Here is a 72,089-nt window from a genome sequence, read left to right on the forward strand (position 1 = left end):
GAGTGATGAGTAAAACGATCTTTGGTCGAGGAGAGAGCGATGGGATGGTTAAGAAGACAGAACTCTATTCTCTTTGGGTGATGTTAAATAAAGTTGATTTTGATTCGGGGTTTCATTTCTTGCAAACTTTATGGAAGGCAGCTAAGGCATCTTCGGGGATGATAGTGTTTGGAGGATTAATCACCCAAGTAGCATTCAATCTAGGTTGTGCACTTACTGGATTAGAGGTAGTTCATGGTAATGAAAGGATCGACATTGATTCTTGTCTTGCCATGAAGATGATTTGCCGAGATGAGAATGAGTTTGCTTTCCTTAGAACCAATGGTTTTCCATTAACCCTTCCTTGCCCCGAGCATACTTCAGTTTGCGACCTCGCAAATTGGGTGATTTCTGATTTATACCCCGAGAATGTACCTTCCATTGTAGAAGAACCCGAGTACCACCAAGAACCTGTTGGTTGCTACTCGGAAAACCTATAGGTTCCACTGTACAAAAATTTTGTACAAAGGTCTGAACCTTTTCCTAGCTACCATGTGTTCTTTTAAATTAAATTTTGGATCGCCTGCGGAACTTAACACGTTTGATCCAAAACTTAATCTATTTGTTCTTTTAGGTTTTGACTTGGATCTCCTGCGGAACTTAACACGTTCGACCCAAGTCTCCTTAAGTTATTAATTCCATTAAATATTAATTTCCATAAAAGGTTCCCAGTACTGACGTGGCGAGGCACATGGCCTTCTTGGATATGGGAGCAACTACCACCGACTAGACAAAACCTTTAATAGAAAGCTAATATTTAATTTCCTAAAATAACTTTAGGTTAACCAAAGAGAACAATCAAATCACAAGGAAAAGAAAAAAAAACAAAAGAACACAACTTCGAAAAAACATATTCGAAATTCTAGAACGTAAACCTCTTGTATTTGGTATTATTTCCATAAATAACTAGCATGATGCGGAAATAGAAATTACTAGTTATACCTTGTAGAAAAATCTCTTGATCTTCTACCGTATTCCTCTTCTAACCTCGGACGTTGTGTGGGCAACGATCAACCGAGATGAGAAACCACCAACCACCTTCTTCTCCTCCAAGCAAGGTTCGGCCACAAAAGAAAGCTTCACCAAGGAGAAAAACCAAAATACTAACCAAGCTCCAAGAGATACTAGCTTTCTCTCCTTCTTCTTCTTCTTCTCCAAGTAGTATCCGGCCACCACAAGAGCTCCAAGGAAGGGAGAGAGGTTCGGCCACCACAAGAGGAAGAGAGGGAGAGGATGGCCGGCCACACCAAGGAACAAGAGAGGGAGAGGAATAATAGATGTTGTGTCTCTTGAAGGCACCCTCACCCCTTCTTTTATATTCCTTGGCCTAGGAAAATTAGGAAATTTAATTACAATAAAATTTTCTTAATTTTCCTTGACATGAATTAATTGAGAAAAATAAAACAAAATTTCCCAATTAACTTGAGATGGCCGGCCACATCATTGGAAAACAAAAGAGGACAAGTTTTAATCAACAATTAAAACTTTCTAATTTGTTTCCGGAAATTTTAAAAAATAAAATTTCTCTTTAAAATCTCTTCATGGTTGATAAAAGGAAATTTCTATAATTTTAATTTTATCAACATGTGAATAATTTTTAAAGAAAAAATAAAACATCTCTCCAATCTACAAATAAGGAAAGAGATCTAATCTCTTTCTTTAATCTTTTGTAGATCTTTTACAAGAGAGATATTTTAATTTTAATTCTCTTTAAAATATATCTTCCACATAATAATAAAAATTAAAATTAAATTTCTTTTTAATTTTATTTGGCCGGCCCTACTAGCTTGGGTTCAAGCTAGGGCCAGCCACCCGATAATATACCTAGGCCTAGCTTGTTCCCAAGCTAGCTTGGCCGGCCCCCATTGGGTGGGTATAGAAGGTGGGTATAGGTGGGTATAGAACTCTATAAATAAGAGGCTACGATAGGGACCGATAGGAGGAATTGGTTTTGGTCTCCCGATAAAATTAAGCATCCCGTGTTCACCCCGAACACACAACTTAATTTTATCAATGATAATTCATTCCACTAGAGAACTATCATTGAACTACCGCACCAATCCCAAATTACATTTTTGGGCTCCTTCTTATTATGAGTGTGTTAGTCTCCCTGTGTTTAAGATATCGAATGTCCACTAATTAAGTGAGTTACTGACAACTCATTTAATTAATGTCCAAGTTCAAGAGTAGTACCACTCAACCTTATCGTCATGTCGGACTAAGTCCACCTGCAGGGTTTAACATGACAATCCTTATGAGCTCCTCTTGGGGACATTATCAACCTAGTATCTCTAGGACACAGTTTCCTTCTATAATCAACAACACACACTATAAGTGATATCATTTCCCAATTTATCGGGCTTATTGATTCATAGAATTAAATCTCACCCATTGATAAATTAAAGAAATAAATATCAAATATATGTGCTTATTATTATATTAGAATTAAGAGCACACACTTCCATAATAACCGAGGTCTTTGTTCCTTTATAAAGTCAGTATAAAAGAAACGACCTCAAATGGTCCTACTCAATACACTCTGAGTGTACTAGTGTAATTATATAGTCAAGATAAACTAATACCTAATTACACTACGACCTTCTAATGGTTTGTTCCTTTCCATTCTGGTCGTGAGCTACTGTTTATAATTTATAAGGTACTGATAACATCATCTTCTGTATGTGACACCACATACTATGTTATCTACAATATAAATTAAATGAACAACTACAAACAAATGTAGATAATTAGACCAAATGTGATTCTTTATTCATAATGAATGTTTACAAAGCTTAGGCTTTCAGTATACACTCCAACAGAACCCTCGTCATCGGGGTTCCCGCAGCCTTCCGGACACCCGAACCCTCCTAGACACTCTTTTGCATATGGCACGGGACCCTCTAGTTTTGATTTTTCAGATTTCCGTACCTCTTTAGACTCCCTTCATGAGAAGCAAAACACTCAACAACGATTGTTGGAGGGTCGCTTCAAGTTATCTGACGACCAGTTTAAGGAGGTACAGGACCATTTTCAGTTCATTAGAGACTTCCATTGTCGGGTGATAGGGTTCGTTCAGGATTATGATGTTAACCAGGAAAGGATGAGAAATTTTATAAATGATATGGATATCACTAGACGACAAGTAGATGCTATGTATCAATATCATCAACATCTTGGCCATCTTCCTGGTATGCCTAGATTTCCCCCTAGCTCACATCAAGGGTCACCTTATCCCCCACCCCCGCCACCGTATTGATTTCATCGGGACGATGAAAGGTCTAAGTCTGGGGGGTGTTGTTGCACAACCTGAGTTTTTATCTTTCTCTTGTTTTTGCATACTTTACCTGCTTTTGCATATTTTATTTTCTTTATTTTATTTAGTCTTGTTCTATTTGCATTTTATTTGTTTCTGTTTGCAACTCATTTGCATTTTTTTCTTTCCTATCTTTAATTTTGTGGCATATTTGAGAACATCAACCATCTACTTTCTCTGCTACTTGTCCGATAGCAAAATAGCTAGCATTTTCTTAGTTCATGAGTTTCCAGATGGTGTTAGTATGTTTGGTGTATCTTCTTCCTCTATCTTTAGTAGCATGAAATAAGCTAAGTATTGTACGGAGTTTGGTATAAGTTTTGGCCTAATCTTAAGGACCTTATTTTCACTACACTTAAGTACTTAAGCTTGAATGGTAGATATACTTTTGAAATAGTTATGATTCATCCAAATTGTTTAGTACTTTTGTTCCCATGGTGATTCCTTACTTACATTTTGGTTACTGGATAACCTCGGATCATGGAAGCTTATTTGGAAAAATCCAAATCCCAACATATGCATCACGTGTGTAATAAGTGCTACATCTATAGCACCCAAAAAGGAAAAAAAAATGAAATAAGGGATAAAAAAATAGTTATCGTGAGTGAAAACTAATAATTCACCCCTTTGAGATCGAGTTAGGTTACTAGGGAAATGAATATTATGCTTCTCTTGACTCTGAGAAGTACCCTTTGAGACCTTGTATAAATTAAGGAAAACAAACCAAGTGTGCGGCAGGTAATTGTCTATCACTGGGAACATTAGGAACTCAAATTGTATGACGACTTAACTAGGACAAAGAATTGAAACTTGAAGAGTTTGAGCTACTTACTGCACCGAGCACAAAGGACTTATGCTTAGGCCATACTTAGGTTGCTCCACAGTCATGCTTATCAATGAAACTAGTTGATAGAGTTAGGCGAATGCGCCAGGGATTATGAAACACTGCAGGAACTCAGGACACATAATTTGTAGCATTTTGCTTGAGGACAAGCAAAGGATCAAGTCTGGGGGTGTGATGTGCGCAAATATTATGATCATTTACGTATGTTTTAGCGCACATTCACGTACTTTATGCATATATATTCGTTGCATGAATGCCACTTTCATCTTGTATTCAGTTTATATACCCTTTTGTTTGGATATCTGCTCTTTGTTTGATTTTGTGTTGACAAAGACAACTTTCGGAGCGAAAATGACGATTATCAACGCACCGGAATAAGCCGAAGAACACGGTCGTGCACTCTTAGCACGACTGTGTGACCAGACAGAAAGGGAGCAGTGCACGGCCATGAAATCCTTGCACGGCCGTGTGGCCGAGACCGAGGCAGTTCAACACACGGCCGTGTAACCCTGTACGACCTTGCCACCCCGAGACCGAGACCAGAAAGTGTCCGGCCGTGCGACAAGGACCGAGGCCAGACACCACACGACCGTGCTAATTGGCATGGTCGTGCAGCGCCATCAAAGGAGGAAATGAACATGGCCGTGCCATTTGGGCACGACCGTGTCGCCGTAGCCAAACCCTAGTATATATAAGGGTTTTAACCCTTTTTCTCGAGGGAGAGCGGCGGGGAAGCGAGCCGTCAGTTGGAGAATCATCTTGGAGCCATCCCACACTGTCTTGGACCTCCGTCCAGCGATCTTCCACCACCATATCGACTCCAGAGGTAGAGGATTTGACCCGAAGGCCACTTGTCGATATAGGATAAGCATATTCTTTTCTTCTTTCTCCGTGTCTGAAGATTGTATATCTATCTACTTTATGTCTTTGGGTATTTATCCAACATTTATGGAGTAGATTCTTTGTTCTAGGATTAGGGAGTAGTTGTGATTTGGTTTGATGTAAAACTCGTATTATACTTACACTCGTTGGATGATCTTTTTATGCATTGTCTCAATTGCATGTTGCTTGATTGTGTAGAGCTTGTTAACCTCGTAGAGGGATTATTTCTAGATCATACACCCAAGGGGTCCTAGTGACAGGGGTAACCCGTTCGTGGACGTCTAGGACACTTCCTTGAAAGGAGAGGCAAATTCTCCTCAAGGAAGTGAGAGACCAAACCTAAGTCTTAACCACTATTCTTAACTTACCAGTTAGAGTCGTGTCCTCAAGATTTACCAAGGTGCCCCAGTGAAAGGGTAAACCGTGACATGACTTCTTAGGGTCCTTCTTTACTCTGGTACTTAAGAATAGCCGCTTTAGCTTCCGGCAATTGCATGTTAAAGGACAACGAGTGTAGGATAAGGTGTGACACATCAATACCACCACAACGAAACCGACCTCCTAGAGCTCCTCATAACCAAGAGAACACCTCGACTCACCAGCTCTCGACTTTTCTCGACCTTTCTTCCCTAGATTATTCACAATCATTGGTAGTCTAGCTAACCCTTAGTGAACAATTACTAGTGCTTATAACCAGTCCCTGTGGGATCGATATTTTTATTACTGACAACAAATCCGTGCACTTGCAGAATCGTAACATGATCTCGGCCATCCGGAATAGGGCTCATCCAAACCTAACTTCCGGCCTTCTCGAGCAGGATTCCGCTCCGACTTCTCGTCCCTCGGAATAGTCGCGTGCTTCCTTCTCGTCCACCAGCGTACTCCTTCGCAGCTTTTCATCCCTCGGACGCACCGAGCCCGTCGGCTCTCTCCTGTGCCGACCTTCTAGCTAACTATGTCTCTTGCCCTCCGAGCAATCTTCCGCTCCGGCTTCTCGTCCCTCGGAAACACCGCACACCTCCTTCGCATCCGCCAGTGTACTCTTCCGCGGCACCTCGTCCCTTAGATGCACCGAGCCTATCGGCTCTCTTCCGTGTCGTCCTTCTCACTAGCCGTGTCTTCCGCTCGACTTCCTGTGCTCCTAAGCTCCTGCACACTTAGACACAAGGTTAAAACACCACAGGACCTAACTTAACTTATTTGATCACATCAATACAACCTTGGGGTTCCAACAATCTCTCCCTTTTTGATGTGAGCAACCCAAGTTAAACTAGGGTTAACCAACATAAATTAAGAGTATTAAAATTTTGCATGAAAGTGTAAAAAGATAAAAATTTGTAAAGCTACCTCCCCCTAGACTTAATATTCCCTTCTCTCCCTTTGATCACATAAAAAAATAGGGTTCCTTAAAACATCTAAGGGTACATTTTTCAAGACAAATAAGAGAATTTAAACTCTGAGTTTATCAAGTTAAAATGACTTGAAAAAAATTGTTAAAATAAAACACAAGAAAAAAATGATAGTGAAAGCCTTAAGTCAATTTTTGAAATCTTGAAATATTTTCTGAAAAAATAAAACATGCATTTTGACAGAAGAAAATACATTTTCAAGATTTAAACAAAAATCAATTGTATAAACTCAAATGAATTTTTTTTTGTAGTAAAAAAATGCGAAAAGAATAATGCTAGCATACTCTTGAAAACAAGAAAATTTTAAGTTATTGTCAATCTTTTTATTGTGATACTTAAATTTCCATTTTAGTCTATTATAATTTCTCAAATTTAAAGTAGAGAATTTTGAATATATAGAAAATTTTAAACTCTGTACTTGTTCCTCTAACATGTTATTTTCTATTTTTAGTTTGTCGAAATTCGTTAATCACCAAATTATTGCTTGAGTTTCTTTTAACTCACTATTCTTTGTTAATAGCTTGTTAGGTTTTAATTCGTAAAAATCTTTCAAAAATATGATTTCTAATTTGTAAGAATCTTTCGACAATATAATTTTTGATTCGAAAATTTTTTTCGTCAATATAACTTTTCCTTCACAAAAATCTTTCGACAATATAATTTCTAATTCGAAAAAAAAATTCGACAATATAACTTTTCCTTCGCAAAAAACTTTCGACAATGTTTTAATTGAATTAGTTAATTGATCAGGAGGTAGAGACCATACCTGACTTACCTTGTCGGCTGTTGATTCTCCCCCTGTTGAGTTGTTTTCTTTCGAAGACTCTCCCCCTTCATCGCTGCTCATTTAGGATAAGCTTTCAGTGTCCTCGAGATGGAATTCAGTTGTTAGGGTTGTTCCGGTAATTTCCTCGATCTTGGGCTCTTCTAACGGTGACTTGGGGTCCATCGTGGAGTTGGATTTGACTTCAACTGGTTTTTTCATAGAGCTTCAAGAACTTTTCCCAAAGTTCTTTTGCACTTTTGTATATTCTGACTCTATCGAGATCCTTAGCAGGTAGTATGCTCAAAAGACTGGACTTAGCCTTACCATTTTCCATAACATCATTACGTTGCTCGTCGGTCCATTGATGCTCCTCAAGTTCTTCTCCTTCTTTGTTTTTGGTACTTCAAAACCATATTTCATTGTTAGTAACATATTAAATTCGGTTTTAAAATAAACCTCCATTTGTCGCTTCCAAAAAGCAAACTCCCCTTCGAACGTTGGTGGGTAGATGTTCGTTCCGGTCATCTCGTTGCTTCAGTCAGTGGTTAGTCCTCCTGAGGTGTCCTCGCTCTGATACCACTTGTTGGACCATGTTGGAGGCCGACAAGAGGGGAGGGGTGAATTGCCCTGAACAAAATCAAAAGAAAACCCTTCTCAAACTTCTTAAAGAAACGCTTACATAAATTATAAAAGCAATAAATTAAAAAGAAGAGGCACAGGAGTTTACTTGGTTACAATAGGGGAGGTTGTTAATCCAAGGAAAATGAAGCGCAATAGATATCTCCTTTCGGGCGGAGAAGCCTCTTACAGCATTCAAGCACAGAGAAAATAAGAAGCTAAACTAACAATGAAAGTATACAAGTGTTGTAATCAGAATTGCTTGTCTTGTTGAGCTTCTTGTACCAAAGCTATATTTATAGCTTTGGTCGGGGCGCCTGGAAGGGTTCCAGGCGCCTTGGAGGGGATAAAACTTTATCCCTTCTCGCATAGATCGCGTTTGACCGTAATTTGGATAGCATCCAAGTCTAGGCACCCAGAAGGGTTCCAAGTGCCCGGGACTGGTCCGGGCACTCGGACTAAGAAAGTCAACAGAGTTGACTTTTTTTAGTCCGGACCCTCTTCTTCGGTTCAGCTCGCCTCGGTCCGGGTCTTCCGCTCCGGCTCCGCTTGCTTAGGTGATCTCGACCATCCAGAATAAGGCTCATCCGAACCCAACTTCTGGCCTTCTCTAGCAGGCTTTCGCTCCGGCTTCTCGTCCCTAGGAATCGTCGCGTGCTTCCTTCTCCTCCACCAGCGTACTCCTCCGCAGCTCTTCGTCCCTCGGATGCACCGAGCCCGTCGGCTCTCTCCCGTGCCGATCTTCTCGTTAGCTACGTCTCTTGCTCCCCGAGCAATCTTCCGCTCTGACTTCTCATCCCTCGGAAACACCGCACGTTTCCTTCTCATCCGCCGATGTACTCTTCCGTGGCACCTCATCCCTTGGGCGCATCGAGCCCGTCGGCTCTCTCCCGTGCCGTCTTTCTCGTTAGCCGCGTCTTCCACTCGACTTCCTATGCTCCTAAGCTCCTGCACACTTAGACACAAGGTTAAAATACTACTAGACATAACTTAACTTGTTTGATCACATCAAAATAACGTTGGGGTTCCACCAAACCATTCCAATGTATCCTTTAGTTTCATGACTTAACTTTTCAGGCTAAAATTTTATTCCTCAAGTTGTTGGACTTGAGTTGAAGTTTCAGTCTAAACAGATTCAGTCAAGGATCTTGGGTTAGTCACTTCCTTAAGGGATGACACCTCCTTTTAGATTGACTTGACTCGGATATTGGATTTGGCTAATTCCCTTAATAGATATGAAGTTAAATTTTATAAATCATTAGCTTGAGTACTAGCAATCAGAGAACTTACAATATTATTTGGCCCTTTAGAAATGGATATGGATCCGTAGCTTCTTTTGGACTCTGTTTCTAATTCAGCTCTAGCTTCATATTCAGAATTGGCTTCGACAATGTATGCTTGTGCTATGAGAGCAACGAAACTTGCTTGCTCGTGTTCTTCGTCTGAGTCTTCCGAGGATTTGGACCATGTTGCTTTCAAGGCATTCTTTCTTCTTTGCTTCTGGTTTGGACATTCATGCTTGATATGCCCCTTCTTGTTACAACTATAGCAAGTAACTTCGGATTTCACCTTCGTATTTAATTAAGTCACCTTCTTCTTTTTGTATAATTTTCGTACCAGTTTCATGAGCTCGGCGGTACTTTCATCGTCTTCTTCCAAGTCAGATTCATCTTCGGACTCAAGTTAAGTTCGACACTTGATTTTTGGTTCCCTCATTTTGTTTGTACCTACGACCAAAGCAATACCTTTCTCGACTGGCAGTGCATTAGTCTATTGATGAAGTTCAAAATTAGAACATAATTCATCTAATTTAATCAAGGAAAGGTCCTTAGATATCTTGTAAGCATCTACCATTGATGCCCACAAGGTGTTCCTAGGAAAGACATTTAGCGCATACCTGATGACGTCGCGATTCTCTACTTTTTGTCCTATTACGTGTAAACCGTTGAGAAGGTCTTGGATGCTTGCATGTAGTTGGCTCGCCAATTCACCATCCTATATTTTTATATTATATAATTTATTTAAAATTAGATCTCTTTTGCTTACCTTAGTGTCGGAGGTGCCCTCATGCAGCTCAATCAATTTTTTTCATAAGTCTTTGGCGCTTGAAAATGGGTCGAATCGGTTCAACTCTTCTTTGGTTAGCATTGTAGTGCTTGAGTTGCCTTGGCATCTATTAGTATTAGCCCTAGTACCAATTATGAGATGATTGTAAAGGACTCATTTTGTATCATATATCATTATTAATAAAAGGCAAAGTTGGTTATTATATTTATTTCAGTTCAGTGCCAATTGAATAAGTATAATAATATCCTTGGATAGTAGGTTCTTATCTACAGTATATCAATTGGTTGAATTGATAGTGAGATATTGTAGAGAACACTACTCTTAACTATTCCTAGTCGAGCATTAATATACAAGGACAATATTAATGTGTTGAGACTAGCATGTAGGTCGACGAATGACTTGATCTCACAAGTCATGTATATGAGATATCAGGTTGACATATAGGTATATATTAGAGAATATATACTGAATGACCCGCCATGAGAATGTTTCATGGATCGTTATATGAGTGTCATAAATATTCTCATGTGACTATTGGTATGAATAGTCCTTAGACCTGAAGTTACTATGGCTCCCTACATAAGGAGTTGTGTACTTTGGTATCGGCAAACGTCACTTGTAACAAGGTGAACAATAAAGTCAATCACTGGGTATGCAATGAATTATATGGAGGGATGTGAGTGATGTAGATGGGATCTATCCCTTCCATATGACGGAAGCGATATCTATGGGCCCCTTGATTAGTAGGACACAAAGAAAGCATGACCATGCTCAAATGAGTCAATATGAGATATTGAGCTTATTTGATTGAGTGTGTCTACTTAGAGATCAAGAAAAATAAAGGTTGATAAGAGGATGACATGGTCTATACCTCATTGATCAATCTAGATATCAAGGATAGAGGGACCAAGTCATACAAGATAATAGTCATGGACAGGTTAGGTCGGATCTTGACCTTCTCGTCACTTGGGTAGCAATGATGCCTTGCTAGATTCCACTCATTGCTTATGTATCTAAATGTTGATTTAGGTACATTGCCAATGTTACGAGAACCTATTGGGTCACACACAAAGAACAAGTAGATTTGGAGATGGGTTCATATGATGAATCATTGGATTAAGTCTTATCCGAATTAGACTTATTGAGCTAGACTCAATTGGATCTAATTGTTAGATTAAGTCCAATTCAAACTAGACTTAAGGAGTCAATTCAAATTAATGAAATGTGTTTCATTGAATTTGAATTGTATGAGATTAATTGAGTAAGACTCGATTGAATTAGACTTGAGTTAGACTCAAGTGAGGAGACTTGAGTTAGACTTAAGTGAGGATTAATGAGACATTCATTGAATTTCGAAATTCAATGATACATTTGATTCAATTTTCGAAATTGAAATGAGGAGTTATTTGAAATGAGGAGTTACAAGTGTGTGGTCCTTAATGGAGTGTAAATGCTCATTAAAGCTATTAATGCTAATTAAGTGTTTTCATTGGATGAAAAATACTTAAGTATTTTTCTCTTCATTTTGGTTGAATTCTCTTCATTCTCATTACTCCTCTCCTCTTGGCCGAAATCCACTCCATAGGTTGCTAGCACAACCTTTCTCCATCTTGTGATTTTGTGAGACAAACGAACTCTTGTTCGTGTGGATACCGTAGAGGCGCGAACGTGAGATCGTGTTGTGATCCGAGCTGTCGGGAGTCCGTGAGCACGCTACAAAGGTATAATCTCTCATATTCCTATGTAAACTTAGTATATTTTTCTTCTCCCTTCGCATGGATCTTCTGGAGGAAATAGGTTTTTCCGCTGCGCGTTTGCGTGTTTAGCAACCTATTTCCTTACAGCATCAACCTTGATCTTTTTCATCAAGTGTGTGTCCCAGTTTTCGCATGACACAAGTGCTCTAGTGGCGTCGACTAGTAGGGAGAGGCCCGTTTGGATGATGATCCATATTTCTACCTCGATTTTCAGATAGTACTCCATTGGGCCCTTCCAGTAGCCGAAGTGTTCACCGGAGAATAGTGGAGGGCGTGTAGTGCTATAACCTTTTTGGTGGGTCATTTGAAACAAAGCTCTTGTACAACAAGAAAAACAGAACTTGTCCGAAGACTAGTTCTTGGCCTAGTAATGCGGAATAAAGTATTAAACAAATAAGCGAACTCAAGTGGTGTTGCACCAGCTTCAAGAAAGAAGAAAACTTGATTGCGATAAAACTGATCGAGAGGAGGCCTACTGTTCCCTTTGAGTTTTGCTAAAATTCTAGGTCAAACCAACGCCTACTGTTCCCTTTTAGGGGAACGCGCCCTCACATACTCCTCTCAGGATAGTTTACCTTTTACCAGACCGGTCCTCCAGACCGTCTGAATTTTTGCTCAGTGTCTGAGACTTTAAGTTATCATGTTGAACGTCCGCTCCACAACCCGTCTAGACTTTCGCTTGGTCCGCGACCACCAGGATTTTCACCTAGAGTCCCCGACTCTAGGATTTCGCCCAAAGTGCTCGACCTGCCAAGAATTCGCCCAGTCTCCTGGACCAAGACTTCGTTGCCTAATCACAGCTACAACTTTCCATAACTTAGGGTTACCTCCCCTAAGACCTAGGGTTACCTCCCCCTAGAGTTTTCCACCTGCCTAGAATTCACTAGGACTTTTACCTAAGAACACTTAGGATTTTCCTACAAGCTCATTCACACTTGTTAGACAACAAGTAACCTTAACTTTGAACCCTTTGTTATAATTAAAACATAGGTTCGATCGTCTGGTGCTCCTTACACGAACAAAAAACTTTACATGTAGGGAGTGAAAACAAAGTTTGTTGTGATTGGAGACTGCATGTAAAATTAAAGTTATGATTGGAGATTTTTCTCTAATTTACCGAAAATAAAACTAAAGATATTTATATCAATATTACTATATAAATATTTAGTAAGAATTTATAAAAATAATAAAGTTAAGTTTTTATATAGTTAAGGAAAAGTTATGAAAATAGGTATTTTCTCATAGAAATTATAGGCTTCTCATCCTTTTCTATTATCTATGATGTTATTATTCAGCAACACATCCACATTTAACGAATTAACCGTAAAATTATTAGCATTTGTAATTTTATAAAGACTTATATCATTGAATAATGCAATCTCTATCAAAATTTGAAGTTGGTCACTTTGTAGTACCAAACAATTAAGATGATTATGATATGGTCTCTTCTGCCTTTAGATTTTTTTTTTAAATTAAGAAAAAACATAAAAACTTTGATCTTGTTACTAGCCCATCAAAGTTACAAAAGAACAATTTCACAAGTCCCCACCACAAGTTCCTTCAAATGCAAGAGATTTATTGATTTTTATGTTTTTTTTTTCCTTTTCTCTCTTCGCCGAGATTGTTAAACCAAAGAAGTATGATGAATGGAAGAGCACCATGATTGCGAAGCAAGGAAAGATCCAATCATATATTCTGCAATTCTTGTTTGGTGGAAGAAAGAGGAAGAATGTTAATATTATAATGGTGCTTAAAGTTATGCTTTATCTTACTGATTGTTTAATCCAGGGCATATCTAAAGATAATGAAGACAACCTCCTCTGGAAAAGATAATCTAACAGTTGCATTCATTCTGATAATTTATCAGAAGACTAGACAATTCAAATGACATTAATAATTGACTTCCAACTTGGCTGAAGCTGACCTTTTCTTTGTTTAGGATTAGGGTTTGCCATAAATCTATTGCGGCTAATGATCATCTATGTGGAGCTCAATCAACTTCATGACCCCAAACCTAATTGACTTGGTACTTCCAACACCACTTTTGCCATTTCCATTATTCTTGAAGGTCCGTTGGTTGCAAATTGAAGTCTATTTCTGTAGAAAGAATCTGAAGCCTCCCTTGCGGTTTTAATATTAATGAGCCTTCGTCTTCTCGCATTTAATGCAGAAAGGTTGATCACTTGGTATTTATGAAGGGCCAAATAAAATTGCAAAGTTGGTTAAAAGGACTGGACCTGGAGACGGCGCCTGCAGGGGCTTCCTGCCAAAACACTCGTTCTCTCATCCCTGTTTTGCTATCTCTACTTCTTTAACTGCTGCAGATCGTTGAACGAGGACAAGATGATCTTCTTTGCAGTTCCGTGGCTGAATCAGAATACCAAAGCAAATGGCCATGAGAATTGTCGAATTCTTGCTTGTTTGTCTCTCTGTGCCTGAAAAGAACCAGTTGCTATTTTCCAAGAGCTCATCTCTCATGGTGGTGAATTTCTTTCCTGATTTTAAGCTAAAAGTTTTGTCTTTTTTGGGGAGTTGTTCTCACCTTTCTTTCTGTTAAAAGTTTCATATGGTGCAGGAAGGAGGAGAGATTTGGATGGAAAATTACAGAGTTGGTGAAGCTGAACCTTTAGCCAGGGCTCTTCCTGATGGAGCTCAGAGCGCCATAACTCCAGCTTCAGTTAAATTCTTGTACTGCTCCAAAACTCTTCAGCCTTCACATGCCAGTTTTGTATATCATCTTTAACTTCATATATTCGACTCTTTCTTCTATTTAGATTCTATTTCCTTTTCTCCACAGCCATAAATGGAAGGAGATACTGAAATTTCTTTTGCTCTGCCCCTGTCCTAAAATGTTCGATTTCCATTTCAGTGATCAGGAAGCAGCTGCTTACTTTGGGCAATTGGAGGAGGATCTGGTGCAGGGAGTAGAATACATGAGAGAAACTGAAGACAGAAACTGTAAACCTTCCTCTCCGTCATTCTATATTTGATCACTCTTCCAACTTCAAGGGAATCGACTACAAATAATTTGGTTTCGAACCCCACAAAGATAGTAGTTTTTGCCGTTTTTGGCTATCAAGTATTCATGTTCCCCTTCTCGGTTTGTTGAACTTTTGCACCAAACTCTCAACAGTTGTAACAAAAGGAAGGAATTAGTTCCTTACGAAGTAGTGACACCTGCTACTTCATTTCTTTCTCACTTCTAGGTCCTTTTTTTCTCTTAAAGTCCTATTCATCTTCCTGTTGCTGCAGCAGCTTTGCTCTGGAGAAGACCCCCAACCCTAGAGATCTTCCCTTCGTGGCCAATGAGAGTAAGGTCCTGCTTCTTTTGGGTTGTGTTTTTGATAAAGAAGTAGGTAAAAGATAAACAAATGAGGAAAAGGGAGAGGGGATGGTTTCCTGCTCCAATACTTAGTGCTGCTTTAATTTTAGCAGGAAAGTTTACAGTCAGCAAGAAGCACTGATTCTGGCTCAGCTCAAAACACAGAGTCTCATCTGGAAATGGAATCGCAAACTTTAGGAAGGACTTGCTCAGACCGTTTGGCTGATCACCAACTCTCAAACCTAGAAGACAAGGTACTGTCTGTTTGCTTCAGTCGCCTCCTGCAGTTCTTATTTGAGCAACTATAAGAATAAGAAAAGAAAGAGAGAAATGTGTGCTGCATGTTTCAGGGGAAAATGACCGATTCTTCTGCAAGAAAAGATGGACGAGTTCTTGATGCCAAGGTTTTCTCTCTTTCTAAGTTAAATCATCTTAAACAACTGCACCTTAATATATACCAATGGTTTTTCATTTTTGAGTAAAGGAACACGTATAATTAACAAGTTTAGATTCCTCTGGATATAGACGCTAAGGCGTTTGGCTCAGAACAGGGAGGCAGCAAAGAAGAGCCGGTTGAGGAAGAAGGAAAAGCTTTGAACTCGCGCACGTCTTGTGTTAATTAATTGTGGATGTAAACATTCAGCTGATGCAGTCGTTATCGATTGCAGGCGTATGTGCAGCAACTGGAGTTCAGTAGAATTAAGCTTCATCAGACAGAGCAAGAGCTCGAGAGAGCAAGATCGCAGGTCAATTCAAATATAAATTTAATTGACGCACGGAATAAACTCAATTAAGAGAGTCATAATCTTTTGTGGATTATTTGCTTCAGGGTCTCTTAGCAGTTGCAGCAGGCAGATCAAATGAAGCTACCGATTCCGGTGATTAATTAAGTAACCAAGACTATTAATTAGTTTCCTAACTAAAGCGGAAATTAGTGCTTTAGTGTTGATTAAAAGTTTCAGGTACTGCTGCTGCTGCGTTCGACGTGGAGTACGGGCGGTGGCAGGAGGAGGAATGCCGGCGGATGGGGGAGCTCCGGGCGGCGGTGCAGGCTCGGTTTCCCGATGCGAGTCTAGGCGTGATGCTGGATGAGTGGGTGGCGCACTACGACAAGCTGTTCCAGTTGAAGGCCGGCGTGGCGAGGGCCGACCCGATCCACCTCTTGAACGGAGCTTGGAGGACTCCGGCGGAGCGCTGCTTTCTCTGGATCGGTGGTTTCCGGCCTTCTGAACTTCTCAAAGTAAAATATATACACATATATTTTCGTCTGTTTCAAAAACTTAATTATTTAAATTATTATTATTTAAAAAAATAGAAAAATTGCATTGGGGAATTAGTGCAGATGGTGGTGCCTGTGGTGGATCCGTTGACGGAGCAGCAGGTGATTGCGATGTACAACCTGCAGCTGTCGTCGCATCAAGCGGAGGAGGCTCTGTCGCTGGGACTCCACCAGCTCCAGCGCTCCTTAGCAGAGACGGTGGCCTGCGGGGGCGGCGGTGCGGCTGCTTCCCTCAGCGTCGATGTCGGCATTTACACGAGCTTCATGGGTATCGCATTAGGACAGCTGGCAAACCTCGAAGGATTCATCCGCCAGGTATGTATATATATATATTATAAAGTATTAGGTCATAATATTATATATAATTCGTTGATATTATAAATATTATGATTTACGACTACTGTCAATGCATCAACTTAATTACTTTGGTGATTCTGAAGGCTGACAATTTGAGACAGCAAACATTGCATCAACTGCGTTGCAATCTAACCATGAGACAGGCAACACAGTGTTTCCTTTCAATCGGAGAGTATTATGCTCGTCTACGTGCTCTTAGCTCACTGTGGATTTCTCGTCCTCGAGAGTAAGTTCATCCCCAAAATCATCATTTTTATTGACTAGATCATCATATCTCTTGAACAAAAACTGTCTTTAAATTTGCCAAATAAATTTATCTATCTATCTATCTATCTATCTATCATATATTCACTTATTTTGCACTATATTCACCATTGCAGGAACTTGATAGGAAATGATAGTGTTGGCTCTACCTCAACAGGTAGCCTGAAAATTGCTCATCGTTCACAGCACAATCATTTCTCAACCTATTGAAAATGCTTGGTTACCTTTTGATCTCGTATATACTAATGAGACAAAGAGAAAGTACACATTCCAGTTAGGATATATATATATATATATATTATATTGGACTGTACTATGCAGGTTTATGTGTTGTTTCAAGTAGATTGAGAAGGACAATATCATTAATTAGCCAAAAATTAAGGATATAAAAAAGTTGGCAACAAACATTAAAGAACATTTACTAATTACGGCCTGGAAGCTTTTTGTGCAAGTTTGATGGATTCCTTCGTCAGCAAATTGGATCTTAACTAGAACTAATTAACTTGATAAAATCAATACAAGAAATGCGGTTAGAACATTCGATCGCTAATATGTTACTAAATATAGTTAGCTACAAATTGGCTATCAAAAGAGTCCATAATTTTTTTTCTTGGTCATTGATATTCAATGATGGATCTCTAAATTAACGATAAATTAAATTTGATCGCTAAATTTAAAGACCAAAGCACATGATTTGGTCATGTCACAGATGGATTTTAACTTATTGATATCTAAATTAGTTGTAAAAGGTGGAACCGTTACCCTAGCGGTCCCCTGGGCTTGGCCCCCCAGGATTCCAGAGGGAGTAAATCACGGTTAATGCTGGGCAAGAGAGGTGACTGGGGGTTGCAGGAATTTTTGGCACAGCAGACCAGGATTTTAACCCCGTGTGCAGCTGGCGACCTTTGACCCCAGAACTTTAGCTGCAAGAATCAGGCACCTCTCCAGTTGATCCAGCCCGTGGGGGCTATTGATATCTAAATTAGTGATTGATGTGGTGGAATCCTACCGCCGCCATGTGTCTTACGTGGTTAAAAGTTATATTGAGCTGTTAGTTAAAGTTAAGGTGAAGTGAAATTGACTCACAACGGTCAAACTGAGCCTAAAAGTGATTTGGGTCTAATAGACACCTCTCAACACACTCATCTCAAAGGTTCAAATATGATCAAATATAGATTCTGACACCCTTCCAGTCTCAACCACTAATTCTGTCTCAGTTGTTGACATCGCTTCCATCTCAGCTTCGGATCTTGGCACCTTCCTAGTTTTAGAACCCAACACCCTCTTAGTCTTAGCCACCAACTCTATCTTAGTCTCGGTCCCAATCATCAACATCACTTCTATCTTGGCTCTAAATCATGATACCTTCCCGATCTCAGTTGCCGATATCGCTTCCATCTCAGCTTCGGATCCTAAAACCTTCCCAGTCTCTGTCTCAGTCGCTGACATCACTTCTGTCTTGGCTCCAGATCCTGACATCTTCCTGGTCTCAGTCATCAACATCGCTTCTATCTTGGTTTTGGATCCTCACACCCTCCTAGTCTCAATCTTAGATCCCAACACCCTCTTAGTCTCAACTACCAACTTCGTCTCAAACTCGGCCTCAATTGTCAACATCACTTTTGTCTCGGTTTCAGATCCTGACACCTTCTCGGTCTCAATGGCTAACATTGCTTCAGTTTCAGCACCGGATCTTGAAACCTTCCCAGTCTCGACCTTAGTTGCCGACATCACTTCATTCTCTGCTTCGGATCCTAACACCTTCTCGGTCTCAATTGTCGATATCGCTTCCATCTCGGCTTCAGATCTTGACATCTTCCTAGTCTCAACCTTAGTTGCCGACATCACTCCTGTATTGGCCTTAGATCTCGGCAGCCTCCCAATCTCGACCTCAATTGTCGATATTGGTTTTGTCTCAGATTCGGATCCTGACACCTTCCCAGTCTTAGCTCAGTTACTGACATACCTTCATGTCTCAACCTCAAATCAAGACATCTCTCTCGACATTCTCTATGTTTCGATCTCAAATCTCGAAATTCTATCTCAACCTCATTCATCGACATACTCTCTCAGCCTCAGTTTCTGACATCTTCCATGCCATAGTCTCTCATCTCAGCATCACATCAAGTTCGGCTTCAGTCGTTGACACCCTCTAGACCTCAGTAGTAGATTCCGACTTTGTCTATTCTCAAGGACACTCTGCATCAACGTCATTCCCTCATTTATCCTCGGATCAGGCCCATGCCCCACGCAGCCCGCTGAAAGCACGTGGAGGGCACGTGGATAAGGAGGCAACATAACCACCTCCTCAATAAGTTTGCTCCTCCATGAATATTCCAGAACACATGATATCAGATAAATGGAAGGGCAACTAGATGTGATTCCCTAGATGCCTTTTTCAACCAAATTCCATTTGGTGAATGGGGGGAAACTAACAACTGTTGGATCTCTCCCCCCACTAGCTCATATGAGGATGATAGAGGAGTATACAACGCAATGCCCGACGATAAGATGCTCTTCTGACAACTATATAAACCCTAGAGAGGGTAAGGGTAAAAAGGTCAGGACTCTCTATAACTCCACCAGGTTCTCTTCTTCTCTATCTTCTTCTTCCAGCATATTTCCTCAAGCAAACTTTAACTTGAGTGTCAAAGTGGTCTATCAGGATCTCCTAGGCGCCAATTTAACCCTTTGTTGGAGTGTCTTTTAGGTCCCTTCATCTCCTTCATCGATGGTCTCTAGGGAGAGTGCACGTCAGTTCATTAGTTAACTGGTGGTTTAACCATTCATGATATTTGGCTAGAATAAATTAGTGTCATGAATAGCTTCGTTCTCTTCTTTGATGATGATATATAACGGAAACTCGAAACAAAGACTCCACAATGCTAACACCTCCGATTTACTTGGTATCCACTTCCTTGAGATGACTAATCTAATTATCCATACCGTGCACATAGCTCCACTATAAACACACTCCTTCTCATAAACTTTTTGAAGGTGGAGAAACTTCATACAATCCTGAACAAGAGAAATACAATAAGAATACAATCGAAAATGAAAGTAAACACTTTACAATGAGATCATGCTTAGCTTGCTATCATGGAAATGTCTCTTGATCAGTTAGAAATACAATAGTACTTCATCCTCACAGTCCCATGGACCGACAATGAAAACCCTAAACAAACTCCCCTTTATATGGATGTTGTTCGAACTTCTTTTCGTCTCATAATAGATAGGCTTTGGCCTAATCAATTGTCACATCAACCAACCATCCAATAACCTGCAGAATGACTCTTTTTTAAATCCTTAATCAATTGGTGAATCATACCAATCGATTTGGTAGCTTTTAATCGATTACTCCAATTGATTTAGAAGCTTTCTATTTATGAGAGAAAGCGGCCTAATCGATTCCCAAGCTCTCACTTCTCTCGCTACAAAGGCCCTAATCAATTAGCCCATTCAATTGGGAAAGGTTGAATCGCTTGCGTCAATCGATTCACCGAGCCTCTATTCTCTCACAAATCTTAGGCCAATCGATTGCCCAAACTTTTGTTCACGAGAAATTCTATTCAATCAATTGACCCAATAGATTGGACTAAGCCCAATCAATTATACAATCAATTCTAGTCCTTATTGTGTTTTCACAAAAACTCCTAATCGACTTTGCCTAATCGATTGGAGCAAGTCCCAATCGATTATGCACTCTGTCTTTGGGCTAATCGATTGAGCTAATCGATTACCCAACTTAACCATGAACTCGAGTTTATGGTTTCTTTGTCCATTCCCAAAGTCAATTGAGACTCGTTGGGACTTTCTATTATCAAGTATCCAATCAACATTGACCTGCTAGGATTTTCTCATTGTCTATCCCCGCTAGGACTTTTGATCACCAATTGTGGTCCTCTTGACCCACTTGAATTTTTCTCTTGCCTAACCTCCAGTTAGGACTAGTCACTCGGTAGACTTTCACCCTACCTAATCTTAGTTAGGACTTTCCCTTGCCTAACCATAATTAGGGCTTTCCTTTGCCAACATAAGATCTTCCATGATCCACTTGGACTTTCTTTTGCCTAACACCAGTAAGGAGTAGTCTCTCACAGACTTCTGCCGTGCCTAACCTCAGTTAGGGCTTTTCCTTACCTAACCTCAGTTAGGGCCTTCCTTTTTCAACGTGTGATCTTCCTTGACTCATTTGGACTTTCTTTTGCCTAGCCTCGCTAGGACTTCTATTGCCTAGTTTTCAACTAGGTCTTCATTGCCTATCCCCGCTAGGACTTCCATTGTCTAGTTCTCAACTAGATCTTTATTTCCTCGCCTCGTCAGGACTTCCATTGCCTAGTTCCCAACTAAGGCTTTATTGTCGCCTAATCTCCGGTTAGGATTTCCATTGCATAGATTTTAGTTAGAACTTTCTCAGAAAAGTATCTGGTCACGCCTTGACTTTTCTCTCATATATTATCAAACATCGAAACTCAAACTCGAGCCAACTCATGCTTAGTCAAACTGGTCAACCTTGACCTAAGGACGATTGCACCAATAATCTTTTCCTTTTTGATGTTTGACAATATATTTAAGTTAAGCAAACCCATTAGCCCAACTTCCATCTCTATCCCATGCCAAAGCATGAACAAGAGTTTTCTAACTTAAATCTTGCATTCTCTACCTTTAATATACATCAAAAACTCTTTCCAAGAGTCAATTTGTTCAAAGAAACCTAATGAAAGTTCCATACCTTTCATTGTATCCTATGCTCAACCCTAAACATACATCCATCACAATAAAAATTCTCAACCTTCCATTGCCTCCAATACTTAACCTAGAGCATTCATCATAATGAAGGTTCTCAATCTTCCATTGTCTCATCATCCTTATCATTTAAAAAAAAATCCCAAATCATGCCTTTAAGAGAGACCTCCCCCTCAAAACATACTCCAACTTCTATTATTGTACTAACAATGATTTAGAGTTCTTAAATCTTTAGGAAATTCTAAAATTAGGTTAAAGATTCAACCTTGAATCTAAATCTCCTCCTTAACTCCAAATTAATCCTCTTTAACCATTACTTTCTTATTTTCATCAAGAAATTTTTTCTTAAATACTTATCAAGACATTTTATAGGATTAAAAATAGTTAAATTGACTAAATGTGGCTTAATGGACTGAAATAAGACCATTTCAGCCAAAGACAACCTTAGTAATCGATTGGTTTCAGCTACAATTGATTACAACCTATTCAAATTGATTGACGCTCATTGCCAATCGATTATAGAGTATCCCAATCGATTGACAACATCGCCTAATCGATTGAGATTTCTAATTTCTGAAATCAATTTCAAACTGAAATTCAGAAACTCCTAAATAATTCTATGATTTTTTTAAAAATTAAGAAATTTCACGTAGACATTACTTATATAATATACTATCTAGAAAAAAATAGTTTTCTATGAAAATATATCATATTTTCAAAAATTGACATCAAATTGAAAATCATTAAAACTTTAATATTTCACTCTAACTTTGGATTTAACTAAATATTTTTGATTCCTATCAACAAATATACTTCACCAAGATTTTCCAAAATAATTTTTAAAAATAATTTCCAACCATGATTTTTGAGCTAGATGCATATGACTTGCACATTGACTTTCCTCATAATTAGATTTTGTAATCATGAATTTTGATGAAACTAAAACTCAATAAGATGCACTAAATCAACGTATTGAGTTTTGTTCATCCTCCTAACATCTCACATATATCTAATGTGTCTCCATATGCATATAAATCAACTCTATAAGATTTGTGAGATGTACACATTTATTTTTCTTAAGACTAAGGGATCATGCATCTCTAACTAGATAGTTTTTTTTTATCATCCTCTTGAATTAAGGTGTCTATCGACATTTCTCTTCTGATTTAAACATAGATATGGATCGTGCTAACTCCCTTGGTCTTGATCCAAAGCATCGATCAACATCTCTCCCAACTTGGATATAGTCACGGATCAAGCTAACTCCCTTGATCTTGGATCAAGGCATCCATCAACATTTCTCTCCTGACTCAAATATAATTGTGGATCAAGCTAACTCACTTGATCATGGATGAATGCATCCATTGATATGTCTTTTCTGACTTAGACATAGTCATGGATTGAGCTAACTCCCTTGGTCTTTGACCAAGGCATCCATCAACATCTCTCCTGACTCGAACATAGTTGATGCGCAGAAAGAAGGGAGGAGCCATATGAAATGAAAATCTCACGTACGGTTCTGGAACGGAGATTCTTTGAATAGAATGAACGACCGTAACGGATGTTGGCTCAATCCGAAGGAAATTATGCGGAAGCTTTACAAAATTATTATGAAGCTACGCGACCAGAAATTGATCCCTATGATCGAAGTTATATACTCTATAACATAGGACTTATACACACCCTTGATCTTGAATCAAGGCGTCCATCAACATTTTTCACCTGACATGAATATAGTCACGAATCGAGCTAACTCCCTTGATCTCAGATCAAGGTGTCCATCATATCTCTATCTTGACTCAGACATAGTTGTGGATCAAGCTAACTCCCTTGGTCTCACCAATGCATCCATCAACATCTCTCCTGACTCAGACATAGTCGCAGATCGAGCTAACTCCCTTGATCTCAGATCAAGGCATCTATCTACATCTCTCTTGAATTAGACAAAGTCATGGATTGAGCTAACTCCCTTGGTCTTGTACCAAGGCATCCATCGACATCTCTCTTGATTAAGACATAGCCATGGATCGAGCTAACTCCTTTGATCTCAGATCAAGGTGTCCATCGACATCTCTCCCAACTCGTACATAGTTGTGGTCAAGCTAACTCCCTTGATCTTGGATCTAGGCATCCATAGACATTTCTCTCCTGACTCAAATATAGTCATGGATCGAGCTGACTTTCTTGATCTCGGATCAAGGTGTCTATCGACATTTCTCTCCAGACTCGAACATAGTCGTAGATCATGCTAACTCTCTTGATCTCGAATCAAGGCATCCATCATAATTTCTCTCCCAACCTAGACATAATTACAGATCATGATAACTCCTCTCATCAAATAGATGATGATGAATGACCATACCAGAGTCATTGTAAGTCCCCAGAAAGGTGCCATTTTCCATTTGAAAATGTTTTGAATTACCTTCCCATTTAGCAAGTAATGCAAAGACATCAAAAGCCCATAACAAAACAAAAAGTATACTATATCAAAAGAAAAAAATGGGAATCAAGTCATTGGGAATACTGCCCACCACCTTCTAAGGATCTAAAAAATTTAGTGAAGTAGCTGCAGTTAGGTGCCTAGGAAGCTTCCTAGGCTTTCTTTACTGCTTTTTCAAAGCTATAGGTCAGCAAAACAACGCCTGACTATGCTGGATGTCATATAATTACTATGACTTAAGGAAGGAAGCTTTTTTTTCTCCCATCAGCCTTCCTCACTGACCTTCTAGCTATCCAATTTGGCCTTGAGCATCTCCTCTTTAGAGGCTAACAACTACCTCTATTGATCTCCTTCACTACCTTCTTCTTAGCTTGCACTTGGTGTTGTTAAGAGTTCTCCAGTTGTCGAGCATGGTGGGAGAGTTTTACGAAGTTGATAGTCACCACAGCCTTGTGTGTAGACACCTCCACCTTATAAGTGAACGTCTCCATCTGGCAATGCGTTGCTTCCACCTTCACCACCTCCAGCTCCTGATCATGAAGGGCAAGCCAAGTCTCAAGTTCCATGACTCGAGTCTCTAACTTGGCTATTCACCCCTACATTGTATTGGTCTTTGTTGCCTCCAACTCCTAGGTCTGGAGAGCGAGGTAAGCTTTAAACTCAGCCATGCATTCCTATACGACTCGTAAAGAGTTGGACAGATATGGAAGATGGGTGGTTATCTCCAAGTGAACTAACCAAAGCTACACAAATAGAGGAATTTAGGCCTAGTACAGGAAAAACAACCTTAAACACACATACCTGGGTCATATTCAAGCTTATCAAATCATTCAGGGCCCTGAGCGATTTTTTCTTGGTTGCATCCACTTTTGTGGCCTGGATCTAAGCCAGATAGTTACCCGGTGGTGGTGACACCCTTGACTTGTAGGGCACCTCATGATCAGTGGTGATCCTGTTGGTTGCTACTCGGAAAACCTATAGGTTCCACTGTACAAAAATTTTGTACCAAGGTCTGAACCTTTTCCTAGCTACCATGTGTTCTTTTAAATTAAATTTTGGATCGCCTGCGGAACTTAACACGTTTGATCCAAAACTTAATCTATTTGTTCTTTTAGGTTTTGACTTGGATCTCCTGCGGAACTTAACACGTTCGACCCAAGTCACCTTAAGTTATTAATTCCATTAAATATTAATTTTCATAATTGGATCCCAGTACTGATGTGGTGAGGCACATGGCCTTCTTGGATATGGGAGCAACCACCACCGACTAGACAAAACCTTTTATAGAAAGCTAATATTTAATTTCCTAAAATAACTTTAGGTTAACCGAAAAGAACAATCAAATCACAAGGAAAAATAAAACAAAAGAACACAACATCGAAAACCATATTCGAAATACTAGAATCGTAAGCCTCTTGTATTTGGTATTATTTCCAAAAATAACTAGTATGATGCGGAAAGAAAAATTACTAGTTATATCTTTTAGAAAAACATCTTGATCTTCTACCGTATTCCTCTTCTAACCTCGGACGTTGTGTGGGCAACGATCTTCCGAGATGAGAAATCACCAACCACCTTCTTCTCCTTCTAGCTAGGTTCGGCCACAAAGAAGCTTTACCAAGGATGAAGAACAAAACACCAACCAAGCTCCAAGAGATGCAAGCTTTCTCTCCTTCTTCTTCTTCTTCTCCAAGTAGTATCCGGCCACCGCAAGAGCTCCAAGAGGAGAGAGAGGTTCGGCCACCACAAGAGGAAGAGAGGGAGAGGATGATGATGATGGCCGGCCACACCAAGGAACAAAAGAGGGAGAGAAACAATAGAGGTTGTGTGTCATGAAGGCACCCTCACCCCTTCTTTTATATTCCTTGGCCTAGGCAAATTAGGAAATTTAATTACAATAAAATTTCCTTAATTTCCTTGACATGATTTAATTGAGAAAAATAAAATAAAATTTCCCCAATTAAATTCTAATGGCCGGCCATATCATGAAATCAAATTAGACAAGTTTCAATCAACAATTAAAACTTCCTAATTTGTTTCCGGAAATTTTAAAATTAAAATTTCTCTTCAAAATCTCTTCATGGTTGATAAAAATAAATTTCCATAATTTTAATTTTACAACATGTGAATAATTTTTAAAGAGAAAATAAAATATCTCACCAATCTACAAATAAGGAAAAAGATCTAATCTCTTTCTTTAATCTTTTGTAGATCTTTTACTAGAGAGATAATTTAATTTTAATTCTCTTTAATAAATTATATCTTCCACATAATAAAAATTAAAATTAAAATTCTTTTTTTTTTAATTTAATTTGGCCGGCCCCTCTAGCTTGGATTCAAGCTAGGGCCGGCCACCCCAATTTATACCTAGGCCGGGCCTAGCTTGGTTCCCAAGCTAGCTTGGCCGGTCCCCTTTGGGTGGGTATAGAAGGTGGGTATAGGTGGGTATAGTACTCTATAAATAAGAGGCTACGATAGGGACCGAGAGGAGGAATTGGTTTTGGTCTCCTGATAAAATTAAGCATCCCATGTTCGCCCCGAACACACAACTTAATTTTATCAATAATAATTCATTCCACTAGAGAAATATTATTGAACTACCGCACCAATCTCAAATTACATTTTTGGGATCCTTCTTATTATGAGTATGTTAGTCTCCCTGTGTTTAAGATATCGAATGTCCACTAATTAAGTGAGTTACTGACAACTCATTTAATTAATATCTTAGTCCAAGAGTAGTACCACTCAACCTTATCGTCATGTCGGACTAAGTCCACCTGCAGGGTTTAACATGACAATCCTTATGAGCTCCTCTTGGGGACATTATCAACCTAGTATCTCTAGGACACAGTTTCCTTCTATAATCAACAACACACACTATAAGTGATATCATTTCCCAACTTATCGGGTTTATTGATTCATCGAACTAAATCTCACCCTTTGATAAATTAAAGAAATAAATATCAAATATATGTGCTTGTTATTATATTAGGATTAAGAGCACACACTTCCATAATAACTGAGGTATTTGTTCCTTTATAAAGTCAGTATAAAAGAAACAACCTCAAATGATCCTACTCAATACACTCTAAGTGTACTAGTGTAATTATATAGTCAAGATAAACTAATTCCTAATTACACTACGACCTTCCAATGGTTTGTTCCTTTCCATTTTGGTCGTGAGCTACTGTTTATAATTTATAAGGTACTGATAACATCATCTTCTATATGTGACACCACATACTATGTTATCTACAATATAAATTAATTGAACAACTACAAACAAATGTAGATAATTTGACCAAATGTGATTCTTTATTCAAAACAAATGTTTACAAAAGCTTAGTCTTTCAGTATACACTCCAACAATCTCTCACTTATACTAATGACTAAGCTGCCATATCTTCTACCATACATCTGATTCCCATTCCCTCCACATGCCGATCGAAAGCTTTCGCCAGAAGGGCCTTAGTGAAAGGATCTGCCAGGTTATCCGCTGATGCAATCTTGGTGATGACAACTTCTCCTCGCTTCACGATATCTCATATCAGGTGGTACTTGCGCTCTATATGTTTACTTGCCTTATGAGCTCGTGGTTCCTTCGAGTTTGCAACTGCACCGCTATTATCACAATAAATTGTGATGATTTTGGGCAAACCAGGAATCACATCTAAGTCCATTAGAAAGTTCCTGAGCCATACTGCTTCTTTAGCTGCCTTCCATGGTTGAGTCCGATACGCATTTCTGCTTAACACTCCTCCATGAAATGGCTCCACCTCCTAAAGTAAACACATAGCCTGATGTAGACTTACTATTGTCCCTATCTGATTGGAAATCTGAATCCGTATAACCCACAGGGAGCAAATCGTCTGCTTGGTAAATTAGCATATAATCTCTAGTCCTTCTCAGTTACTTTAATATATACTTTACCGCAGTCCAATGTCCTTGTCCAGGGTTACTCTGATATCTGCTGACCATGCCCACAACAAAACAAATATCAGATCTCGTACATAGCATTGCATACATAAGGCTTCCTACAGCCGAAGCATAAGGAACTACTTTCATGTCTTCTATCTCCTTTGATGTCTTTGGAGACATCTCTTTAGATAGAGCTATTCCATGCCTGAAAGGTAAGAAACCTTTCTTGGAATCCTGCATACTAAAACGAGCAAGGATTGTATCTATATATGAAGCTTGGGACAGACACAACATTCTTTTCTTGCGATCCCTTATTACTTTGATCCCAAGAATGTGTGCACACTCTCCTAAGTCCTTCATATCAAATTGTTTGGACAACCATACCCTTACGTCTGATAATACTTTGACATTGTTGCCAATTAACAAAATATCATCTACGTATAGTACAAGAAATACCACCACGTTTCCGTTACACTTCTTGTATACACAAGACTCATCCGGATACTGAATAAATCCATATGACTGGATTACTTCATTAAACCGGATGTTCCAAGACCTTGAAGCTTGCCTCAGTCCATAAATGGACCGATTGAGCTTGCACACTAGATGCTCTTTGCCTTTTTCAATAAACCCTTCTGGTTGCTTCATATGGATGTTCTCTTCAAGACTTTCATTAAGGAAAGTTGTCTTGACATCCATTTGCCAAATCTCATAATCCATATGAGTAGCAATTGTAACGCCCGCCCTTCTTACCTAACCAAAGGCGGCGCTACGTTCTTATACTACTTACGTACATGTTTTACTATAACAGCGGAAGAATAAAAACTTTAAAGAATTTAATTTATTAAGCATAATATCACATATTCTGATTTGTTCAAATGTGCATATATTGAACTTATAACTAAAAAATATTAATTTGTCCGAATCGTTCTTGCCGAGCCACCACCACACACATCACTATCTGCTCCTCCTGCTGCTCCGTCGTTCCGAATATCCGTCCCCCATATCTGCGGTACAAGGAAAGTAAGCTATGAGCACTCATGGCTCAGTAAGTTCCTTTCCTACTCACTAAAACCGAGAATCATCGTATATCAAGAATGGATCAACATATCATCGTCTCAACTAATCATAACATAACATATCATTCTATTCAAACATATCATGCATATTTCTTATTCACATATCATTTCATAGAAGCATGAATATCATATCATAAAACAAATAAATCACAAGCATAAGACATACAAGGGCATCATATTCATATCATAATATCACATGACATTATATCATATCATCATATAATTCAAGCACATATGAATGTAGGCAATGCATCGTGAATTTGAAAACTTATACTTAATAGTACTTGAAATTAATATCATCATCATTTGGGATTCCGGTTTGTACCACATACTTAATGCGTAGGTCCAAGGTAGCAAGTTTTGAGCCCTACCATGCATACATACTAGGCCCGAGTCTTACTCCATCGACCTAGGGCACTCAAAGGCCCATTACTGACGAGGCCCGAGTCTTACTCCATCGACCCCGGGGCGTTTACGGAGCCCACCCTTGGTATAAACCATAAAAATAACTTATCATGCATAACTATCATATCATGTCCTTAACAATCTTTCATGCATTTATTCTTTTCATTTCTTTTCATTATGTATAGCATTCTCTATGCTATCACATATCATAACATAACTTCATTTCTTTTCATTATGTATAGCATTCTCTATGCTATCACATATCATAACATAACTTCATTTCTTTTCATTATGTATAGCATTTTCTATGCTATAACACATCATGACATATTTCATAATATAACTTCATTATGCATATCATTTCGTAACTAAAGCAATCATGCATTCTAACTTATTATCATATCATTTTCATACAGCATGGCATAGACATATTTAATTTTTGTTCTAGGGTTTCTAGGGCATCTATCCCTTCATGGCCGAACACATAATGATTCATTTAGGTCATACAAACATGTATCACATTCACACATTATCAAGTTTTCATAAGAAGTACTTTTAACCCCTAGGTTTCATTTCCAAGGCCTCTAGGTCCTTTAAACCTTACTTGGCCGAAATTCATAGAATATAAACTTCCTTTAAGTGGCCTAAAGCATGGTAAACCTAAGTAAATTTCATAGCAAGATTTACTAAGAACATCATACACAAAGTTGGATCATAAACAAGTTAGGACTCTTGTGATCTTACATGTCATAAATCATGTAACTAATTTTCTACATTCCAATTAAACATGAGAGCATTAATCATCTTTCATAACATAATATCACAGAGGTCATTGAGCATATTAGAATTTTGTTTAAGCTTCTCTAAACCATCACCTTACCATGGCCGAAATATTAAGAGTAAGGTTCATGAGTTTCTTTCAACATACAAGTATACAACTCTTAAGAACTTTATATCATGTCATATAAGCATAGTTATTTTAAATTCAAGGTCCTCCTAACCCTAAATTCTTTCTTGGCAGAAACATGAGAGTGGGGTTCTTTTGGTTCCAATCAACTTCCAAGCAAGAAAACCATAGGAAGGTCCTTAGCATTTCATAGAGGGAACCTTGCACTAGTTTGGTTAGACAATAATTTTCCTAACCTATTTACAATATTTTTGATTAAAATTCTAGGGTTACATACACCTCTGATCATGCATCATATATGTATAAAAACATAGGGGAAAACTTTCTTTCAAGGCATAGAAAAAGAATCCGAAAATCACATGAAAGCCTTGTACCGCAGGTGAGGGGAAGCTTACATTCTTTGCTTAAGTTTCCTAGAGTTGAGAACTTGCTTGTGGACCTTTCTTCCTTGCTTGCTTTGCTCGACACCAATGGAGGAAGCTAGGTCTTTTGGTGGAGAGGGGGAGGAAGAAGAGACTTCTTCCTCTTGTGTTGCTCGGCAACAACAAGAAAGAAAAGAGGGAGAGAGTGAGGAGGAAGAAGAGGTTTCTTCCTCTTGTGTTGCTCGGCAACAAGAAGAAGAAAAGAGGGAGAGAGTGAGTTCTCGGCACCAATGGAGGAGAGGAGGAGAATGAGTTGAGGATGAAGTTGAAGTCACCCCTCCATGCCTATTTATACTAAAGTGAGGGGAGGAAAACTTGACTTGATTCATCCTCCTCATTTACTTCTCCTTTTAATGAGAAAGAATATGCTAGAGAAATGCTTCTTGAGTTTCTCTCTTTTCTTTCTCTTAATTTCTCTCCTTTCTTTCCTTTAATTATAATTCCCATCTCTCCTCTTACAATATTCACTCCTATCACACTTGGTTAACACATGCATGCATCCACAAGAGAACCAAGGATCAAATCCTTCTCCTAACATATTTTTTACTTCTTTTTACTTCCTTTTCCTTTTAAGTAAAAAGAATCCTTTCTTATTCTTAATTACTTAGTCCTTTCTCTTCTTATCAATAATTCTCCTATCCCCTTTGATATCCTATACATGTTCCTTACAAGAGATCCAAGGTTCAATCTCTCTTCTAACATTTTATTTTCTTTTATACATAATAATTCATATATTACAATATTATGCATTATGCATAAATATTTCATACATATATATATTATCTCATATTTCTTCCTTTTGTCTACATTAATTCCATCCATTATAAATCATGCATAGATGATTTATATTCTCAACTTTATTTTCTTTCATAAAGTTTTAATCATCTAAATCCTTCCCATCTTAATATTTAACTTAGAATATCTACACCTTCTTTTCACTACATTCGTACTCTTATTACCCTTACTTTCTTATCTAGGCTTTCTAGGGGTGTTACAGCAATGGATAAGAGTATCCGGATAGACTTAAGCATGACTACCGGTGAAAAGGTTTCCTCATAATCGATTCCCTCTTTCTGAGTATACCCTTTCGCAACAAGCCTAGCTTTGAAAGTTTCTACCTTCCCGTCTATCCTTCTTTTCCTTTTGTAGATCCACTTGCATCCAACAGCTTTTACACCATCAGGTGGTTCTACAAGCTCCCAGACCTTATTAGAGTACATAGACTCTATTTCAGAATTCATCGCCTTTTGCCAAGATACTGCATCTATATCTTGGAGTGCTTCGTCATATGTTCGGGGATCAGGTTCATATTTACCTGGGATCAAGTCCGAAGACTCTCCCAAAAACATGAATCTCTCAGGCTGCCTTACAACTCTCCCACTACGATGAGGCACTGCCTGTGGTTGTGTATCATGTGTGACACGTGTTGCAGTCTCTTGTGGTACTTCATCTTGTACAGTTGGTACTAAAGTAGACGTGTCCTCTCTTAGTTCTTCTAAAATAACTTTACTACTGGGCTTGTGATCCATTATATAGTCTTCTTCTAAAAACTGGGCATTGGTGCTAACAATGACCTTCTGGTCTTTAGGACTATAAAATAAACCACCTTCGTTCCTCTGGGATAGCCCACAAACACACGAACTTCTGTACGGGATTCTAACTTATCAGCATCTGATTTCAGCACATGTGCTGGACTACCCCAAATCCGAATATGTCTTAGACTGAGTTTTCGCCCATTCCACAATTCTGTGGGAGTAGAAGATACTGATTTAGAAGGTACTAAGTTCAGAATGTGCGCTGCCGTTTCCAGAGCATATCTCCAAAACGAATTTGGAAATTCTGAATAACTCATCATCGATCTAACCATCTCCATAAGAGTCCTATTCCTTCGTTCTGCTGTTGGGGTGTTCCAGGTGCAGACAATTGGGATTGAATCCCGGCCTCTGATAAGTAATTCCTAAACTCTTCTAAGAGGTATTCGTCACCACGATCAGATCGTAGTGTCTTGATACTTTTACCTAATCATTTTTCCACATCAGCCTTGTATTCTTTGAACTTATCAAAGCACTCAGACTTGCGGCGCATTAAGTAATGTATCCGTATCTTGAATAATCATCTATAAAAGAGACAAAATATTCAAAACCTCCTCTTACCTGGACAGACATAGGACCACACAAATCAGAATGAACCAATTCTAACACTTCTTTGGCTCTATACCCCTTGGCCTTGAACGGCCTCTTGGTCATTTTACCTTCCAAGCAAGATTCACAAGTTGGAAAATTTTCCAACTCTAACGAACTCAAAAGTCCATCAGCTATAAGCCTCTGAATCCTACTTAAGTTAATATGACCAAGCCTTAGATGCCAAAGATATGCTTGGTTCATTTCTGAAGGTTCTTTTCTTTTATTAGAGTTAGAAGATGAGTTATAAATTTCCATGTTTTGCCTTGTGGAAGAAATTGGATTTAAAGTATACAAATTGCCAACTAATGCACCAGAACAGATAATCACTTTATTTCTTTTAATAACTACATCGTTACTGAAAGAAACTGAATATCCATCTAAAAATAGTTTAGAAACTGAAATTAAATTCTTTCTAAAACTGTGTACATAAAGACAATTTCTTAAAACCAAATTTCTATTTCTACTAAAAGATAAGTAGACGTCTCCCACTGCAACAGCCGCCACCTTAGTAGCATTGCCCATGTAGACGATAATTTCTCGTTCAGTTAGTCGTCGGGTTTCCTGGAACCCTGCAGGGAATTACAGACATGATCAGTGGCTCCCGTATCTACACACCAGGTGCTGGTAGATAACACCGCTAAACATGTTTCAACAACTAGAGTATGAGATATACCTTTGTTGTTCTGATTCCTACGAGGACAGTCCGCCTTCCAATGCCCTGACTGCTTGCAGATGAAGCATTTGCCCTTCGACTTCTTCACTCCAGCTTTAAATCCTGTACTATGAGATTTATTCACTTTCTTTGCTGAGCCAGCTTGTTTCTTCTTCTTCTTTCCTCTCGGTTTAGAAGTAGAACCATTCTCAGATAGTGAATTTGAGAATTGTGACTAAATAATCCTTCTGCTGCTTGAAGTTCTGTCAATAGTTCCGCTAATGAATAAATCCTCTTATTCATATTATAGTTCAAAGGAACTGCTCAAAACTTTTAGCGTTTGGAGGATCATATCGATCCGGGTTTCCATCAATTTCTCCTCCAAGGATCTCTATCTCGTTCGGATAAGCCATCATCTTTAGGATATGATCCTCACAGGAGTACCCTTGCATGGTGGTCGTCATTATCTTTCTCATGGCTTTGCCTAGAAGCCCTATCCTGATGACCAAAGAGTTCCTTGAGGTTGTTCATAATATCATAGGCTGTTGGTAAATCTTGATGCTGATGTTGCAATACATTTGACATTGAAGCCAAAATGTAACACCGCGCCATCTCATCTGCTTTTACCCATTTCCTATGATATTCAATCTCCTCTTGGGTAGATTCACCAGTAAGTGCTTCAGGACAAGGCTCAGTCAGTACAAATTTATAGCTTTCAGCAGTAAGGACAATGTCCAGGTTCCTTTTCCAATCTATGTAATTAGGTCCAGTAAGTCTATTCTATTGAAGTATGATGGACAGTGGGTTGAAAGTCATCCTAAGAATCACAAATAACTTTTGGTCAGAACTCTAAATTTAGAATAATATTGATTCCTCAAACAATATTATTTTAAATTAACCAACACCTCAAAACACCGTGAATTTTGTATGACACGTTAGTGTGGACGTATACAAATTCAACATTTGTAAAAGGAGGGTTTTATCCCATTAACTTTATTATCTTGTCAACCTAACTTTTTGACAAATAAAATTAATAGTTGGTATCATTTGTTCACACAAATAATAGCAGTGACTCCGATGGGGAGGATACTATTAGATGTGTCTAAGTGTATACCACTACTTGACACTAAGTCCATTAATAAGATTATGCCCCTTCCGTTGGGGAAGATCACACGCTCTTAATTAACTTCAGTCACCCAAAATGGAAGAGCTGATGATGGTGATCCACACAAGAAGCAAAAGAGGGAGAGACAATAATAGAGCTTGTATCACTTACAAACCAATAGACCATGGGATTTACTTAAAAATCCCTCTCCCACTTAGTTATTTATAAATGAGGAATTTTAACTATGCTAGCCTACTAAACTAACATGCACACACAGCATAATATAAAAGCAATAAATAGAAAATCTAATTTTCAACTATTATGGCTTTTATCTCTAGTTGTCCTCCATGTGTTGTCATCCCAAGCTTCTGCCATATTTGGCCACCGCCACCGGGTCTAGCTGTCGCCTCCATCTTGCTCCTAGTTCCGCTGCGCCTTTGGTCCTTAGAAGGTTCCACGCTTTGCAAGATTCGATCCACGACATAAATAGAATTTTACATTTTGATCATATATTCCATAAAAGGAATGTACATGTATCTAGATCAAAAATAAAATCCTAATAAAACTAAATACAGCTCCTACTGTATTTTAATACAATCATGCACACACATATAAATGCCCTTGACATGTCCAAGGGTCCAATCACACACATAATAATTAAAAGCCATAATGGTTGGATCCTGCATCCACAAAGTTAGCACATCCTACTATTAACCTGCCTAAATTATGTATGACATGTGCATAATTAACCTAATACCAAATACACAGAGGCAAAACCCTAGCTCTGATACCAATTGTTGGTTGCTACTCGGAAAACCTATAGGTTCCACTGTACAAAAATTTTGTACCAAGGTCTGAACCTTTTCCTAGCTACCATGTGTTCTTTTAAATTAAATTTTGGATCGCCTGCGGAACTTAACACGTTTGATCCAAAACTTAATCTATTTGTTCTTTTAGGTTTTGACTTGGATCTCCTACGGAACTTAACACGTTCGACCCAAGTCACCTTAAGTTATTAATTCCATTAAATATTAATTTTCATAATTGGTTCCCAGTACTGACGTGGTGAGGCACATGGCCTTCTTGGATATGGGAGCAACCACCACCGACTAGACAAAACCTTTTATAGAAAGCTAATATTTAATTTCCTAAAATAACTTTAGGTTAATCGAAAAAAACAATCAAATCACAAGGAAAAATAAAACAAAAGAACACAACATCGAAAACCATATTCGAAATACTAGAATCGTAAACCTCTTGTATTTGGTATTATTTCCAAAAATAACTAGTATGATGCGGAAAGAAAAATTACTAGTTATACCTTTTAGAAAAACCTCTTGATCTTCTACCGTATTCCTCTTCTAACCTCGGACGTTGTGTGGGCAACGATCTTCCGAGATGAGAAACCACCAACCACCTTCTTCTCCTTCTAGCTAGGTTCGGCCACAAAGAAGCTTTACCAAGTGATCCGGTAGTAAGAGCGGGCCCCCCCTTCTCTTGCAAAGTCAACGCCAAGTGGAAGTCACCGGAACAGCCGCCCACCCAGAGGAGAGTGTGGTCCGACCGGACGGACGGCCATAGAGGGCCGGTCCGACTGGACTGCCGGCCGGCCGATGGAATCGAGTACCCGGAAAGGTCCGGCCGGTTTGCACTCATAGTTGGTAGGCACCCTGTCAAATCGGGGTTCCGACGCTCAGTTAAAAAGGTCATGGACCGAGCTGACCTTTTGACCGATCACAGTCATAAAGCACCCCTGTTTGTTAGTCTCCACAAAGCACAAGTAAACCACTGCGGATGTCCGGTCGGATGTTTAGGTATCTTTCCGCTCGGACTACAAGTTTGGAGCAAAGGAAATGGCCAGAGGATTTCTTTCTCCGACAACCTGTAGGTTTCACGTGTGTGTCATGCTCCAAATCTTGTGATAGGGATTCCGTCCCATCGAGGGCATGCTTTGAGTAGCGATATGGACCTGTAAACTTTCCGATACCACCTAGGAAAGGACAGTAAGCTCGATGTACCGATACCCTAGGATAGGACAGGGACACTTATGCACCTGCACGCGTGCCCAAACCTTTCACACCTATATAAAGAATCTCGTGTTTCATCGATGAGAGGAGGGAGGGTATGTACTCGAGACTTCGGAGCCACCTTGTTCATCGTGATTTACCCGACTTGAGCGGAGGGTCGTCGTCTGGAATCCCTTCCCTGCTCGGGATAGCCGGAGCATCTCGACACTAGTTGGAGACCTACATCAGCGAGCCTTGGAGCGTCACGCGGTCCAGCCACTCGGACAGATCAAATTGGCCGTGTCGCTCGGAGAGGAGCCTCACAAGTGGACGAGGCCGGACGACAGCACACACGGTGACGCTTTCAAGGAGGAACTCGACGCCCTGGTCGATAAGGGCCGCCAAACTCGTGGAGCAAAAGCAAAAGCATCCGCGGGCGGAGCAACAAGCAACGTCCGCGTCGGGGGGCGAAGCACCTCCGACCACCGTCGCATTCCACCGGGCCTTATTTCGCACCCTGAGCCACGCCAGCCCAAGAGATATAGGATCTTCCTCGATGAAATGCCAAGGCGGGATGACAAGAAGGGAAAGCTCCCGGACGGACTCATCTCCCGAGCGGACCAACCGCCAATTTTGGAAGCCATTCTGCGAGATCCTCTGCCCAAGCACTACGTGCCTCCTACGATCGGCGAGTATAATGGAACAACGGACCCGGATGATCATTTGGGTAAGTTTGATAATACCGCCACGCTCCACCAATACACCGATGGAGTAAAGTGCCGAGTCTTCCTTACCACGCGATCGGCTCACGGTGGTTCCGTAGACTGCCGGACGGATCCATCACAAGCTTCAAGGACTTCCGAACGGCCTTCCTCCACCACTTCGCCAGCAGTCGGCGAAAACAAGCGTTAGCTTGTTCGCCATCAAGCAAGAACCAAAAGAATCGCTTCGAGATTACATCCAACGATTCAACCAAGTGGCGATGGACATCCCAACAGCCACATCGGAAACGATGATGAACGCCTTCACACAAGGCCTTGTTGATGGGGACTTCTTCAGGTCGCTCATCCGAAAGCCGCCCCGAGACTATGATCACATGCTACATCGGGCCAACGAATACATAAACGTGGAAGAAGCGCAAGCCGCTCGGAAAAAAGAAGCTCCAACCGAGCGTGCACTTGTTCATGCCGAGCGGAAGCAGCACTCCGCTCAGCAACCACCTAGAGGACCAAGGGCTGAAGCAATTCGATCTCCCCACACCAGATCGCACGTGCAAGAAGTGGCTGCCGCTCGGCCCAAGCCAAAGAAGAGGTGGACCCCAATGTTCTGCAAATTCCACCAAACGGATACGCACAACACGAGGGATTGCCGAAGCCTTCCCTTTGTGTCCAATCCTGTTCCCCGGAGAGCCGAACGACGGTCTCCTCCCCTCAACACGAGGCAAAGGACCCAGGAAGCCGACCGGACCCGCATAGAGAGGCGACATCACCATACGTCCGATCGGCATAGATCCCCAAGACAGGAGAGTCGCCGGACGTCCAGGGAACGGTCCCGACCATCCACTCGGGAGGAAGAAAACAGGAGCAATACTTCCCGGGGCGAAATCAACGTTATTGCTGGTGGGCCGACCGGAGGAGACTCCAACCGAGCAAGAAAGGCAGGCGTTCGGCAGCTGCAGATCCATACGGTCGGCTGTAGCCAATCACTTTCGGGCCCGGAGACTTGGAAGGAGTAGAAGTACCCCACGACGACGCGCTGCTCATTAAAGCGGTAATAGCAAATTACACCATTCACCGCATATTTGTTGACACAGGGAGCTCGGTCAACATACTATTCAAGAAGGCGTTCGATCAGCTGCAAATTGATCGAGCCGAGCTGCTTCCAATGACGACCCCGCTCTACGGGTTTACGGGCAATGAAGTTCAGCCGGTCGGACAAATCCGGTTGGCCACCTCACTGGGAGAAGAACCGCTCAGGAGGACCAGGACAACAAACTTCGTGGTGGTTGACTCTCCCTCATCCTACAACGTTATTTTGGGACGACCGGCGCTCGGCGAATTCCGAGCGGTTGTCTCAACCTTCCACCAGAAGATAAAATTTCCCGTGGAGGACAAAGTTGGAGAAGTGCGGGGAGATCAACTAGCAGCTCGGCGTTGCTATATAGAGATGATCCGAGCAGAAGCTTCTTCCGCTCGGAAGGCCCCCCGAATCGAGGTACACGCCATAACCGAGAAACCTCCTGCTTTAATTTATGATGAAAAGGAGGAAGTTCAGATCCATCCGACCCGATCGGAGGCCACCACTTTCATCGCCTCGGATCTAGAGGAAAAACAGAAGAAGAAGCTGATCCAATGCCTCCAGCAAAATCATGATGTCTTTGTTTGGTCGACACACGAGTTGCCCGGAATTTCGCCTAGCCTAGCGCAACATGAGTTGCATGTCCGACCTGACGCTCGGCCAGTAAAGCAGAAAAAAAGAGATTTTAGCGCCGAGCAGAATGCCATAATCCGGGCGGAAGTAGAGAAACTTCTGGAGGCCGGCCACATACGCGAGGTGCAGTTCCCGAGCTGGCTAGCCAACGTGGTATTGGTCTCCAAGCCGGGCGGCAAGTGGCGAGTTTGCATTGACTTTCGGGACTTAAACAAAGCATGTCCCAAAGATTTTTATCCTCTGCCCCGGATAGATCAGCTGGTGGACTCTACGGACGGCTGTGAGTTAATTTGCATGCTCGACGCCTACCAGGGCTATCACCAGGTACCGCTCGCCCGCGAAGATCAAGAAAAGGTGAGCTTCGTAACGGCCGACGGCACATATTGCTACAATGTGATGCCGTTCGGATTGAAGAATGCCGGGGCCACCTATCAGCGCTTGATGAACAAGGTATTCAAGGAGCAGATCGGGCGGAACCTGGAAGTTTACGTGGACGACATTCTTATCAAATCCGTCCGAGCGGCCGATCTTTTCAAGGATATGGAAGAAACCTTCCGAACACTGCGCAAATATGGAGTCAAGCTAAATCCCCAGAAATGCCTGTTCGGAGCTAAAGGAGGGCGTTTCTTGGGGTATATAGTGACCGAGCGGGGGATCGAAGCAAATCCCAACAAGGTGAAAGCTCTGCAAGACATGCTTCCTCCCAGAAACACAAGGGAAGTGCAACGGTTGACCGGTCGGATAACTGCTTTGTCCAGATTCATCTCCAAAACTGCCGACCGGAGCCTGCCATTCTTCAAGATCCTACGCAGAGCTACTAAGTTCCAGTGGAACGAAGAGTGTGACCGAGCATTTGAAGAGTTGAAAACATATCTGAATTCCCTGCCTGTACTGGCCAAGCCGATCGGAGGTGAGTCACTGTATATGTATTTGTCGTCAACTGAACATGCTGTAGGCTCAGCACTTGTGAGGGCGAGCGGCGAAGAGCAGCCGGTGTATTTTCTGAGCCATATTTTGAAAGATGCTGAATCTCGCTACACCGGGCTCGAGAAGTTGGCCTTTGCATTGGTTCTAGCCGCTCGGCGCCTTCGACCGTATTTCTTGGCCCACACAATCATTGTCCGGACGAACAGTCCACTCGGAAGAGTCCTGTTGAATCCAGAAGCGTCCGGACGGCTTATCAAGTGGACGACAGAATTAAGCGAGTTTGACATCCAGTACCAGCCCCGCTCGGCGATTAAAGCCCAATCCTTGGCTGATTTTGTGACCGAAGTGCAGAGGCCCGAGCCGGAAGCTCTGTGGAAGATATATGTGGATGGGTCTTCCACTCGGCTCGGAAGCGGGATTGGGATATTACTTATCTCACCGCAAGAAGAAAAGATGCACCTATCCGTCCGGCTGGACTACAAGGCCACCAACAATGAGGCAGAGTATGAGGCCCTTATAGCCGGATTACAGGCGGCACGACATGTGGGGGCCGGTCGGGTAACTCTCCATTCGGATTCACAGTTGGCCGCTCAGCAACTTTCCGGCACCTTTGAAATCAACTGTGTTCGGCTTAAACTCTACGCTGAGGCCTTTGAGAAACTCAAAGCTACTTTCCGAGAGGTGCTTATTCAGAAGATTCCCCGAACGGAGAACCAGGCGGCCGATGAGTTGGCCAAACTCGCGAGCTCAATAACGCCGATCGCCATTCAGCAGCCAATTGAAAAAACGCTGATGGTGGCGCATGTCGACCGGAGGCAAGGCCTCGCGTTTCCAAGTGACTGGAGGACACCTATTATAGAATTCCTCCGTTCGGGCACCACACCATCCGATGAATATGTAGCCCGGCTCCTCAGAAGAAGAGCCGGTCGGTTTACACTCATCGGAGATCAGCTTTACAAGAAAGCTTTCTCGCGTCCTCTGCTAAAATGTGTGAGCTCGGAGGACTCAGCTTACATCCTCCAGGAAGTACATCAAGGATCATGTGGAGGTCATCCGGGCGGACGCTCGTTAGCCAAGAAGATCCTCTTGGCCGGATACTTTTGGCCAACTTTACAAGCAGATGCCGCTCGGACAGTATCTACATGCCTTTCATGCCAGAAGTATCACAACTTCTCCCACCGACCGGCAGAGGAGATGAAGGCATCAACCATCTCATGTCCGTTCGATCAGTGGGGAATGGATATTGTGGGTCCATTTCCGATGGCGACCGGGCAGAGGAAATTTTTACTAGTGGCGGTAGATTATTTCTCCAAGTGGGTGGAGGCCGAGCCGCTGGCAAAGATCACTGAGCAAATGGTTAAAAAATTCATCTGGCAGCACATCATTTGTCGGTTCGGCATCCCTCGCCGACTGGTGTCCGACAACGGGCGGCAGTTCACAGGGAAGATGTTGGAGGATTGGTGCCAAAGCTACGGCATCGAGCAACTTTTCACGTCCGTGGCCTATCCTCAGAGCAACGGTCAAGCTGAAGTCGCCAACCGGGAAATTCTTCGTATTCTGCGCGCTCGGCTCGACCATTTGGGAGGGGAGGGTATGTACTCTGAGACTTCTGGAGCCACCTTGTTCATCGTGATTTACCTGACTTGAGCGTCGGAGGGTCGTCGCTGGGAATCCCCTTCCCGGCTCGACTTCTGTGCAGGATAGCCGGAGCATCTCGACACTAGTTGGAGACCTACATCAGCGAGCCTTGGAGCGTCACGTGCCCAGCGTCTGCTGACTTCTGGTTCGGACAGGATCAAATTGGCGCCGTCTGGAATATTAGTGGACTCCGGAAGAAGGCCCTTCGACTTCAGATAGGTCATAGTGGCCGTAATTGCCAGGTCGAAAGCCGAGTACATCCGCTCGCAAATTTTCTCCGAGAACTCGGGCGATCGGATGTAACTTTGTCGGAGAGCGGCGACTCGGCTCGGCTCGGCATCCTGGTATTCCTTGAAGGTTGCCTGGGAGCTTGTCAGGGCCTCATTCAGACGTTCAATCTTCTCCGCATCGGCCGAGCGGCCTGCCTTCTCCCGATCGAGCTGCTCCGTCAGCTCCTTTATCTTCAACTCCAGGCCCCGGGCCTCCACGTTTTTCTTCTCCAGATCGGAGATGGCTGTGTTCTTCCGAGTGGTGGCCAGAGTTATCTTTGTGTCAAGCGACTTGACCTGTCGCTCGGACTCGGCTAGGGCGTGGGCCTGATCAGCTGTTTTCTTCTGCTCAGCAGCTAGCAGAGTTTGAGTTCTCTTCAGCTCTTTTTGCAACTCGGAGTAGGAAGGTCCTTGGGAGCCGCTCGGACCACCTGCCGCCCGCAGTTGCCTTATCTCCTCGTCCGCCATAGCCAGACGGTTGGAAACTGCTATCTCTTCTACCCACCTCTGAAACGAGAAGTCGCAGTTGTTAGAAGCCGAGCGGAAATATTTTAGGTAAAACAAAAAAACAACGAAGAACTTACCCCCGTAGCCGCTTGCATGTGGCTATTGGCTAAGTTCTGGAGAGGGACGCGCCCGGGCGTCGGCCCACATCTCGGCGAGGGCCCTTTCAAAGTAACGGTGTGCTCGGGCACGTCGTCGGATCCCCGCAACTCTTGATCGGAAGATGAAGAAGAGATCGTGACGACGGCCCGACCGGGATCAGAAGCTGGCGCAGAAGACCGCGAATGGATGGTCGAGCGTTGACGGAGCAGCGGGGGAGAGTGTCGAGGAGTGGCCTCGGACCGAGCAGCCACTCGTCCCGAAGGCGTCGGTCGATGAAATGGTCTCGAGCACGGCGCCTTCCCTTCGCGGTCGAGGCGGCCCGGTCGGAGGGTTGGACCGCGGAGGTAGCCGAGCGTAGCGGGGTCTCCACTCGGCGTCTCTTTTGCAGCGGCTGATCCTCCTCCCGAACGGACCCTTCCTCGGGGGCCGTTGGTTCCCTGGAGGGGTGCCGCTTTCTCCTTCGTGAGAACCGACCGGCTGAATACCCAGCGCCTTCATTTCTTTGGCTGCCACGGCCTCCAGCGCCGCTGCCTTTCTCTTTAGAACGCCGGCCATCACCGAGTCCATGACGATGTCAGCTGCAGGAAGAGAAAAAGAAATCAGTTAGCAATTAAAGCAAGTGCCAAAGCAAAGTTCTTACCGAAGCCGGTCGGAAGTGGGGTCCGTATAGGACTCAGCCCAAAAATGTACATCACTCCCTCGTGAAGAAGCTTGTTGATGTCAAGTCGTAGACCGGCTAGTACATTTGCGGCGTGAAGATAGTCCGGTCGGGTCTTGAATTTCTTCAGTTCGGGAGGGGGAGGTAGACTGACTTGCCACTGGGTCGGAAAGTTTGGCTGACTGGGCATGCGGAGGTAGAAATAATAGTCCTTCCAATGTTTATTGGAAGTGGGTAGTTTATTGAAGAAGACCAAACCGGGCCGAGCTTGGAACATAAAGGTGCCCGGCTCGGCTTGCTTAGGATAATAGAAATAAAAGAAGACCTCCGGTCGGAGGGGAATGTTGTGAATCTTGAACAAAACGACAACGCCGCAGAGGAGACGGAAGGTGTTTGGTACTAAACTTCCGAGCGGCACGCCAAAATAATTGCAGACGTCTGCTATAAAAGGATGGACGGGGAACCGCAGACCGGCGGTAAATTGGTCGCGAAAGACACAGAAACCACCGCGCGGCAGTCTGTGTGGCCGAGCGGCAGGACCAGCTAGGCGAACTTCGATATCCTCGGGGATTTCGAAATTGTCAGCCAAAATATCAAAATCCCGTTGTTCGAAACGAGATCGCATGGTAGTATACCATGGGCCTAAGGATTGTTCTTCGGGATGAGAAGAACTGGCCATGATCGGGGCAGAAGAAATCAAAAAGGAAGTTCCAAAGACGAAGGAATGGAATTTCAAAGACTCGAGCTAGGGGAAGAAATACGGAATAGATACCGGAAAGGAAGGAGGAGAGATCTAAAACCTTACTGAGGGGAGATGAATCGAGGAAAGGCGCCGGAGAGCGTCAGAAGGCATCAACAAGATCGTCGGAGCTCCACAGCGCAGAGAGCAACAGTAGAGGTAACGGAGGCGTGTGAAGGCGAGAAGGAAACGAAGAATCTATAGGGTGAGGGCCGGTCGGCCTCCACCGTCGGATCCAGGTCACGGGAATCAATGCATACATCTAGCCGTTTATTTCGAATTGCTTCGGTCACATCAAAATATCATGCAACCGCCTCCGTACTCTGATGGCATTGCTCCACGTGGCAGTCAATCATTCGGAGCATTTAATGAAGGTATGATCGACATTGATGTCGAAGATTGGCGCAGAACGCAAGGAGATCCGGCGAAAGCCATCATTGATTCATTCAAGGATACCTCTGCCGCTGACCGGGCGGAGAAGATTAGCATGGAAGAGCCGTTCGGCTAGACTCACAGTCCAGTCAGTCGGACTATGCGCCTCCTTCGACTAGACTTGAAGGGAAGGCAAGTGATCCGGTAGTAAGAGCGGGCCCCCCCTTCTCTTGCAAAGTCAACGCCAAGTGGAAGTCACCGGAACAGCCGCCCACCCAGAGGAGAGTGTGGTCCGACCGGACGGACGGCCATAGAGGGCCGGTCCGACTGGACTGCCGGCCGGCCGATGGAATCGAGTACCCGGAAAGGTCCGGCCGGTTTGCACTCATAGTTGGTAGGCACCCTGTCAAATCGGGGTTCCGACGCTCAGTTAAAAAGGTCATGGACCGAGCTGACCTTTTGACCGATCACAGTCATAAAGCACCCCTGTTTGTTAGTCTCCACAAAGCACAAGTAAACCACTGCGGATGTCCGGTCGGATGTTTAGGTATCTTTCCGCTCGGACTACAAGTTTGGAGCAAAGGAAATGGCCAGAGGATTTCTTTCTCTGACAACCTGTAGGTTTCACGTGTGTGTCATGCTCCAAATCTTGTGACAGGGGATTCTGCTGTCCCATCGAGGGCATGCTTTGACTGTAGCGATATGGACCAGGTAAACTTTCTGACAGCCGCGTACCTAGGAAAGGACAGGTAAGCTTTCTGACAGCCGCATACCTAGGATAGGACAGGGGACACTTATGCACCCTGGTACGCGTGCCCAAACCTTTCACAGCTCTATATAAAGAATCTCAGGTTTCATCGACAGAGAGGAGGGGAGGGTATGTACTCTGAGACTTCTGGAGCCACCTTGTTCATCGTGATTTACCTGACTTGAGCGTCGGAGGGTCGTCGCTGGGAATCCCCTTCCCGGCTCGACTTCTGTGCAGGATAGCCGGAGCATCTCGACACTAGTTGGAGACCTACATCAGCGAGCCTTGGAGCGTCACGTGCCCAGCGTCTGCTGACTTCTGGTTCGGACAGGATCACCAAGGATGAAGAACAAAACACCAACCAAGCTCCAAGAGATGCAAGCTTTCTCTCCTTCTTCTTCTTCTTCTCCAAGTAGTATCCGGCCACCGCAAGAGCTCCAAGAGGAGAGAGAGGTTCGGCCACCACAAGAGGAAGAGAGGGAGAGGATGATGATGATGGCCGGCCACACCAAGGAACAAAAGAGGGAGAGAAATAATAGAGGTTGTGTGTCATGAAGGCACCCTCACCCCTTCTTTTATATTCCTTGGCCTAGGCAAATTAGGAAATTTAATTACAATAAAATTTCCTTAATTTCCTTGACATGATTTAATTGAGAAAAATAAAATAAAATTTCCCCAATTAAATTCTAATGGCCGGCCATATCATGAAATCAAATTAGACAAGTTTCAATCAACAATTAAAACTTCCGAATTTGTTTCCGGAAATTTTAAAATTAAAATTTCTCTTCAAAATCTCTTCATGGTTGATAAAAATAAATTTCCATAATTTTAATTTTACAACATGTGAATAATTTTTAAAGAGAAAATAAAATATCTCACCAATCTACAAATAAGGAAAAAGATCTAATCTCTTTCCTTAATCTTTTGTAGATCTTTTACTAGAGAAATAATTTAATTTTAATTCTCTTTAATAAATTATATCTTCCACATAATAAAAATAAAAATTAAAATTCTTTTTTTTTTTAATTTAATTTGGCCGACCCCTCTAGCTTGGATTCAAGCTAGGGCCGGCCACCCCAATTTATACCTAGGCCGGGCCTAGCTTGGTTCCCAAGCTAGCTTGGCCGGCCCCCTTTGGGTGGGTATAGAAGGTGGGTATAGGTGGGTATAGTACTCTATAAATAAGAGGCTACGATAGGGACCGAGAGGAGGAATTGGTTTTGGTCTCCCGATAAAATTAAGCATCGTGTCGAACACACAACTTAATTTTATCAATAATAATTCATTCCACTAGAGAACTATTATTGAACTACCGCACCAATCCCAAATTACATTTTTGGGCTCCTTCTTATTATGAGTGTGTTAGTCTCCCTGTGTTTAAGATATCGAATGTCCACTAATTAAGTGAGTTACTGACAACTCATTTAATTAATATCTTAGTCCAAGAGTAGTACCACTCAACCTTATCGTCATGTCGGACTAAGTCCACCTGTAGGGTTTAACATAACAATCCTTATGAGCTCCTCTTGGGGACATTATCAACCTAGTATCTCTAGGACTCAGTTTCCTTCTATAATCAACAACACACACTATAAGTGATATCATTTCCCAACTTATCGGGTTTATTGATTCATCGAACTAAATCTCACCCTTTGATAAATTAAAGAAATAAATATCAAATATATGTGCTTGTTATTATATTAGGATTAATAGCACACACTTCCATAATAACTGAGGTATTTGTTCCTTTATAAAGTCAGTATAAAAGAAACAACCTCATATGGTCCTACTCAATACACTCTAAGTGTACTAGTGTAATTATATAGTCAAGATAAACTAATTCCTAATTACACTACGACCTTCCAATGGTTTGTTCCTTTCCATTTTGGTCGTGAGCTACTGTTTATAATTTATAATGTACTGATAACATCATCTTCTATATGTGACACCACATACTATGTTATATACAATATAAATTAATTGAACAACTACAAACAAATGTAGATAATTTGACCAAATGTGATTCTTTATTCAAAACAAATGTTTACAAAAGCTTAGGCTTTCAGTATACACTCCAACAGATCCCTAGTAGGAAGGAGAAACTTTCACTCGGCTCTGGACGAGCCGAACGAGGCTTAGTAGGACCTGACTAGGACCCATTTCGCTTTATATAGGGTCTCCTTGTCATATTGAGACTCAATCGATCCTCCCAAGAGTTGAGTTCCCTCATCGGGTGAAGAGCTAGTAGGACTCCCTTATGGTTGAGGCACCTCACCGGGCTGGAACTCCAGCAACCCTCCCTATGGGGGAGGATCAGTGACAAGATTGTCCTGCGACAGGGGACTTGGCTCAGCAGGCTACTCTTGCAACCTCTTTCATTTTTGGTGTCGAAGGTTCTTGCTTGGTGGATCAGAAGAGACAGACTCGAGCATCATTGATGAGTGAGGCAACAACATATCAATAGACGTGGCCTCCTAGTCAGATGTATGACTCAGCTCGACACCTTGTGAACCTTTAGAATAGGTGACCGGTGGCTCGAGTTGCGCCATGGACCACTTCAAAATCTTATCGCAGGAAGCCTTACATAGCATTGGTTGCACAACAAAGAAGATTTTAGTTAGTTGTTATAGAAATGATAGTTTATCAACAACCTTATCTAGGGGAAGTTGGAGCAGAGTCTCAATCAGACTCAAGCTAAAGTAGAAGAATAGGCCCTTCTCAAGTAAAAGGTTGACATCAAAGTGAAGGTCAGTCAGGGTGTCAAAGGCCTCCAAGTAGTCTGACTCCATTTTATACATACCTAGAGATGGAAGAGTTGACAATTCCATTTGCTGTTGGTGCGGGAAGCATCCGACGATCGAACCTATGTTTTGATTATGTCAAAAGGTTCAAAGTTAAGGTGTTTTGGTTTCTAATATGTTGAACAAGTTTGCAGAAAAGTCCTAAGTGTACTTAGGCAAAAGTCCTAACTGCGGTTAGGCAGGTGGAAAACCCTAGGGGGTGGTAACCCTAGGTCATAGGGGGTGGCCACCCTATGCGGAAAGTCTTGGCGGGTTGAGTGCTTCAGGCAAAAGTCCTAAGGGATGGTATATCTAGGTGGAAAGTCCTGGTGTCGCGAACCAGGTGGAAGACTGGACGGGTCGGGAAGCGGACGTCCAGCAGAAAGTCCGGAGGCATCGAGCGCCGAGCAAAAGTCCAGTCGATCTGGAGGATCGCACTAGCAACAGGTAAATCTACTGAGTGGGGTAGGTGAGGACGCGTTCCCCGTAGAGGGAACAGTAGGCGTCGGGTCGACCTAGGGTCTCCGGTCGGAAACCCGAAGTTAGACCCGGATAGTCCGACGGCTGTCAGTTTATTTGTTTATATATTCAATTGTGTTCTAACTCTGTTTTGCAGGAGACTAACGTTGTTGTGCAGAGTTAGAAGTGACCGGGATCAGTCGACCAAACCCTGGGATCAGTCGACCGAACCCACAAGCCAGCAGATCAGATCTCTAGAGGTTAGACCGGGCTCGACCAGGGGATCGGTCGACCGAACCTGGGTTGGGTGTCGACTGGATCAGGCTAACTGGGCTGAGTCATAACAGCTTATCGGTCGACTGAACCTTTTTATCGATCGACCGAACCTCAGATAGAGTTTGACCGGATCGAAGCGGAGCGAGAAGATTGGGCGGATTAGATAGGAGGGATCGCCTGAACGGTCGACCGAACCTTGGGATCGGTCGACCGATCCGCCTCGGGTCAAACTTGATCCCGAAGTTTGGGGATCTGGATCAAACTTTGCAGAGCTATAAAAGGAGGGCCTCGAGGTGCAACTTTAAGAGAACTCGAACAGAAGAACCTGTGCTCCTGTGTGCTGCCCTGTACTCTTCAACAACGTCCTGCTGCTCCAACGAATCAAAGCTCCAAAAGTTCCTTGTTTTCCATTTCGTTGGTATAGTTTCTTTTATTGCACTTAATTGTAATTCATATTGTAATCATCTTTTTCAATATTATAGTTGTTACCCAACGTAAACGCTCAACGAGCGTGGGCCTTGGATTAGGAGTCGCCACATGCTCCGAACCAAGTAAACGACTATGTCTTCTGTGTTTGTGTTATTTCTTTTATTTTCCGCTGCATTTACTCGAATTATTTTCGAAAACGAATAGTGAAAGCCACGAGCGCTATTCACCCCCTCTAGTGCTTTCGATCCAACAATTGGTATCAGAGCGGAGTTGCTCTGAATTTGTACAACTACCGTTCGAGCATTTTCCCTCCAAAACTGTTTTCAAAAACTCATTCTCATCTTTTCACCATCAGTCAGCATTAGCGAAATATCACAATTTTAAAAATTTGAAATAATAATTTTTTAATTTTTTAATAATATTTTATTATTATTTTATTTTTTTTTGAAATTCATGAATTTCTATTTCTATCCTTCCATACCGCACTACTAATCCAAGATCAAGTCCTAGTACATTTTTGCTAAATTTTTTTTGTGCAAGGTTCTTTTAAAATGACATTCCAAGAAGGGTTTTACACCGTCCGATTGCCGCTCTTTTCTAGCGAAAACTTTGGATATTGAAAGAACCGAATGGAATACCACCTCAAGACGCAAGTCGAGATGTGGATCATTATCCAGACCGGACTCGAACTTCCACGTGACGACACCGGAAAACTTATCTCATGCATCAACTGGGATTCTAGCACAATGAAAAAGGTTGAAGTCGATGCCAAAGCGACCTGCATGCTACAATGTGGCCTAACCAATGAAGAACTGAACCGCATTGGCCCCTTCACAAGTGCAAAAGAGTTGTGGCAAAAGTTGATTGAACTACACAAGGGCACTTTCGACGCACAAGTAAGTAAGCATAAGTTAATAAATGAATTATTTGAATTAGATGAGCAGAATGATACTACTTCGGCCGAGGAAGGTATTACGATGGTTGCAGGTACAAGTAAGACAGAGGAACATATATTGAAGGCGACATGGTCCGAGTCTTCAGATGAATCCGGATCCGACGAAGAAGAATCGACATGCTTCCTCGCATTGCCAGTACAAGTAAACCTTGATGAAACCGAAAGTGAATCAGACACCGAGTCCGAGTGAAGCCACGGATCCGTATCCATTTCCGAAGGACCAAAACCCATAGTAAGTGCTTTAATGTCTAGTATTAACTTAGATGACTCGAAAAATTTAATTCCGTACTTGCTTAAAAAGTTGGCTAAATCCAACGTCCGGGTTAAGTAGCTCCAAAAGGAGGTAACAACCCTTAAGGGGGCGACTGACTCGAGTTCTTTAACTGAGTCAGTTCAAATTGGAAGTTCAACTTAAGTCCAACAACTCGAGGAAGAAAATTTCAATTTGAAAACTCAAATTAAAGAACTCAAGGACACGTTGGAACGGTTCACCTTGGGTTCCAAGAATCTGGATCTGATTCTTGGAAAACAGCGAGCCGTTTACAACAAATCCGGACTTGGATTTAAGACCAAAACAAAGTATAAATCATATTTTTCATTAGTAAATAGAAATAACAGAAACATAATTCAAGCATGGGTCCCCAAGTCAAACTTGGTTAATCAAGTTAGACCTGGTCACTATTGGGTCCCCAAGGATCAGATCCATTTCCTTGGTAGACCATATCGAGGCTATGATCCAGGGGGAGCAAATAGAAAAACTATCTCAATAAATAGATAAAATTGATTGATGCTTGTTTTCCTTGCAATATACATGCTTAGACTAGGATAGCTTAAGGATCTAGGCATAATTTACACTTGCTAGTTAAATCTAGGAGTTTCAAAAAGAAAATTAAATATATATTTCTTTGAGTGATTCTGTCTAGGAAGGGGTGGATGATCCCATACCCAAGAAGGCCTAGAGTCTCGCCCTAACCTGGGAATCAATCATGGAAAGACATATTTAATTGACTAATTGGAAAACCTAAGTTTAACTCAAATGTAAATTAATCCTTAGAAATAACCTAAATTAAAGATAATCATCTCACAAAATTACTTAAGATTACCTGATTGATAATTCAGAATCAGGTGAGATGGATCTAAGATCAAATAAGCTCAAAGTGTTCAAAATTTAAGCAAATTTAATTAAAATCAACTTAACCCAATCAACATTCATTTTAAAAATTCATTTAAAAGATTGTTTTAAACATTATTTAAAAAAAAATTTTAAAATTATTTAAAAATCTTTTAAAACTTAATTTCAAAATTATTTGAAAAATCCTATAAAATCAATTTCAAAATTATTTGAAAAATCTATTTCAAAATTATTTGAAAAATCTTCTAAAATTTCTTTAAAAATTATTTGAAAAATCTTCTAAAATTTCTTTTGAAATTATTTGAAAAATCTTTTAAAAAATCTTTAAAATTATTTAAAAAATATTTTAAAAATTCTTTAAAATTATTTGAAAAATCTTTCAAAAATTATTATAAAATTATTTGAAAAATCTTTAAAAAATTCTTTAAAATTATTTGAAAAAACTTTTAAAAATTCTTTTAAAATTATTTGAAAAATCATTTAAAAATTCATTAAAAATTATTTGAAAAATCTTTTAAAAATTCATTAAAAATTATTTGAAAAATCTTTTAAAAATTCTATAATAATTATTTGAAAAATATTTTAAAAATTCTTTAAAAATGATTTGAAAAATCTACTAAAAATTATTTTAAAAATCGTCTAAAAATTATTTTAAAAATTCTTATAAAAATCTTCTAAAAATTCTATTAAAAATTATTTGAAAAATCTTCTAAAATTTTTTTAAATTATTTGAAAAATCTTTTAAAAATTCTTTTAAATTATTTGAAAAATATTCTTTAAAATTATTTGAAAAATTATTTGAAAAATCTTCTAAAAATTCTTTTAAAATTATTTGAAAAATATTTTAAAAATTCTTTAAAATTATTTGAAAAATCTTTTAAAAATTATTATAAAATTATTTGAAAAATCTTTTAAAAATTCTTTAAAATTTATTTGAAAAATCTTTTAAAACTTCTTCAAAATTATTTGAAAAATATTTTAAAAATTCTTTGAAAAATCTTCTAAACATTATTTTAAAAATTATTTGAAAAATCTTCTAAAAATTCTTATACAATTATATGAAAAATCTTTTAAAAATTCTTTAAAATTATTTGAAAAATCATTTAAAAATTCTTTAAAAATTATTTGAAAAATCTTTATAAATTCTTTAAAATTATTTGAAAAATATTTTAAAAATTCTTTAAAATTATTTGAAAAATATTTTAAAAATACTTTAAAATTATTTGAAAAATCTTTTAAAAAATCTTTTAAAATTATTTGAAAAATCTTTTAAAAATTCTTTTAAAATTATTTGAAAAATCTTTTAAAAATTCTTTAAAATTATTTTAAAAAAAAATTAAAGATTCTTTAAAATTATTTGAAAAATATTTTAAAAATTCCTTAAAATTATTTGAAAAATCTTTTAAAAATTCTTTTAAAATTATTTGAAAAATATTTTAAAAATTCTTTAAAACTTATTTGAAAAATCTTTTTAAAAGTCTTTAAAAATTATTTGAAATATCTTCTAAAAATTATTTTAAAAATTATTGAAAAATCTTCTAAAATTTTTTTAAAATTATTTGGAAAATCTTCTAAAAATTCTTTAAAATTGTTTGAGAAATCTTTTAAAAATTCTTTAAAAATTATTTGAAAAATCTTTTAAAAATTATTTTAAAAATATTTTAAAATTTCTTTAAAAATTATTTGAAAAATCTTTAAAAAATTATTTAAAAAATCTTTTAAAAATTATTTGAACATTCTTCTAAAAATTATTTTAAAAATTATTTGAAAAACCTTCTAAATTTTTTTTAAAATTATTTGAAAAATCTTCTAAAAATTCTTTAAAAATTATTTGAAAAATATTTTTAAAATTATTTTAAAAATTATTTGGAAAATCTTCTAAAAATTATTTTGGAAATTATTTTTAAATTATTTGAAAAATCTTCTAAATTTTTTTTAAAATTATTTGAAAAATCTTCCAAAAATTCTTTCAAAATTATTTGAAAAATCTTTTAAAAATTATTTGAAAATTATTTGAAAAATCTTCTATTTTTTTTAAAAAATTATACGAAAAATCTTTTAAAAATTATTTGAGAAATCTTTTAAAAATTCTTTATAATTATTTGAAAATATTCTAAAAATTATTTTAAAAATTATTTGAAAAATCTTCTAAAAATTCTTTTAAAATTATTTGAAAAATCTTTTAAAAATTCTTTAAAATTATTTGATTAATCTTTTAAAAATTCTTTTAAAATTATTTAAAAAATCTTTTAAAAATTCATTAAAAATTATTTGAAAAATCTTTTAAAAGTTCTTTAAAAATTCTTAAAAAATTATTTGAAAAATCTTCTAAAAAGTATTTTTAAAATCTTTTAAAAATTCAAAATTGGTTGAAAAATTTGAAAACCATTTAATTTCAAAACCTTTGAAAAAGTAATTTCAAAATTACTTAAAACGGTTAATTAATTTCAAAATCTTATTCAATTAATTTCAATCAGTTTTAAGGGGTTTAAAAATATTTGTCAAATTATGATTGCAAATGTTAACTCCAGTTAATTTTTAATATATTCTCAAAAGTTTAATATTTACTCATTTGAAATTCAAACTTATATTTTCAATAGTTTTATTGACAAAGTTAACTTTATCTCACACTGACTCATAAACTAAACATGTCTAAAAACCTAGAATGGGTGAGATAGAAAATTAGGCAAAATATAAAAGACCTATTATATTTTATACATGCTTGGACTCTAGGATTCTAGGGATTCATATTTGCATTAATTAAGGGGGAGAAAGCGGATTCAAGCTAATTATCAAGTAACTTTTGAAAAGCTTTTCAAAATTAATTAAATATCTTTCGAAAAGCTTTTCAAATTTAACTCAGTATTAAATGGTCTTTCAAAACTATCTCTAATTTGGCTATATTTTTTTTATTATCCCCTATCAAACTCCCTACTTTTCAAACTAAGAATTTACCTAAGTATTTAAAAAAAAAATCCTTATTAAAATCATTTTCTAATTTAAAAAGTTAACTAAATATTTTTTCGAAAGCTTTTCAAATTTAATTAAGTATCTTTCGAACAACTAAGTCTTCTTCAAAACTACTTCAAATTTGACTAAGTTTCCTTTGAAAAATCAAGTTAAAATACCTTTTATTTTGACTATGTTATCTATCCTTAAGTGAAGTATTTCTCAAGCTTAATCAAGTTTTCTTTAAACTAAAATTATGTTCCAAACTTAGCTATTTGGCAAAGTGCTTTTTCAACGCAATCATTTTAAGAGCTTAAAATATAGCTAAGTTGATTTCTTTTCGAAAAATATGTGCTACCCGTCAGGGGGAGTTTAAAATCGAATATTTATTTTTCTCTTTTCCTAGTTTTCTTTTTGATTTATGTCAAAGGGGGAGAGAGAAAAGTTAAGTAAAGAATAAACTTAAACATAATCAAAGGGGAAGCATAAAGTTTTTTTATTTATGCTCATGTTTAAGTTTCTGTACTTATCTGTACTTACTGTCATACTCTTTTACTTAACTTTGAACTGTATTGCCATAATAAAAAAGGGGGAGATTGTTGGTGCGGGAAGCATCCGACGATCGAACCTATGTTTTGATTATGTCAAAGGGTTCAAAGTTAAGGTGTTTTGGTTTCTAATATGTTGAACAAGTTTGCAGAAAAGTCCTAAGTGCACTTAGGCAAAAGTCCTAGCTGCGGTTAGGCAGGTGGAAAACCCTAGGGGATGGTAACCCTAGGTCATAAGGGGAGGTAACCCTATGCCGAAAGTCTTGGCGGGTCGAGTGCTTCAGGCAAAAGTCCTAGGGGGTGGTAACCCTAGGTGGAAAGTCCTGGTGTCGTGAACCAGGTGGAAGACTGGACGGGGTCGGGAAGCGGGCGTCCAGCAGAAAGTCCGGAGGCATCGAGCGCCGAGCAAAAGTCCAGTCAATCTAGAGGATCGCACTGGCAATAGGTAAATCTCCTGAGTGGAATAGGTGAGGACGCGTTCCCCGTAGAGGGAACAGTAGATGTCGGGTCGACCTAGGGTCTCTGGTCGGAAACCCGAAGTCAGACCCGGACAGTCCGAAGGCTGTCAGTTTATTTGTTTATATATTCAATTGTGTTCTAACTCTATTTTACAGGAGACTAACGTTGTTGTGCAGAGTTAGAAGTGACTGGGATCGGTCGACCGAACCCTGGGATCAGTCGACCGAACCCACAAGCCAGCAGATCAGATCTCTAGAGGTTGGACCGGGCTCGACCAGGGGATTGATCGACCGAACCTTGGGATTGGTCGATCGAACCTGGGTTGGGTGTCGACTGGATCAGGCAGACTGGGCTAAGTCAGAACAACTTATCGGTCGACCAAACCTTTTTATCGGTCGACTGAACCTCAGATAGAGTTTGACCGGATCGAAGCGGAGCGAGAAGATTGGGCAGATCAGATAGGAGGGATCGCCTGATCGGTCGACCGAACCTTGGGATCGGTCGACCGATCCGCCTCAGGTCAAACTTGATCCCGAAGTTTGGGGATCTGGATCAGACTTTGCAGAGCTATAAAAGGAGGCCTCGAGGTGCAACTTTAAGAGATCTCGAACAGAAGAACCTGTGCTCCTATGCGCTTCCCTGTACTCTTCAACAACGCCCTGCTGCTCCAACGAATCAAAGCTCCAAAAGTTCCTTGTTTTCCATTTCGTTGGTATAGTTTCTTTTATTGCACTTAATTGTAATTCATATTGTAATCATCTTTTTCGATATTATAGTTGCTGCCCAACGTAAACGCTCAACGAGCGTGGGCCTTGGAGTAGGAGTCGCCACAGGCTCCGAACCAAGTAAACGACTGTGTCTTCTGTGTTTGTGTTATTTATTTTCTTTTCCACTGCATTTACTCGAACGATTTCCGAAAATAAATAGTGAAAGCCACGAACATTATTCACCCCCTCCCCCCTCTAGCGCTTTCGATCCAACATTTGCTAGCTACTCGGCTAGGGAATGGGGGCATTTAGTTTAATAAAGAAATAATGAGATTCCAAATCCTTGTGAGAAATCGAGTACTTCTCTAGGAATTGACATGACATTCGGGTACTGAAGAAGAAGACTTTGGCTTATGCTTTCTTCAATAGAAGAAGTATTGAAAAATCATAGGGTTGATAGATGATACGGGTTATAAGGGGCGGACGCCGTATAATAATATGAAAGGGGATATAAGTAGAAGAGAGAAGAAGTAGAGAAGCTCGGGTACGATGAATGCTCTCGGCAAGCAAATCCCAGTCGAGAATAGGGGACTGGCCGGTCTAGAACTGACTGAGGATGTGACATAGGTAGATATGCTTGGCAAGCAAATCTCGTCCGTGCATGGAATGCTGAATGAACCAAAATGGATGGAATATTAGCATGCACACCTACGCCCAGTAGGAAAGTCTTGGTCGAGCATGAACTCTCGACCGAGAATACCAGGCCGATTAAGAATGCAAGCTCGACTGAACTGAGAGACGGACGAGGAGGTAATACATTCAAACACGTTCGGCAGTTAAGGTCTGGTCGAGCATAAACATTACTCGCCCGGTAATATAATCTCGGGCAAGCGAGCAGATATACAAACTAAGGTGGATAGAAGGCACTCAACTGGGAAGTATCTGGTCGAGCATAAACATAACTCGCTCGGTAATATAATCTCAGGCGAGTGAGTAGATATACAAACTAAGGTGGATAGAAGGCACTCGGCTGGGAAGTATCCGGTCGAGCATAAACATAACTTGCTCAGTAATATAATCTTGGGCGAGCGAGCAGATATACAAACTAAGGTGGATAGAAGACACTCAGCTGGGAAATATCCGGTCGAGCAAAAACATAACTTGCTCGGTAATATAATCTCGGGCGAGTGAGCAGATATACAAACTAAGGCGGATAGAAGGTACTCGGCTAGGAAGTATCCGGTCGAGCATAAACATAACTCGCTTAGTAATATAATCTCGGGTGAGCGAGCAGATATACAAACTAAGGCGGATAGAAGGCACTCGACTGGGAAGTATCCGGTCGAACATAAACATAACTCACTCGGTAATATAATCTCGGGCGAGCGAGCAGATATACAAACTGAGGTGGATAGAAGGCACTCGGCTGGGAAATATCCGATCGAGCATAAACATAACTCGCTTGGTAATATAATCTCGGAAGGGCATATAAATACACACTTTTATAAGGCTATTAGTATAAGATCGACCTGGCAAAATCTGACCGGGTATGAAGACATTCGCACTTACTAAATCTCGTAAACATAGCTAGTAAGGATTAGTATGACTAAATATGTGTGATATATGAACAATATGAGAATAATATATGATCGTATGACAATTTGTTTAATTTAGCGGGAAACAGTTTCCAGAAGCTTCCGTCGGGGTGATAGACGACAAAGAAGGTACATCTGGGGTACAAAAAAGATTCCTTAAACTGTTATTGCAGGTGCTTTTGTCATCTCATAACAAACTCTAACAAATCGGGGTCCACTTCATGATCGCGGAGGTTATATGAGGTGATATAAAAAGGGAAATCCTCTTTGTTGGTAAGGTACGTGCAACGCCACCATTGAAACCCTAGTTCCACATGAGTTTTACTGTATTTCCTTCTTCTTCTTCCCGCCTGGAATAGAGGAGCCTGACTTGAGCGTCAGAGGGCCTGACCAGGGATTCCCGCCCCGGTCTTATGTCACTAACGCTTTGTTAGTTGGTTTCATAGTGTGCAGGATTGAGGACGTCAGGGGCATTCTGCATCAGAGTCCTCGTAGATCTGCTCTGGTCTTCTCAGATATAACTTCAACCTGCTATTCTCATCGCGGGGAGGTATTCTTGACTGGATGTCTTCGGGATTTGCTTTAGTTTTCTCAGATCCATTGTTATTCACCTTCCTCGGAGTCATCGCCTATCTTTTCTCCGGATTCATCGCCTGCCGTCCTCAGCTCTTTATCTCGTTACGCTTTTAGACAGGATCAATAGAGATTAGGTATAGTCAAAAGATGATAGCTATGCACGCAAAGGAGTCGCAAGAATTCAATGCTAGTTTTTGTAAAGGGATGTGGAAGTACTCGATAATCTCACCAAAGAAGGTTGGGACATGAAACCTCAATCTACTCACCAATTCGCTGTAGAAGAACATGGTAAAGCCAGCTAGTGGCAGATGTGGTCAATCATCCAATTTTGGTACCCTAATCCTATGGTCAGATATCTTGAAGTATTGTTAGATCACATCACGGTCTTTTTGGGTGTAGGTCGACTTGGTGGATTCATACCAAAAAGAAGAAAAAGGGTTGGAGGAAGGCTCATCGAGTCATGGTCATTCTTAAAGAAAAAAGTGTAAAGACAGAGGACTTATAGGGGAGGATCACCAGAAGCCGAGAGAAGATGAGGAGCAGAGCAAAAGGAGGATGAAAGCGGGTGGATTGAAGTACTCGACGCTCTCTTCCACCGACCCTAATATAGCCTCTCCCATACAATTAGAGAAATCTAATGCAAGGGATAAAAAGGCAAACGACTCAGCATTATCGTTGGATTTGGCATCAAGATCTAGGCAATCTCTCTTGTCACATCGACTAGATCACACAAATGATCTCAATGACTACACCCAACATTGATGATAGGGTTCGATACCCTAGCCACGCTGACCAGTAAGTGTCACTATCAAAGAGGGTGTCGATATCAAGGAGATCTCAACTACTAGGTTAGTGAGTTCATCATGGTGGCCTCGATGACTGTCACGATCAAAGCATGTGGACATTTATGGCAAAACACGACACCCTAATCGAGTTTCTCAGTGGCGTCTGATCGACTAGATACCTTGTCTCTATTGTTAGATCCATCATCAAGACCCTTGGGACCTCGATGTCACCTCAAAGCACACCCCATATTAATTGCCAGGCATGTTAGCAGTAATGACCCCATGCACTGGCCAAAGCAGGAGCTAGATACGCAATCTCGTGTATCACACACTTTAGTAGTTTTTAATCTTGTTGATTATTGAGGTACTAAAGGTTGGCCCGATCCACCTCATGAGCTCGACTTTTGACACAATACCACTGTTTAGTCAGTTGGACTCCTGTTTCTTTCGACTAGACTTGACAGGGAGACTTGTTATATGGGAAGGATTGTTTACCCTTTGTGTGGCACGGAAAAGTCAAGAGTTAAGGGAGGACTCAAGTCTAGTCCCCCCGAGTTATGTCTAAACCGGGTTAGAATCACATCCTATATGGACATCCCCGACCCTCAATCTAAACGTGGGACAAGTTGAGAACGTGGACTCCGCTTCCTCTTCTAGGGTAAAGGTATAAAAGAGAGCTCGCTCCCACGGGCGCAAGTATACACACACAATTCCACCCACTTCTTACTCTACAATACTTTTCCTCTCCTTTCTCTCTAATCATCGGAAGTGACTTGAGTATCAGAGTAATTACACTAAAGTCTGTCTTGACCTCTATTCTAACCCTCTCTACTATTATAGAGACTCACACCAAAGACCTCCAACCCGTCACTAGTATCCTCATTGGTGGTTCCCTCTTCCTCATATCTCGGACCGGATCAATATTAAAATTTAATGTTCACTGTATTAAGATGCCTTCCTTGCATCTTGTGCAATTTAATCTCTTTAAAAGCCAATGAGAATCTTATCAAGCAACAATTGAAAGGACAAAGGATAGTTCAGAGAAACTTAACGCGGAATGGAAGTTAAGTGTCATAGCAGGAGTTAATGAACAGTCTTGGAGACAAATCTATATGTTGAGTTTCTCCCAGTTCAATATTTTCGAGCAGACAAGTGAGGGTACCTAAGAAAATCTCCTCAAACAATGATTTTAAGGGGCAAAAGACAGGAGAATGAAACTTAACAGGAAATGGAAGTTAAGTGTATATGATAGCAAGAGTTAATGAACAATTTTTGAGCTCCAATTCAGTTTTTTTGGGCAGACAAGTGAGGGTGCAACATTTCAGGCAAACTTAGAGGGGGTAAATTTGTCGAACAAAAAAAATCTGATGAGATGGTCTTTAAATGGAAAATGAAAAGCGTTTCAGAAAAAACAGTAGTATTTTGATTTTGGCCAATAATATTATTATTGGGCTAGCAACTGGAATGTCACTTCATATCCAATTTGGCCACAAGTGTGAGGACTTCATAATTTCCTCTGTGATGTTAGAACTTGGATTGCTCGATGCCTCCATCCATAAAGATAGATGTGTCCTCCTGACTTAATAACGCCTCTTCCAGAACCATTAAATGTGGAATTTAAAGCGACCGACTTTTAATTAAATAGAAGCAAGTGCTATCTTTATTATTGTTTTCCACCTCAGATCTTTTTCATAGTACTAACTAAACACAATGATTAGCAATTTCATAAAGAAAGTAGAGAAAGTTTTGTTTTGCCTTTTAACATTGTTGATTGATTCAAGAAAATAATATTGTCAAACATGTCGATGCCAATTTTTTTACGATGTAAAATGATAATACTAATGACAAAAAGTAACAAAGTTAAACTAAAGGGTAAAAGCTCAAATGAAATGGATTTTTAAAATAAATGTGTGCATATAATTATTAAAAACACTTGTGTTTATTTTGGAGGGGGGAACCAAGAGGAAAAGAAGTAAACTAAGAGAGTAGACATGATTTTTTTTTTTTTTAAAAAAAAGAGAATAAAAAAAAATACCTACCAGAAGAAGAGAAAGGATAATGATAAAAAAAAGCAGCATAATTATACATGAGATAATTGAAGGGCCATAAGATGGAAGCACTAACACGATGTTGGAGTATCTTTAGAGAATGACTTGATATTATTAAATTGGTAGCTCAAAGTCTATAAATATTTGAGAAGGATGACAAGGAGCATTTAAGAGACAGGATGATAAGGAGCATTGAGGTTAATATTTTAATATGTATAGATTATATATATTTTTAAATATTATTTGACGTACATCAACTTACATTTTATTAGTATATATAATCTATATTTATTTCATCATATTTTATTATATTATCATACTTCTATTTTATTTGTTCGAATGTCTACTCTTTGTTTATTTTTATTGATAGGATACAAATTAGAATGAAAATGGATAAAGAATGCATGACACACCTTCATTTGGAAATCAACATGGGCAGGTCATGTCATAAGGCATTGTCGTGCCCTTCCTATAGCAGTGCAGACCGCTCGACTGTGCCCCTCTCCATAGAGGTCCACATGGCTTGGCCGTGCCCATAGACATGGACATGCCAAACTTCCAGCAAGGAGCATGACCATTCCAAACTTCCAGCAAGGAGCACTGCCATGCCCAGTAGCACGACCGTGTCCCAAAATTTTATAGAATTACACGGTGGTGTCGTGCCAAGTGGCACAGCCATGTCCAAACTTTCCATAGGATTACACGCCACAGTCGTGCTTGACAAGCACGATCGTATTGTTAGGATGTATACTAAAAGCCTAGCTTTTGTATGAACATTTATATTTTGAAATGAGAATCACTCTGGTCAAATGTTGCATGTTACTGTAGTTGTCCATTTAATTTGTATTGTAGATAATATGGTGTGTGGTGCCACACAGAAGATCATGTTATCAGTTCCTTATAAATTATAAATAGTAGCTCACGACCGAGATGGATAGGGATAAACCATTGGAACGATTGTAGTGTAATTTGGAATTAGTTTGTCTTGACTATATAATTACACTAGTACACTATGTGTGTATTGAGCAGGACCATTTGAGGTTGTTCTTTTTATATTGACTGCATAAAAGAACAAAACTTCTGTTATTATGGATGTGTGTATGTTTAATCCCGATATAATAACAAACACATATACTTAGTATTTATTTCTTTAATTTATCAAAGGATGAGATTTATTCAGTTAAATCGATAGGCTCGATAAGCTGAAAAATAATATTATTTATATGGTGTGTTATTGATTATAAAAGGAAACTGTGTCCTAGTAATCTAGGTTGATGATGCCCCCTTGAGGAGCTCATAAGGATTATCATGTAAACCCTGCTGGTGGACTTAGTTCGACATGATAATAAGGTTGAGTAATACTACTCTTGGAGCTAGATGTTAATTAAGTGAGTTGTCAGTAACTCATTTAATTAACGAACATATGATATCTTAAATACAGGGAGACTAACACACTCATGATAAGTAGGAGCCCATATTGTAATATGGGATTGGTGCGGTAGTTCAATAATAACTCTTTAGTGGTATGAGTTATTATTGATGAACTTGAGTTGGGTGTTCGAGTCGAACACAGGAAGCTCAAGTCCATCAGGAGGTCAAAACTAATTTCTCCTCTCAGTCCCTGTTGTAGCCTCTATAAAGCCTCGCATTCACCCGTTTTGGTTTTGCTTCCTACCCAAGAAAGGGGTCGGCCACATCCTTGCTTGGTGCCCAAGCAAGCGGTCGGCCAAGCCTTGCTTCCTACCCAAGAAAGGGGTCAGCCAAGCCTTGCTTGGTGCCCAAGCAAGGGGCCGGTCAAACCAAAAGAAAAGAAAAGAAAAAGAAAAGGAAAAAAAGGGGAGATTTTTGTTGGTGCGGGAAGCATTCGACGGTCGAACCTAAGTTTTGATAATGACAAAGGGATTCAAAGTTAAGATTCCTTGTTATCTAATGTGCTTAAATGAGATTTTAGGAAAGTCCTAACTGCGGTTAGGTAGGTGGAAAAACCTAAAGGGCGGTAACCTTAGGTCCTAGGGGGTGGTAACCCTAGGTGAAGGACAATCCTAAGGGGCGGTAACCTTAGATCCTAGGGGGTAGGGGTGGTAACCCTAGGTGAAGGAAAACCCTAGGGGGCGGTAACCCTAGGTCCTAGGGGGTGGTAACCCTAGGCACAAAGTCCAGTCAGCCTGGAGGACCGGACTGACACCAAGTAATCTCTCCTGAGGGGAGAAGGTGAGGGCGCGTTCCTCGTAGAGGGAACAGTAGGCGTCGGGTCGACCTAGGGTTTCCGGTCGAAAATCCGAAGTCAGACCCGAACAGTCCGATTACTGTCATACATTTAATTTATCATGTTTATATCTGTTCTAACTTTGTCTTGCAGGGTACGATGTTGTTTTGGGACTAACATATCTTACAGGTACAAAAGTAACAAGTTAAGCCTCAGATGAACAGTGTCCGAGGGGCCTCCATGGAGCTTGGAGGCGCCTCGGGTGCAAGCCAAAGCCAGCTGTCTAGAGGAGCTAGAGGCGCCTTCATGGGGACTGAAGGCGCCTTGGACCACGGCTTGGAGGCGCCTTGGAGTGGCTTGAAGGCGCCTTCAAGTGGATGAGGTGCGACTAGTTCGATGCTGATCCACGCGGCTGACTCGAGAGGCTTGGAGGCGCCTTGGATGGTGTTGAAGGCGCCTCCAACACTGTATAAAAGAGGAGTTCGAGCAGCTCCTTCAACAATCAACCAACAAGCGATCATTCTTCCATGTGCTGCTCAAGAAACATTCCAGAACTGCTGTAGCAACATCCCGACAACCTGGAGCTTTAGATTTAGCATTTCTTGTTGTCGGTATAAGTTTTACTGCTTTTGATTGTACTTAGATTGTAATACTTTTGTGAGATATAGTTGTTGCTCACAGAAAGTGATCAACGATCGCGGGCCTTGGAGTAGGAGTCGCCCAAGGCTCCGAACCAAGTAAATCACTTGTGTTCGTGTGTTGTTTGCTTTATTATTTCCGCTGTGTTACTTGTCATCTTTACGAAACCGAAACGAGTGAAATCCACGAGCACTATTCACCCCCCTCTAGAGCTTTTGATCAAACAATTGGTATCAGAGCGAGGTCGCTTCGATTTGGTGCAACCACCAATCAAACAATTTTTTCGTGATATTTTTAGTTTTTCGGAGTCGACCAGAATTAGTATAATTACTATATTCTGATCTATTTCTTGTTTGAATCGGTTTTGCTCGAAGCTGGTGCAACACCACTCGAGTTCATTTTTTTTACATATTCCCGCACTACTAATCCAAGACCAAGTCTTGGAATAGATTTTATTGTTTTTGTCGCGCAAGGTATCAATGGCCCAACAAGAGGGTTACAACACTGTTCGTCCCCCGCTCTTCACCAGAGAAGATTTCGAGTACTGGAAAGGACGAATGGAGAGCTTTCTAAAAATCCAGTTCGAGACATGGATGATCGTCAAGACTGGATTACAACTGCCAACCGACGAAGACGGCAAGCCTACATCCTGTGAGAACTGAGAACCAACTCTAATCAAGAAGGTGGAAGCCAATGCCAAAGCGACCTACACCCTCCAGTGTGGCCTGACAAAGGAGGAGCTCAACAGAGTCGGACCATTCTCAAGTACCAAGGAGCTATGGGAGAAGATGATCAAGCTTCACGAAGGGACCTCCGATACCAAAATAAGTAAGCGAGATTTGTTATTCAATAAATTGTATAACTTGAAAATACAGGAAGGTGAAACGGCTAGCCAGCTCCACTCCCGAATTCAAGAACTACTCAACGGACTCCATACGATCAGACAGAAGGTAGATAACAGGGATATCATCAGGTATTCCTTAAACGCCTTTCCGAGGAACACCTTGTGGGCATCCATGGTAGATGCCTACAAGGTTTTTAAGGACCTCTCTACTATTAAGTTAGATGAGTTGTTTTCTGAGTTTGAGCTTCATGAACAGACTAACTCACGTCCGACCGAGAAAGGGTTGGCTTTGATTGTAAGTACGGGAAGAGCACGCGAGTCAAAATCAAAATGTAGAACCGAACAAGAATCAGAAGAGGAACAAGATTCGGAAGACAACGACGAGCTCACAACCGAAATCGTCAACCTGATGAAGAAACTCTACAAAAAGAAGGGCTTCAACAAAAAGGATGTCAAAAAGGCCATCCAGACCAAAGAAGTCCAATCAAGCTCAAAGGTCAAATTCGAGGTGACTTGCTACGGGTGCAATCAAAAGGGGCACATCAAGGCGGACTGCCCGAACCAAAAATGATCCAAAGAAACCAAGAAGGAAGAAGGCTCTGAAGGCAACTTGGGACGAATATTCTTCCGAGGAATCCGACGACGAAGAAGTAGAGCAGGCAAGCTTCCTCGCATTGACAGCCCGGGACTACACCAGAAGCGAGGACGAATCGGAAGCCGAGTCTGAGAGAAGCCACAGATCCACATCCATTTCCGAAGTGCCAAACCCCTCTGTAAGTAAATGTCGTTTATACAGTTTAATCAATTATTTAATGCATAAAGTAGCTAAGTCCAAAGTTCGAATCAAGTCGCTTCTAAAGGAGGTTACACTCCTTAAAGAAGTGACTTACTCCATAACCTTGCCTGATCCAGTTCAGGCTAGAAATTCAACTCAAGTCCAAAAGCTTGAGGAAGAAAATTCTAGTCTGAAAACTCAGGTCAAGGATTTAGAGAAGACCCTAGAACGGTTTTCTTTGGGGTCCAAGAACCTTGACCTAATTCTTGGGACTCAAAGAACAATTTATAATATAACTGGACTAGGTTTTAAATCCAAAAGGAAATATAGATCCTATCTATCCTTAGTCAACATACCAAATAGTAAACTAGTCCAAGCATGAGTACCCAAGTCCAACTTGGTCAATCAAATTGGACTTGGTCAATATTGGGTCCCCAAGGATCAAGTTTATTACCTTGATAAACCTTATCAAGGATTTGATCCAGGGGGAGCAAAAAGAAAAACTATCTTAATAAATTAATTAATAAATAAAAACCTATATCAATAAATAAATAAAAACCATCTTAATAAATATATAATTCAAACTTTAAATTAAATAAAAGTTATAAAGGAATATGAAAGGAGGCTCCAGAATAGCTGGCACCTCCAAAAGAAATCTACCCGACAGGGTAACTAAACACAACCTACCCGGCAGGGTAATTAGGACTAGAATAAAAAGGGCTAAGTTTAACTTGACCACGGTACTAGTGATGTATTGGATGATAGTACGTTAGGGAATCTTAGTCTATGCATGTCTAGGAAGATATGGCTTTGACCTGGTGCATTTGGCTAAGTGAAACTGACCGAAGCTACCCTTTATGAATCCTAACTAGTTAGACCAAGGTTTTGTACTAAGTTCAGTGGATAGGACTATTTGGAAAACCTCGAAGGAATGGTTACTTTAATGATGTCCAAGTGACTCACCATAGCCCTGAAGTTTATCCAAAAAATGCCTATTTGTTGAGCCCAAAGCTAAATCTGAATCTAACATAAAGTTAAAACAAACCCTACAATTGAACCTAATTCATCTCACAAAATTATAGGATCCCCTGATTGAAAACATAGATCGGGTGAGATGATTAAATAGAAATTCGATTAAATTAAATTAAATTAAATTGAAATTAAATTAATTCAATTGAAAATCAGATAATTTACTTAAATATTTTTCAAAATTTAATTGACTTAATATTTTTTTAAATTTAATTAACTTAATATTTTTCAAAATTTAATTGATTTAAATATTTTTCAAAATTTAATTAACTTAAATATTTTTCAAACTTAACTTAAATACTTTTCAAAATTTAATTGACTTAAATATTTTTCAAAATTTAATTAACTTAAATAATTTTCAAAATTTAATTGACTTAAATATTTTTTCAAACTTAACTTAAATACTTTTCAAAATTTAATTAACTTAAATATTTTTTCAAAATTTAATTAACTTAAATATTTTTCAAAATTTAATTAACTTAGTATTTTTCAAAATTTAAATTAACTTAATATTTTTTTCAAAATTTAAATTACCTTAGCATTTTTTTTCAAAATTAAACTTAATATTTCTTCAAAATTTAATTAACGTAACATTTTTTCAAAAATTTAATTAACGTAACATTTTTTCAAAAATTTAATTAAATTAAATATTTTTCAAAATTTAATCAACTTAAATATTTTTTAAAATTTAATTAACTTAGTATTTTTCAAAATTTAAATTAACTTAATTTTTTTTCAAAATTTAAATTACCTTAACATTTTTTTTTTCAAAATTAAACGTAATATTTCTTCAAAATTTAATTAACGTAACATTTTTTCAAAAATTTAATTAACGTAACATTTTTTCAAAAATTTAATTAACTTAAATATTTTTTAAAATTTAAATGACTTAAATATTTTTCAAACTTAACTTAAATATTTTTTCAAAATTTAATTGACTTAATATTTTTCAAAATTTAATTGACTTAAACATTTTTCAAAATTTAATTAACTTAAATACTTTTCAAACTTAACTTAAATATTTTTTTAAAATGAAATTAGCTTAAATATTTTTCAAAATTTAAATTAACTTAATACCTAATCATCCTACTAATAACTAGATTAGCTAAATTAATAACTTCACTATCTTTTCATCAAAAAGATTCCGATTCAATCACTTTATGTGTATGAACATAAAGAATTGGATCAATGGATGTTGGATAGTGGATGCTTCAGACATATGACTAGAGATAAATTGAAGTTCACAAAGCTCAAATTAAAGAATCTAGGATCTGTTGCATTCGGCAACGACGACAAACTTAAGGTAATTGGAAGAGGTAACATCGAACTCAATTCCGACTTTATTATTCGAAAAGTATTATTAGTTGAAAATTTCAACTTTAATTTACTCTGTATAAGTCAATTATGTGACAGTGGTTATTTAGTTAACTTTACCAAATCTGAATGTATAGTTAAAAGTACTGATAATCCTGAAATCATACTTAAGGGCACTAGGAAAGATAATGTCTACACCATTAACCTATCAACATCCTCAATAAAGTGTTTTCTAACACAACAAGAGGAAACTGAGTTGTGGCACAGAAGACTGGGTCATACTCACACTAGACTCATTTCAAAATTGAGTCAAAATGGTTTAGTTAGAGGTTTGCTCAAATTAAAAATTATTGAAAACTCAACCTATAATGCTTGTCAACAAGGTAAACAAACCAAGTCAAATCATAAATTAACCAACCTAGATAGAACTACCTCAATACTTGAGCTCCTTCACCTAGACTTGTTTGATTCGCATGGAGCCAAGTCACTAAGTAAAAATCAATATTGCTTAGTAATAATCGATAATTACTCAAGATTTACTTGAGTAAAATTTATAAAAACTAAAGATGAAACCTTTGAAGTATTTAAAATCTTCTGTAAACTAATATAAAATGAAAAAGACACTCAAATAAAAAGAATTAGAAGTGACCACGCGGGGGGGGGGGATTTGAAAATCACAACTTTACTGAATTTTGTGAAATTAATGGGTATAAACATGAATACTCTTGCCCTAGGACCCCCCAACAAAATGACCTAGTAGAACGTAAAAATCGAACGCTACAAGAAGCCGCTAGGACTATGTTAAACGAATACAAGCTATCCAACCAATTCTGGGTTGAAGCAATAAATACAGCATGTGATATACAAAATAGAATTTTAATTAACAAATCTCATGACAAAACACCCTATGAAATATATTATAATAAAATCTCTAATTTAAAATATCTAAAAGTTTTTGGATGTAAAGTATATATCTTAAACACTAAAGACTATTTAGGAAAATTTTCATCAAAAACAACCATAGGAATATTTTTAGGGTATTCAACTACTAGTAGGGCATATAGAGTGTATAACAAACATACCCTAAAAGTTGAAGAAACAATAAATGTAATATTTGATGAAGATAATAAAGTAACCACTATAACAAATGAAAAAAATATAGAAAATATTAACCCACTAAATATAGAAGATGAAGAAATTTAACCTGAACCCAATGAATCTGAAGAACCAATCAATAACCCAAACTTAAGACCAATAAGAACAAACACAAATCACCCATCTGACCAAATTTTGGGTGATCCATCTCTAGGAGTTAGAACTAGGTCATCCTATAGAAACAATAGCCAAATAGCCTTGATATCTGAAATTGAACTCAAAACTGTAGACGAAGCTCTACCCGATCCAGACTAGACACTAGCAATGTACGAAGAATTAGCCCAATTTGAAAGAAACCAGGTCTGGGATTTAGTACCGAAACCCACTGATAAAACTATAATTGATACTAAATGAGTTTTTAGAAACAAACTAAATGATCAAGGTGAAATAGTTAGAAACAAAGCAAGATTAGTAGCTAAAGAGTTTAATCAAGTAGAAGGGTTAGACTATGATGAGACCTATGCTCCTGTAGCTAGACTTGAATCTATTAGGATGTTGCTGGCCTATGCAGCACACAAAGGATTCAAGCTCTACCAAATGGATGTAAAATCTGCCTTCCTAAATAGATTTATTAAAGAAGAAGTGTATGTTAGCCAACCCCCTGGATTTAAAGATTAGAGCATCCAAACCATGTCCTTAGACTAAAAAATGCCCTATATAGACTAAAACAAGCACCTAGGGCTTGGTATGAACGACTGTCTAATTATCTTTTAGAAAAAGGGTTCCACCAAGGTCAAGTAGATCCAACCCTTTTTGTGAAAACCTTAGAAAAAGACATTTTCATAGCCCAAATTTATGTAGATGATATAATATTTAAATCAACAAACTCAAAATTTTTAAAAGAATTTACAAACTTAATGGAAAGTGAGTTTGAAATGACTTTAGTAGGGGAACTTAACTTTTTCTTAGGTATACAAATTAAGCAAACAAAGGATGGAATTTACATATACCAAACCAAATATGCCAAGGAATTAATTAAAAAACTTGGCATGGAAAAATTCAAAAATTATAAACACAACAATGGCAACTAATATAAACATTGATGTTGACCCAACAGGAAAACTAGTAGATCCAAAACACTATAGAAGCGTAATAGGCAGCTTTCTCTACCTAACTGCAAGTCGACCCGACATATTATTTGCAGTAGGTATGTGCGCAAGATACCAATCCTGTGCAAAAGAGTTACATCTAACATGTGCTAAAAGAATACTTAGGTACATTAAGGGCACCCTAAATGTAGGACTCTGGTACCCTAGAACTTGCACCTTTGACCTTTTTGGTTATTCTGATTCAGACTATGCCGGGTGCAAACTAGATAGAAAAAGCATAAGTGGTAGCTACCAAATTCTAGGTCAATACCTAGTAAGTTGGTCAAGCAGAAAGCAACACTGCGTTGCTCTATCCATTACTGAAGCTGAATACATAGCCCTAGAAGAATGTGCTTCTCAACTTTTATGGATGATGCATACACTAAAAGACTATCAACTAGACTATAAAAATACAAAAAAATTTATTGATAATATAAGTTCAATTAATCTAACTAAAAATCCAATTCACCACTCTAGAACTAAATATATAGAGGTAAAACACCATTTTGTAAGGGATCATGTAGCTAGAGGTGAAATTGTACTTAACCATGTTGAGTCCAAATCAAACCTAGCTGACATTTTCACAAAACCCTTACCTGAACTCGAGTTCAGTACACTTAGAAGACAAATAGGAATGTGTTGGGTAGAATAGATCTTGATTTTCAAACATATCTCCTGCATTTAATTTTAAAATTTTTTCGTTTTACAAAATTGCTTAATTTTAAAATTATCTTTTAAAATTCTAGGAAAATAATGTTTTCAAAATCCCAATCTTATTAGTCTTTCAAAAATTTGGACATAGCCTAGAATCTTCCCCTTAGATATCATGCTCCCCTAGCTTCAGCCAGAGCATCTCACAAACACACTAGGCATAACTTGTTTGTGTTTTGAAAGAAACTTAGATTGGCGTGAGATGCATAGGGTACAACCTGGACTCCAGAATGCTTATCACTGTGCATCATAGTGAGTCTGGGCGTTAAAAATTAACTTTACATTAATCAAGTTAAATGATCCAGACCTAGTCAAATCTAACTGGATCACTAACTTAACTTGACTAACTATGTGAAAACTGTTGCCCTCTAGGTATTCAGCCAGTAACTAAAGGTTTGACAGTTGGTTAAGGATATTAAAATTTCAAATTAACTCAACTTGCACTTTAGGGCTATAATACCTTGCAAAAGGAACTTGATTAAGTTACAATCTATTTAACTCAACTCATGCTTAGACATTAGGGTTTTGAGCTTATTGCAAAACTTAGCCTACTATTTTCGAAACTTGCCTTTCGAAAATCGTTTGTTTCAATTTTTCAAAATTTAACCTAACTTTGCACAAATTCTGGCTAAGTAAAAAGAGTTCTTCAACACTAAAGTAATTTTAAAGTAAAACCTACAAGAAATGTTGTCTTAGAGTACAACTTTTTGGTTGAAAATGTAATCTATTAGTTTTAAAAACTTAGACCTTTCATCTTGCCTCCTTCTTCCTACAAAGGTTTTTGATATATGGCAAAGGGGGAGAGTAGGAAAAATTCAAAATACTAACTCAAGTGATAAGAAAAACAGAGCTCTCATTAAGGGGGAGCCTTACACTCTATGTTTTAGCTTAAATCATGTCTGCACTATTTATAGTGTGCTTATCTTTATTTTGTGCATCTTGTTTGACTTAACTTTGAATTTTTTGTTGCCATAATCAAAAAGGGGGAGATTGTTGGTGCGGGAAGCATCCGACGGTCGAACTTAAGTTTTGATAATGACAAAGGGATTCAAAGTTAAGATTCCTTATTATCTAATGTGCTTAAATGAGATTTCAGGAAAGTCCTAACTGCGGTTAGGCAGGTGGAAAAACCTAAGGGGCGGTAACCTTAGGTCCTAGGAGGTGGTAACCCTAGGTGAAGGAAAATCCTAAGGGGCGGTAACCTTAGGTCTTAGGGGGTGGTAACCCTAGGTGAAGGAAAACCCTAGGGGGCTGTAACCCTAGGTCCTAGGGGGTGGTAACCCTAGGCACAAAGTCTAGTCGGTCTGGAGGACCGGACTGACACCAGGTAATCTCTCCTGAAGGGAGTAGGTGAGGACGCATTCCTCGCAGAGGGAACAGTAGGCGTCGGGTCGACCGTTTCTGGTCGAAAATCCGAAGTCAGACCCGGACAGTCTGATGACTGTCATACATTTAATTTATCA

The 72,089-nt window shown here is 39.6% G+C and overlaps 1 protein-coding gene across 15 annotated transcripts; it reads left to right on the forward strand.

Annotated features, from left to right (window-relative positions):
- The first annotated feature begins 13,643 nt into the window (after window positions 1-13,643).
- Window positions 13,644-17,303, forward strand: LOC122047372 (transcription factor TGA2.1-like). 15 transcript variants are annotated; one of them, XM_042608604.1, is made up of 14 exons: window positions 13,644-13,763; window positions 13,866-14,177; window positions 14,256-14,383; window positions 14,565-14,653; window positions 14,948-15,006; window positions 15,128-15,271; window positions 15,368-15,421; window positions 15,543-15,602; window positions 15,686-15,763; window positions 15,847-15,895; window positions 15,974-16,257; window positions 16,360-16,611; window positions 16,737-16,879; window positions 17,034-17,302. In XM_042608604.1, the coding sequence occupies exons 2-14, from the start codon at window positions 14,085-14,087 to the stop codon at window positions 17,125-17,127; spliced, it is 1,527 nt and encodes a 508-aa protein (XP_042464538.1). In that variant the 5' UTR covers window positions 13,644-13,763; window positions 13,866-14,084; the 3' UTR covers window positions 17,128-17,302. The 15 variants fall into 15 exon arrangements, with proteins under 15 accessions (XP_042464538.1, XP_042464541.1, XP_042464549.1 ...); XM_042608607.1 differs by lacking the exon at window positions 13,644-13,763 and having other exon boundaries at window positions 13,841-14,177; window positions 14,951-15,006; XM_042608603.1 differs by lacking the exon at window positions 13,644-13,763 and having other exon boundaries at window positions 13,842-14,177.
- Window positions 17,304-72,089: the final 54,786 nt, after the last annotated feature.

This window comes from Zingiber officinale, chromosome 2B (assembly GCF_018446385.1).
Source record: "Zingiber officinale cultivar Zhangliang chromosome 2B, Zo_v1.1, whole genome shotgun sequence".
Classification (NCBI taxonomy): Eukaryota; Viridiplantae; Streptophyta; class Magnoliopsida; order Zingiberales; family Zingiberaceae; genus Zingiber; species Zingiber officinale.

Excerpts from the sequence above, each read along its gene's own strand:
- LOC122047372 (XM_042608604.1), top strand. The coding sequence starts at position 14,085 with ATGGCCATGAGAATTGTCGAATTCTTGCTTGTTTGTCTCTCTGTGCCT. Across the intron at positions 14,384-14,564 it reads CCAGCTTCAGTTAAATTCTT|TGATCAGGAAGCAGCTGCTT; the intron begins GTACTGCTCCAA and ends TTTCCATTTCAG. Across the intron at positions 16,880-17,033 it reads TGGATTTCTCGTCCTCGAGA|GAACTTGATAGGAAATGATA; the intron begins GTAAGTTCATCC and ends TCACCATTGCAG.